The sequence below is a fragment of the Ciconia boyciana genome, chromosome 2 (genome assembly GCF_034638445.1).
Source record: "Ciconia boyciana chromosome 2, ASM3463844v1, whole genome shotgun sequence".
Classification (NCBI taxonomy): Eukaryota; Metazoa; Chordata; class Aves; order Ciconiiformes; family Ciconiidae; genus Ciconia; species Ciconia boyciana.
The window spans coordinates 33,188,464-33,260,552 of NC_132935.1; the positions used below are offsets into that span (position 1 = coordinate 33,188,464).

Sequence of the window (72,089 nt, forward strand, 5' to 3'; positions counted from 1 at the left end):
AACAGATGCAGAACAGATCAACTCACCTGCTAACAAATGCATTATTTGGGCCACACTAGTACCGATTGAATGACAGGTAGCTTTAATCCCCTGATAATGGTTTGCAGAGCTGCTCAAGATTTGATCTCCCTACAAATATCTCCCCATCCAGCTCTCAGATGACATGTCACTATTTCCTATAAGTTACTGCTGAGTTACTTTTTTAAATTTCATCTCTCATCCTTTTGTATGTTAATAACTGATTAATTTTTCAGGATCAAAAGGTGTTTTTTCATGGAAGTAGATTTAAGCATTAACTGATTAACCATTGATACAATAGGTTTATTATTTAACAAATACAAAACACTGTTATCATCTATCTTTGCTAGTGCAAGAACATAGTGTGGATTTTTTGCAAACATTTTTGTCTCGAGGCATTTTGGGAGCACCCAAGAGAATCTGCCTTGGTCAAGTCTGTATCAGGCTATCACCTGTTATGCTACACTCATGGATCAGCACCAGAGAATTTCTTAATAGCAAATGGGATTGAAAATGTATACTGATGGCTAATTTGCCAAAAGTTTACTGAAGGACTCATAAGGAAGTCATCCTTAGCATTGGTCTTTTTATAAACACTTGGTTTCAGGGTACTGAAGCATAATGTGTTGCCTGAAAATAGTGAGAGATCATTTGTACACACACATGGCATCAGTTGACAAGTCTGTCCTGCCCTCCGTCCTAAAACATCAGAAGCTCCAAGCCTTAGTGTAAGAATCAATGTAAAAGAGTGTGAAGTCCTGCTGCTTTCAGAAGACTTGTATTTCTTGTCAGCACGAGTGCACTATATTTGTGTTTAGCTTTACTCTCTGCTTTTAAGACGTGTTCATATTTTGTTAACTTACAATTAGATTTATTAGTCACACACAACAATAGGAACTGTACCCTGTTATCTGATTTGTCCAGACCATTGTTTGACCATTATTTTCTCTCAGACAGATATTGGCAGTACTTTACATAAATAAAATAATAGTGGAAATGTACCAAACATCCATATTGACCATCTCTGTCCTTATTCTCTTGCATTCAGTATAGTATCCCTGATCATGACAAAAAAAGCAGGAAAGAATAGAGTTCAGCCTGAGCCTGCAGAGAACAGTGAGAACGTTCCTGCTACTGCCTTGATTTCTATAGTTTTCCTAGCTGTTAAAAGTTCCTGCTTTTCAGAGAGTATCCTGTATTCTAAGTTATCTAAGAAAACCCTCATTCTCTTTCGTTAGAACCTGGTGATTCTCATTTGTCTCAAGGGTAAAGGCCACAGATTTATGCATGCTTCTGTTCTAGAGCACTGTTGAAAACATGAAGTTGGTTCTGAAGTCAAAATATCACCTAAGTTGAACTATTTATCTTCTTTTTAGCTAAGACCAATGCATTCGGACTGTCCATCATACGATGGAGGAAGCTATTTTCTGCATTGGGCTCCACCTGCCTTAATATGAAGAAAAGATATCCTCCTTATAGTGCTGGTCTATCTTCTTGAATTCACACTTCCTTTCTGGCTCTATTGCTTCTCTCATGCTATGAATGTTGAAGCAGATCCCCCTTTGTGCATTGATCAAAAAGATGAGGAGAAACAACATTTCCACTACAAGACTTTAGTCAGTTAAATATACAGAAAATCCAATACAGCACTCCATAACCATATATTTCTAGGGTATTATTTTACATGAGGGAAGCACAGGACAGAAAACAAACCAGCCAGGAAGAGAGGCAGAGCAAAACAAAGAAACAAGTCAGGGCAAAAATACAGCAGTTTAACATACTGCTGAGGTAAGGCAAACTTTGTCAAAGTTGAGGTTACATTACTGTGCTCAGTCTCAACAGCAGCTCTCAGTCTTTCCTTTGTAAAAAATTCATTGATATTTCTGAAACATAAAATACAAACATTAAGCACACCTGGAATTCTTCACTGTTTAGCTGAGGAAGGTATTCATACTGTAGAAGTTCCAGCTTAACCACTTCGGTAGTTGCGCCCTTCTGGACACCAGTTAATTTCATTATCCATTTCAATGAAATCTAACTCCTCAGGACCTGTTACTCATACCAGGATACACTTTTCCCCACGTTAAAACTGTGGAAAAAACATGGCAAGGGAAATAGCGGGGATGATTAGCAGGTATACTGATTTTTTTTCATATTTATTTAATAATTATTGTATGGGAGGTCATAGTGAACTTTTGGCTTAAAATGACGGTTTGATGAAACAATGGTATGTACCTGCTTGTGCTGTCTTTTAATAGAAGCTTTTTGAATGGACAACATTAATGGAAATAAGCAGAAGAAAGAAATGCCAGTATCTCTGTCTAATTCTAGTTCTATATTCTTTGTGTTTCAAGTGGATGGAGAATCTAAACCCTACAAATGCAATGCTTGTGAACACAGTCAGAGACTTTATTATGGGCAACAAGAACGTGAGTACAGAGACTATTTTTGTTTAAGTGATGGAGCTGGCAGGGTGAAGGAAGCACTGAAAAACATACAACTAAAGAGACAGTAAAACAAACAAAACCCCACCACGACCAAATAACCCCACCAAACCCAAATCTTTAAGGAGTATTTTATTAAGCTGATAGTCCAGACCTAACTTTGTTGAGTTTATATAGCTTTTGGAGAGATTTTTCTAAGATAATCCTGATTAAACAAACAAACATTTTGCCTATCATGAGAACAATAAAATATAAAGATGATACTGGAACAGAAGCCAGAGTGGCAGGCTTACTGAAAAAGATAACTAGCAAAGGGAAAAATAACCCAGTCAAAGTCCAATTCTGCCATCAGTGTCCCTGTTATATATGATGCAATTACACAGAAATAAAGGTGTGACTATACTTGAATTAGCTCTTTTGTAATTGCTTGGGTAATAGTAGTACTCAAGATACAGTCCTGTGATTTGGCACAGACTAACCAAGCGTTTACATAATGTGAGGCCTGCTTATAGACGGTACAGAAACACCCCAAATAAAGAGAGCAAGCAGAGTTCAAGTGATAAAGCAAGGACTCATACACTTTTAGGGAATGAGGAACATAAACAGCCTTCTGCTCTACTAAAATTAACAGTGCTATTTTCCATCACAAAGAGATGTGTTTCAAAAACCAGCAGATGCCTCCATAATTGTTTTAAAAACAAAAGAAAACAAGAAGAGAAACAGAAGAAACAGGTACAAAATAGAGAGGAAAGGCTGAAATGAATTTTATTTCACAACACAGAAGAATTAAGAAGGAAAGGGTACTCAAATAAAGAAAAGCACTGAAGGAAAATAAGGAAAACCAACACTTTAATGTACTGTAATTACCTGTTCCACTATTACCTTTTCCCATGACATTTTATTGATGGTGTTTCATGGATCATCAATAAAGTAACACTGTAAAAAGCCCTAGAATCTTACTTCCTTCTGATGTTTGTGCTAGATTGACAGTAACTAGTCCATGACAAAGGGGCAACCAGTTGAGCTTGAAGACCTGATGCAAGAGCAAGGGGGGGAAAGAATTAAAAAAAATAATCAGTAATAATATGTTAACTTTGAAAGGAACACTGAGTGAAACAAATGAATAAATAATTAGTTTATGGGTAACAGTATTTTCAAAGCAAATGGACTACTTCTGTTACCAAGAAGATAGGGCATTTGACAGCTAATAAGATAGCGAGGCATTCAGCTTCCAAACCATAAGAGGTGAGAGTTAATATTACACTAATGAGCCACAAGCATACTGCTGGCTTGTTTTTTATTAACACTAATAAATGAGCTCATAATACTGATCAGAAGTGTTTTTTTTTCTCCACACATCTCACAAAAGAATTTCAGGTGATAAGTACTGTGATACATATGGTAGAAACAAACAGCTGTGGCCACAAAGATGTTTTGTTAACTGATGATTAATATATTCAGGAAGCAATCACACTATTCATTAGTAAAAGTTTACAAACATTAAAAAGTGCATAACATTTGAAACCAACAACAACACAAAAATATATATAATATATATATATACTATATATAAAGAAAGTGACATCACCTCCTGTTAATAAAGGAAAACAAATCTTCTGACTTTGTGATTGGTGCTTATGTGATTGCCATGGTTTACTAGTCAGTCACTCTCTTTACTCACCTTAGTCACACAGAGGTGTGGCTGCCCCATTTTGCAGTATTCAGCCTCATGTATGGCCTTGTCTATTGGGGTGGGATGGGGGGAAGGAAATCAATCAGCATAGATACTGCAGAACAGGTTATTAATTTGTAGATATTTTAAGTAATCCTCTGGATGGACAAGCTAGCCTGGTATTTCAATGAAGGTCCAGTTTGGACTGTCATTTTGGAATAGCTGAAATGGGAAAAATACAGGTCTTTTGGGTGCTAGATGCCAAGTCTCTCACTTTTGTCTCCACATTCTAGCCAAAAGGCTGCTGTAGCAGCTTCTAGCACTTGGCTGTACCTGGTGCATCAGTAACAGGCTACTGGCTATGCAAACTCAACAGCCTGATCAACTGAGGCAAAGGCAAGGAATAGAAAAAATAGTCCCCCTGGCTGGATCCAGCCCATGGTCTACTAGTTGGACTATCCTGCAATCTAAAACTCATTCCAGAATACATAATTGGCAATAACCTATGCCAGTTATTCTCCCGTGTGTAAACAAAGGCCCATCTTTAACAATGTGAACCAGGAAAATCTCTAGCACCACAGAATTTGTTTGAATTTTAACCCATATAAGGTTATAAATGTATTCTTAAAACTACCATAACAATAAAATACTTGGACTAACATTTTAAAAAAATATCTCAGAGAAAGATTAAGAAATTGGGAGTAAGATTAGAAAAATGGGGAAGAATAACATAACAGATTCAATTTGAGTCTCTGATATGCAACTAACTACAGGCAAGTGGCAAAACTATACCAAGGACACAAAACACGCTGAAGTATTCACATTAACAAATCGTTTTGAAGGCTCATCTAGTAACAGATTAGAGTGTTGCTGAGTCATTTAGGTTTAGGCATAATCAATTTAGCAGTTGACGTTTTAAAATCTATCATGTGCACATCACCACATTATGCAAAAAACCAGCCCTTTCAAAACGCGTGGTGGAAAAATTCACAGTAACAGAAATATTCTTCATAAGCAGTTGAGAAGGGGCAGTGTGGAGCATCTAAGTTGTACAATACAAAAACCATTGTAAATAACAGAGCTGTAAAACAGATGCAAAGTTCTAAAAACAGTGCTTTCTTTACAGTTCTTTTAATGGGTGAACACTTTGGCCAGAGAATTTTAAACTCTGAGGATCACACAAGCCTTTTCTTAAGATACACAATTGGATCCTCTGACGTTTCAAAGGCCATTTGCTACAAGATTTACCTGTTTTACTTTCTAAAAGTGTTCTCATCAAGTAGTCATTATGAAGGGATCCATCTGATGACACTATCCCAAAAAATCAATACATGTTCAACCATTGCTAATGACAGAGGTAGAGAAAATTCTGTCTTCTGCCACAGCTTGTACCCCCATTTTTAGCATTGTGTTGAGTGGGTTCCAGCAGTGAAGACACATGCACTTTCTTTTCCACCAGCTTGCTCATGGAAACAAATTTGTTCCAGCATGCTCTTGTAGTCTGAAAACATCCAGCAGCTGCTCCAGTCGGTCAAAGTCGGATGTCAGCTTTCTTGCTTTGCTGCCTCCCCTTGGGCCTCCCCGGTTTGCTCACTTGGATTTCGTTGTGCATCTCCTTCTCCTTCTAGAACATACAAGAAAAGGACGAATGATCCACCCTAAAACAAAGAGTTATTGCTCCCAGAGCCCCAACTGTTCATCCACTAGTCTCAAAAACAAAGTAAAAAGAAATTGAAATGGAAATCTTGCATTAAATATGAAACCTTTTACTACTAAGATAGCCATAGTTTGCATCTCAAGAGACACCTTCAAAAACCAAATTCCTAGCTGCAATCACCACTATCATTTTAAGTACAGACCTAAAGTACTAGAAATGAAAGAGTTTAACAAAAATAGTAGGGTATTTTTGACAATTTAGTCACTATGGTGACTTATACTATGACAATATAAGATAAAAAACCTCATTACACCAAGTCTGAACAGAATTTACTATAAAGAGATGTAACTTCAATAAAAGCAATTATTTGTTAAAGCTGTGTTTGTTCTGTGCATCCATTTTCAGTACCACGCCCCACGGCGCTCAGTCTAGCTGTCTCACTGCAAAACACAGAATGATCTGAGGAACAGAAAACATCTTACAGTGGCACAGTGAACAGACAACTCGTAAAGCCCGTCTAAAGGAGGCTAAGTAGTACATTGACAATGGTCTATTAGTACCTATATGCAAAGTATTGTATTTTACCTGACGATTAAAGACATAACAGGTTCAGACAGCTGGAAGCTAATTGCAAGTCAGACAGAAGTCCCTGAACACTGGACTAATTAGCTTTAGGTACATAATAAGAAATGTTAGGTAAGGAATAATGTAAAGACATAAGTTGACTCTTGTATCTTGCAAGGATTCTGTGTAATTTGTATTGAACTGGTGTGATACAGTAGTTAAGAGAAGAAAATTCCACGGACTGAGTTATAAAGAGGTCTAAGTAGAGGCACTACTACCTCTACTTAACTTTAACCTAGAGATCTTTAGAATAAAGGCAGGGTTCTCAGTACAGATATTTATTGTTTCCCCATTTCAAATCACACTGTACATCTGCAGTGTTATTTCTGTTTATAGAAATAAGCACCACAAACACCTTCTCTTTTCTATATAGAAGAAATGGCACCTTGCTAATGGAAAAAAAAGTTCTTCGCATTGCAAAGAACATTGCAAAAAGCTCAGATGTGATAGCTGTGTTTTATGCATGCACTGAATATTTAGGTGGCAAAATGCCTCAGAGGGTATTGGTAATTATAAATTCAACCTGATGAAAAGTTGCACGGAAGGTTGATTAGCCTATTAAACAGTGAGGTTTGTTCGGTTCATTATGGGTTGAGTAATAAATAAAAATTTGTTTTGCAAGGCACTTTCTCAGAAAACTCTTTATTTCTCAGTTTTATCTCCTACATTACAAAGGATTCCATCAGGATGGATCTACATGCAATTATTTCCTATTGGACATTTCCTATTCCCTTTTGCCTAAGTTGTCCAAACACTTTCTACAAAGCCTCCTACATTTGTTCTGATACTGCAAAAGGCCAGATGAGTGGAATCTGGGTTTTTTTATTCCTTTTTTGCCTGCTCTTTACTCCATTTATTCTGAGTACTAGGAAGTCTTTAATATCCCTCATACTATCTGGGCAAGTCAAGCTTTCCTGAAAGAATTCTTATTAAAGAAAAGAAAAAAAAAAAAGCCCCTCCCCCAAAAAAGGCCGCCCCCCCCCTCCAACCACTCCCCTCCCCCCCCCCCAAAAAAAGACCAAAAAACAGAGAAAAAACATTGCAAGGTATTTGTGTTTAAAAGAAAAATCATCCTGGACATGAAGCCCAAACATTTCACTACCCAAATGTTAAATAGTGCACAAAGATTCAGAGAAAGAGCACTAAGGTTCTAATATACCACTTCTTAAAAGATTTTCTTAACTCACTGAAAAAACTCACTAGTCTAAATCCATTTAATCTATAATACACTGTCTTGGTACTACAGACTTTGTCTTTCTGCTGGCAGACCTCTCCTACCAAAGGCCTTAAAATAGCATTATGGAAATAATTTTGCTTCTAGGTTCTGAGAATCCCAAAATTGCCTAAGCACACTCTTGAACTATTCTTCCTTAAAAACATAATGGCTATAAGCTCTTAAGAGTAAGAGTTGCAATCCTTACACAGCATTTTGAAACCAACAGGCAATATTAAAAAACCCTAAATCAAATAATATGATACTGTAAGCCATAATACAGTTGTGCGAGTTGGTAAGCTAGCAACAGTTACTAGTTCTGCTAATGTGCAGCTTTTAATGCATTTTTCTTCCTGTAACATTACTGACTTTTCAGTCTCTATCAGTGTTCCCAACGCTCACACCTAAAACATTTCTACCATGAACTAAAATCACTTTTAATCAAATTTCTACAATCAGTCCTTCACTCCAGTTCTGTATGACTTTAATGCCTCTACTATCCCCAGTTTTTTGTAGATGGTTGGACCATTACAACTTTTACAAGGAAGTCTCCTTTCTACTTCTGCACTGAATCTGTGTTCTGTGGCATGTCTACAGACACCTAGAAAACCAGCAGTTTGTTTTAGAGATTAAACTTGCAGAGACTGGTCCTCATTCTTCATTGTACTTTTTCCTTACTACTACATTTAGCTACGATTACCTGTAAGATGAACTGAATATAAAGTTTCTTGGAATTGCATTGGTTACCTTGAGAGAGAGTTGAGCAGATGAGCTACCTGCTGATTTCCCTACTAAAATCTTTCTTTTGCCTTCTGTCTTATGATCCTGTTGCAGTTTTCCACTTATCAGATGTACACAGCATTGCTTTTACTAAATTTAGATAAAATGCGTTGCCACAGAGTACTTGGAACCTATATTTTGAAGTTTGGTAAATATGTCCATTCCATAGATATTAGCAGGTTGTTAGCTTATTACGGACAAAGAACACTGGAACAGTTATTTTGAAAGGAGAGTATTATACAGTAATTATATGTATTAGACATAATTATGCAGTAAACTCTTGATTATCTGTCCTTGGCTCATCAATGAGGGGATTAACCAGCACTCACTTCAGGTATCAAATAGTGCATGACAGAAAATATGTGGTCTTTGAACAAGGCCTCACTACCTAGTCCTGTTCAAAGATGTTCCTGTTCATCACAGGAAATGTATCTGCAGGCTTTTCAAAGTGAGTGTACTAAATATGCTTGGGTAGCTTAATTTACATATGTTTTATAATAACCTTTTTTTTATCTGCATTATCCTACTCTGCCATTACTCCATGCAGCTGAAAGCAAATGTACTTACACTTTTGCAAGAAAATGCATATAGCTCTAATAAGAATAAAAGAAAAAAGAAGAATCGAAACTTGATGTCTATATTTGTATAATTACGTAGTACTTAGCATAAATTGTTTGACATGCACCTTGAAAGAAATAAGATATAACCCCCAAATGTGTTTTCCTCTTAATCCTGTCAGGTGTGATGCGTATATGCATCCCACAAGCACCAATATATTCTGAAGTGGAATCTGGGATGCAAAATATTTTTTAGCCTCTCTTTGGTTTGGAAAGACATGACAGGATAATACTAATACTCGTATGAATGATAATACAATACATTTTCCAGTATTTGTGGTTTGGAGGCTTTTATCCAGCACCTAGGTGTACGAATAATACAAAATTTCAATATATTTTCATTGTATCTAATTCAAACTGCATAACCTCCTGAAGAAGTATGCAAGCATTTTTGTATATCTACTACCTAAGGTAATTTTATGAGCCACTCGGTACACTTTTTTGGAATTAAGTTACCCAAGCTGCAAAAGAGGTCTCCAAGAAAAACTAAACAGACTCCTGAATTATGTATTAAAAATTAGGCTAACAGTTATTTAAACCATTCTCATCACTACAGAGCTAACTGCATGTACAAAATGCATACCAACATACATTACAGGCACAAAGTCACATTCTTTTTATAGCCCACAAAAGAACACAGTTCTGGCTTACAACCACTCCAACAGCTTAACTTAAAAATAGGGATTGTTTATATATTCTAAATGGACAAGATCAAAGACAATTTTGATAAGTGTAAATTTGAGACCAGAGAAAATTAAAGCAAGAAGGAAGGTTGGCATTATGCATTTCAAATGCCACCTACTTTATATTTTTCCAACATTTTACACATACCCCCACATTAAAATAAATAGATACACCTACACACATACTGATAAAGCTTTTTTTTTTCCTAAATAGAGAAAAAAAATTAAAGGCCCTGCCCAGCTAGAATTGCATGCATCTAGAAGCTATAGGCCCCAAACTGGCAACTGCAGAAGGAATGACTTAGGATAAGTCTGAAAGCCAAAAAAAGAATCCCCCCCTCCAAACAGCACTACAACCACCCAAACGTCACGCTGCCCACATCTGACTGTCCAGCAATGAGATTGCCTCTCAGAACTCTTGCCATTGTCTCAGAGAAAAATACGTGCACAAAGAGGGCTGCTACTTATCAACAGTTTGTTCTTTGCTGCATTTGTTTTCTTCTGCTGGTATTAAAATAAGCCTAAGACCTCTTTCCTAAGATCTGAAAAGGGCTTTCAAATATCTGTAAGATCCATTCATTAAAATGGGTCATGAAATACATTACATGTAACATGAAAATAATTACACAGCCATATTACTATTTTTATTTAATGTAAGGCCCTTCACTATACACTGTCCCTCCTTCCTCTCAACTGAAGGTGCACAACCAGCTAAAAATTTTGGTAATGTTAGAGGTGAAGTAAGATTTAGGATTGCATTAGTGCTAATCACCTTAAAAGAAGGACAAAGTATCAGCAGAAAGGGGAAAGAGACAATTTACCCAGAAACAAAGATCCAAGTAAAACAAACAACAATGCATTGCTATTGCTCTATCCTCTGGCAGCTGAAAACAAAATTAATCTCCACAATAACCTTTCAAGCAGACACATGGCTTCTCCTACAGACTTCAAACCAAAGAGCTTCTGTTAAAGGATATTATGAAGAGCTGGGTTTTAATAAAGACTTCCTTATTTTCTTCCTTATACTCGATTTTCCATAAAATTTATCCTGACATGGACTCTGCCACTAGCAGAATGACTGCTCACTGCACAATGACTTTTCTTTTTTTCAGTAATATGTTGTACTCACAAATAACCACCCTTCCCATTTATGAAATCTGGGCTTCCTATTGCAGGCAACCCGCGCTGATCTTCCATTATCAGAAAAAAATATTTTTGTTGCTGAGGGGCAAGGGAATAATGCGTGCACATAAACCATGTTTTGTGTACTACTCTTTTCATTTTAGTTTTAAATAAGTATACTAAAAGGCCAAAATGTACTCACCTGTTTTGTTTATATCAAGCTCTGATAACTTTAAGGCTAGTTCACTAGAGTTCCCACCTGGAGAGGACACAAGTATGTCATGTAACGCATTTCTTCTACCTGTTCTTCCTGAAGCAATAAAGTCTGCATATGTAGATTCCACATCAGTCATTGCTAACAAATATCCACATAGCAGTACCTGGATGGGAGAAAAAAAGAACAACACTTAGAACACCAGAAAAACAAATGATGTTATGGCATGGGAATAGAAGACTAGAGGGTTCTCACTGTGGAGTAGATTGGCTATGCAGTAAGCAGCAAAATAAGATGCCTCAATCTCAAAATTTGGAGAAATTAGAGAAGAAACAGAGTAGAAAGCAGAAAAGGTGTGTGGATTTTATGCAATCTCTATTCAACAGTATTTTAAACAACTTCATTTTTCATACTTCATAAAGTGCTAGTGAGTACTTTATAAAAGCAATGACCTCAGCAACATAATTTCTTTATAGAGCTGTCTCTGCTTTTAATATTAGCTGGGAAGTAGGAGGTAGATAGGGGGTGGAAGAAAGTTCTTTTCTGCACAAAATGCAGAGCGTAAGGAGTAAGAAAGTACAAATCGATAATGCTTTTGCATGCAGAACACTGTGCTCATGCACAGGCACAGCTATGTTTTGTGTATTTTCCTTTCTGTTAGTACGATTAGTTTTGGCATTGTATATAGACCTCTTCAGACTCAACTAAATTTATTTTGGTGTGGTAGTTGCACCAAAGTGGTACATTACCATAAAGTCACTGAAACGAGGGGAGACATGCTAACAGAGCAAGCAGAATAGCTGAACTATAATACAGAGGTTAGAAAGCAATGCTCTGTAAGCTAGATATAAAATCAGAACTTCTTTTCATTAGAAAATAATTATTTCTCATGTTCTTATGGAATAATGTGATGATATGCGTTAATGTAACATCTGCTAAAGATACAACGAAACTCCTATTTAAACCTCAGTAACAGAAAGATTTTCATCCCTGCTGGAGTATCTGCTATACATATAACCTGTTAGGATTTTTTCTTAATTTATAGAATTGTAACTAGAGACCGGGGGTGGGGGCATAAGGACAACATTGTACAGTTGCATACAGTGAGAAACTTTAGCTATTATTACTAAAGTAGCTGAAATGTCACATTTGCATAGTGTACAAATCTTTTTAATCAGTTCCTACTGCAGTTGCTGGACACTGAAGAAGCCTCTGAAGTCATCACAAACACTAACAGCAGCAAAAGATTCAGCTTTCTCTCTTTCCTCATTTTTATAAACACTTTTTATTTTAAAAATAGATACATAAAAGACAACAGCCAACCCTTCCCCACCCTCAACTCTGAATAACTTCACAAATCCTGTCCATTCTTCAACTTCGTTTGTCCTTACCTCCCCAACTTCAGTCAGCTGTATAAGGGTGTCCTGGTTTCGGCTGGGATAGAGTTAGTTTTCTTTCTAGTAGCTGGTATAGTGCTGTGCTTTGGATTTTAGTATGAGAATAATATTGATAACACGCTGATGTTTTGGCTGTTGCTAAGCAGTGTTTCCACTAGTCAAAGACTTTTTCAGCTTCCCATGCTCTGCCAGGTGCCCAAGAAATGGGAGGGGGCACAGCCAGGATAGTTGATCCAAACTGACCAAAGGGCTATTCCATACCATATGATGTCATGCCCAGTATATAAACTGGGGGAGCTGGCCGGGGGGTAGCGATCGCTGCTCGGGGACTGGCTGGGCGTCGGTCGGCGGGTGGTGAGCGGTTGTATAATTTTTTAATTTTTTTTTTCCCTTTTTTCCCTCCCTTGGGTTTTGTTCTTCTCTCTCTCTCTCTCTCTCGTTGTTTTCCTTCTCATTATAATTCATTATTATTATTATTATTTTGTTCCAATTATTAAACTGTTCTTATCTCAACCCACGAGTTTTCTTACTTTTGCTCTTCCGATTCTCTCCCCCATCCCACTGGGGGGAAGTGAGCGAGCGGCTGTGTGGTGCTTAGCTGCCGGCTGGGGCTAAACCACGACAAAGGGTGTACATACGATGTGCCTCAGAAGCCAAGAAAAGGGTTCTACACCATATTTTATTTAGTCTAAATATAACTATATCAAGTATCATTGCAAGTCTGACTGACTTAAAATGAAGTTCATTGCTATCAAGCTTTGGTGTCCCATGCCAAATGCTGAATGGCTGACAGGATAATTTCACTCCTATGAACAACCACTGTGAAACAGGAAACTGCTTTTTTTTAAAAAAAAAAAAACAACAACTGGAAAAAAAAAACCCAAACCACAAAACCTAACAACAAATACTTAGGGCATGGAAAGAGGTCAGCATAGACTGAAAACGTGCCCTGACACACATAAAATAGTGTAATACCTCTCAATTAACAAATGCTTTCATGAGCATGAGAGCATTTGCATTTCTTTCCATGAAGTGCCCTCTTCTTGAAACACTGCAAGAATACTGAAGCAAATGAGAAGTTTACCATTTGTTCTTTGCCCAGGTGCCGACATCTCAATGCCAAATATATCAACCGTGTGATAATGAAGCATATAACTTGCAAAGGTGAAGGGAAACAGTGAGGACAGTTGTGATAAGGTAAGAAAACAGCACAAGTTTTCAGACTTATCTGACCTGTTGTCATGGTTTAACCCCAGCCAGCAACTAAGCACCACACAGCCGCTCACTCACTCCCCCCGCAGTGGGATGAGGGAGAGAATCGGAAGGGTAAAAGTGAGAAAACTCATGGGCTGAGACAAAGACAGTTTAATAGGTAAAGCAAAAGCTGGGCACGCAAGCAAAGCAAAACAAGGAATTCATTCACTCCTTCCCACGGGCAGGCAGGTGTTCAGCCATCTCCAGGAAAGCAGGGCTCCATCACGCGTAATGGTTACTTGGGAAGACAAACGCCATCACTCTGAACGTCCCCCCTTCCTCCTTCTTCCCCCAGCTTTGCATGCTAAGCATGATGGCATATGGTATGGAATAGCCCTTTGGTCAGTAGGGGTCAGCTGTCCCAGCTGTGTCCTCTCCCAACTTCTTGTGCTTCTCCAGCCTTCTCAGTCAGTAGAGCATGAGAAGCTGAAAAGTCCTTGACTTAGTGTAAGCGCTACTTAGCAACTATTAAAACATCAGTGTGTTACCAACATTATTCTCATACTAAAGCCAAAGCATAGCCTCATACTAGCTTCTATGAAGAAAATTAACTCTATCCCAGTGAAAATCAGCACACCTGTTCACTGAAGAATATCATCCAGCAAGATCAGAAGATAAAAGATTTTAAGTGAAACTTAAATGAGTTATATTTGTTTATGCCTGTTATTGTAACTGGCCTGTAGAAAATGAAGTGCAAAACCTGAAAGTAATAAATGTACAGGCTTGGATTTTGTCATTAGTGTAGCACTAGTCCAAAGTCATCATAGCTATCACTCCTGCCAGGATATTAATTTATTTTAGCGTAGAAAAAACACCACAAAGAAGAATATTCTTTTGCTACTTTGCAAGCTGCATATCAGTGCATCAGGAACAGAATAAGCAGAGAAGACTATGACTGAGGTGGAACAAGCTATAGGGCTGTAAGGCTGGCAAAATGAGCAGTGTTGTACTCCATAAGCAATTCCCTGGACTGTACAAACCGCACTCCACAGAATACTCTTCTGTAAGATTATATTCTCCTTGAAACATTCCATAAAATCATGGAGACCACTGGGGGAAATCTCAAGCTTCTTTAATTTTAGCTACGAAACAAGCTATAAAGCCATATGAACATGTGCTTGTGGAGAACTTTATTTTAAAAGTTCATTTTCTATAGGCTCAATATGGCATTACTAACAACATTCTGATCAAAAAAGAATGTTACCAAACATACATTTATTAACACTTCCAAGTTTTCCTGTCTGCGTCTTCTCCTAAATGTCAAACACCATTCTGTTTTGTATTGGCATTATCTTGAGACATTACTGCATAAATATGGAACTCCACTGACATCACCCGAGAGCTCCCCTTCCAATGAATGGCTCAATGCCCAGCAGTCTGTAATTATTCACTGAACCAGTCATTAAGGAATTACCATTCACTCCAAAAAACCTTTTTTTCCTTCAGTCTCTGTGGAAGGAGTAGAATTTGCTAATAATTCTGTGAAACATAATTTAAATTTCCTAACTAATTGCATTAACAGATATTCCTGTATTAAAGATTGTGGTCACAGTCCCGCTAGTTCTACTAATGTAATTTTTTTTTTTTTAAGTTGCAAAAACAATACTGTGCTACATGGTATTGAACTGAAACAAGAAGGCTGCAAACCTTACTGCTTCTGCCAACTGAACCAGCAAACTAAAGAAAGCAGTTCTGTGAGCGTAAAGACTAATGAAACCTGCTGTTGCAGGCTGGATTCCTTGGTAACTGATGAGATACTATCCCATCTGAAGTCTCCCCCAGCTGTGCTTTGTCTTTCCCCCCCATGTAGAGTCACTTTGCCTGATAATGGGTTAGTTTGCAGTACAGTCCTGGGGATTTTCATATGGCATCTTTCCTTTCCTCAGCTTCTTAGTTTCATCAAACTTCTAGAAATGTGGGTATCTTAGACTTCTGTCTCTTTCCCCTCCCAACTCCTTCCTCCCAAAGAAAGCTGTATTGAAAATTAGTTGAAAGCACCTAAAGAATTATGGAGGATGAGGAAGGTAGATAGGCATAGTTGCTATCTTGGATTTTAGCCAGTGTAACAAGACATCTCTGTATTATTAATGAATATTCTGGATAACATATACTGCTACACCTGCAAAAGGCCTACTTCTACATCCTATGCAAATTAAGAAGTTTTACAGGTAAGCATCATGAGGAGTAGAATTAGTATCCAGAGAATGCAGGAGGAGGAAAAAAAGCATAAGAACAGCATGATTTAATAGGTACAGAGAGAATCAGTATTTGTGTTTTCAGAAAGTTCCCTGAATACTCCTCCATCTCCACAATCCAATTTCTGTGTTAAATTTTCAGTTTCCAAGCTAGATATAACAAATCTTGTCCCCCAAATTTCTGAAGCTGTCAAATTTCTACAACTGTTTTCCTCCTTCTATGTACTTTGGTTTTATTGAAAGAACTCTTAAAAAACCCTAAAAAGTTAGTGATGGCTTCACAAATAAAATCCCAATTTGACTGCATTCCATAACCATTCAGTGAAACAAGGTGCTACACAGTGCCATTGTTATCAAGAGTTTAGAAGTACAGACATTATGTGGCATACCAGCATGAATTAAAAATCAGTGTCTACACAGTTTATGGGCTAGAAGTACCTAGGGCTGTTGAATTTAGCCTGTCTAAGGGACTAGCTACCTAAAAGAAGCCAGGCACATTTAAAGTACCTTCACTATTTATTATTATTTTAAAAGGAAGACAGAATAAGAACGGGCACTTGACACATGGCTTGTCTATGGGATTTGGCATATGTTGCTAGCTAGCACAGGAGAGCTGCCATTTTCTTGGCAAACCTGCAGTGTAAGGCTAAGAGGTACGATCCTTCAACATTTACTCCCCCTCTTTCTCCATATATGCTTAATGATGGCATTGAATAAGGGATTTTCAAATAAAACTCTCCCAGGCTTTGGCTGCTAAATGTTGTATCACGATCAGCACATTATTTAAATATAATTATCTATATTCAGCTGTCATAAGGGAACAAAAAAAAAAAAGAAAAGAGAACTTGTCATTTAATAGCATGTCTGCTTTAGAGAAGGTGTATAATTATGCTTTTAAAATAAATTTTAGTTCCAAATCTAGCCTTAGCTTAGAGACAGGACTCTTTCCAGTGAGGAGATAGTTCTGTTCCAGAGCAACCTGTACCTAGATCCCCATCTCATGAATGGTCTGCTACATTGAAAGCAGAAACAGAGAAACAATTTAACAAGACTGTACTTCTTCCACAAGAGATTACATTTGTTGTGCTATACAATAGTATTGCTTTTGCACACCAATTAGCAAGAAATTAGCATTAACTCTCAAAAGCCATTAAAGGAAATATAAATGTCCATGCGAGCTGGACAGTATTTTAATCTGCACTTTGAAAATCCCTCATGTAGTTTTGTCTGTATAATGTTTCTGAAGTGACCACCTTTTTAAAATAGTAATGTAGAACAGGTCACTTACCTTTTTGATAGTTAACATATTTTTACTGTGAACATAGTATATGTAATACTCCTAAGACTATTAAGATCTTAATGGAAATTAGTGGGCAATTCAACTGGTTAAACAATGAAACAGAACAAAGAAAATAACCACCCGAGATTTTTTTTTTAACCAGAAAAAAATTAAGAAGCTGTTTTATATCTGCATTAAAAAAAGCACTATGAAGTTGGATATCCTTCAGCTCATAACCTATACAAAGAGATGATTCATTAAGACAGTTAATAGGTTTTCCTTCTGTGTTATGTAAGTTATGTTTTACCTAAAGAGATCTACAAAACTAAAAGCCAAATAGTTAAATTCTTACTATGTCCTTGCTCAGGGAAATTTCATTATGCCTATGACCATATAGATTTGGTCTCTCATCTACCACTTAATTTCAGTTCACAAATTAGGTTTTATCTTCCACTATTCCATAAAAGTGGGCAGTGAAATAACAGCAGCAAATACAAAAAAGCAAACATAATCAATGAAGCAAGTCTACAGAGGCCTTGGTTCTTTGGAAAGCTACAGTACAGGAGTTGTCATCTACCATCTACCATCACTAGTCACTGCTCAACCTAGAGAGTACTGACTGGCAAACAAAACGTGTTTGAGAAGAGAGGCATCTATTGCTGTGTGACTTTTTTACTTGCGGTTGGTGAATGGACCTCTTGGCTTCTGAAGGGAATGAGGGAGTTAAAGCATCACTTTTCAGGATGCTCTGATACTCTCTATGAACAACTTTGCTATAGCACCTCATAACCATGAAGATGGATAAGGGCCTCAAGCAAGACAGGAGCTGTCAAGCTCTTCATGTGACACACATCTGGCAGCCCTGCTGAGCTTCCCACATCCATCTGAGCTGTGGGAAGGCTGATGTTATAGGGTTCTGGGAGGATGAGGCCTGTTATGCAGCCCTGCAGTTTATTTGTTTAGAATGGTATGGTGCTGCAAACCAAGGAGCAGGGTTAACACAATACTGAACAAATACAATGTTTTATTCAAAAGGAATCGTTTCAGCCTTTGGGGAAAGCCTGTCCACTGGGGCTTCTATATGGCAATCCAGCAGCACTCCTTTCAGAACAGAGAGATGACATGAGAGGCAAGCCTATGGAAGAGTATGGAGACACAAAATACACCCCTCAACAGGAAAGAGGAGCTCTTCCTCAGCTGCTGGTTTACTGGAAAAACCCAGTCTATTGAGGATTCAGAACAGGCTGGCAGCCTGGAAATGCTTTCCGCAAAAAAGACAAGACTTTCTGCAGAAACGTAGAGTAGATGTCTGCTTAGCATCAGGGCGTTTAGTGGAGGGGAGGGGGGAAGTTGTGTGGGCTTTGCTCATGAAGCATCTCTGTATCTTCCTAACCTTGTCTCTAATTCACGATTCATGCTATAAGCAAGTTTGTTCTCTCAGACACTTCCGTCAACAAGTGCCAGCCTGCACAGCCCGTGCTTTAAAGGTATTGATCAACACACTTCTCATTAGAAAACACAGCTGAGTGTCTGATGTCTGTTCTTTAGAGAACTTGTTATAAGCACTGTAGTGACTATTTTTGTAACAGCCACGTCTCCTCTATTCACTGCTACATACAACAGCATGTATATAGCTTTATGGGGAAAAAAAGAACACAACACTGAACAGTCATGATCAGTAGCCTGCAAACGTTTTGGGCCAAACTGCTGTGAGCCACTGTAATCCTTATAGACGACAACTTTCAACTGAAAAAATTATAGGTTTAGCCAACTTTTAACTGAAGGTCTGTGTGCTGGTTTTGGCTGGGATAGAGTTAATTTTCTTCATAGTAGCTAGCATGGGGCTACGTTTTGGATTTGTGCTGAAAACAGTGTTGATAATACAGGGATGTTTTAGTTGTTGCTAAGTAGTGATTATACTAAATCAAGGACTTTTCAGCTTCCCATGCTCTGCCAGGTGCACAAGAAGTTGGGAGGGGACACACCTGGGACAGCTGACCCCAACTGACCAAAGGGATATTCCATACCGTATGGCATCATGCTCAGCATATAAAGCTGGGGAAGAAGAAGGAAGGGGAGGACGTTCAGAGTGATGGCGTTTGTCTTCCCAAGGAACCATTACACGTGATGGAGCCCTGCTTTCCTGGAGATGGCTGAACACCTGCCTGCCCATGGGAAGGAGTGAATGAATTCCTTGCTTTGCTTGTGTGTGTGGCTTTTGCTTTCCCTATTAAACTGTCTTTATCTCAACCCATGAGTTTTCTCTCTTTTACTCTTCTGATTCTCTCCTCTGTCCCACCTGGGGGGGGTGAGCAAGCGGCTGTGTGGGGCTTAGTTTCCAGCTGGGGTTAAACCACAACAGTCTGATAGCAAAATAGTTTTGTGAATTACTGGCAGACCAGTATGAGCCTTATAAGCAATCAGTGGTACAAAGGCGATAATGTGGAAGCCACTCAGATAAAGGGTTTCCTATCACACAGACTTCCAATTTTTGGCAGAAGCTTAATGCTATGGAAGGGGCTAAGAATGAGATTCACTGAACTAATTTTAAATGCACATATGTAGGTAGGTACCTGTATGAGGCAATTCATCTGATCCATATTAAACATTTGTTTTAGCATCAATGCAACTAGCACCTTCAATCTGCTTATCTCTTCCTACTGAATAGAAAAAAAAGTCTGAGAGGTGAGCAGAGGTCTTTATTACACATGCATTACGTTACATTGATCCTACTCTTGATGACCTAAAAGGAGTCTGGTCCATTGAATTTTTTAAACTCAGAATATATAAAATGCTTATCCACATAAGACCTATTCCCCTCCATATCTTTTTTTTTTCCCCTGCAGATATACATTTTGCTAGGTATTACTTTACTAGTACTAATGCTTTCAAGGTCAAAGTAAAAAAAGACTTCATTCTCATAGGAAAAAAAAAAAATCAAACAAGAAATGGCACACAGACAGTATGCAGTACATTGTTGTTTTCCAGTTAAATGGAAACCAGCTGTGTTTTTTAAGAAATAGCTCCATGGTGCAAGACAACCTCCATTCATTTATAAGGGCTGAAATACTCAGCTGAACTATAGATTTGAATGGCTAAACATCCCTAAGTAATTTATTATAGTTGCTGCAATTCCTAACAGCAAACCATAAAACTAACATGAAAATTCATTATCTTTAGCTAGTTACCAGCCAAGAAACATAGACCATCTCTTCCATATTAATATATGCCAAATCTGATAAAATACATAGCTTGTTATGCTAGGGTAAGAACTAATGTAAGCCTTGCTCTTAATTGTTTTAAAATATCAGCAAAGGTAATGGTTAGCAAGAAGGTATTAGCTAGCATTGCCAGGACCAGCCTGTGCTGGGTTGGGGGAATATGATGGAATCACAAAACCACAATATGGGCATGAAGAATCAGATTTCAGGTGGGGAGATACCATCCAAAAGGGTACTCTGTCTGGAGGACAAGAGCAGGAAGAAAAGAAGCAGATGGAGATGGGGAGGAAGTAGCAATTGCCTTAGAGAACTCAGAGTTCAGTTAGAGAAACCAGTTAAGCCTGTACAACCAGAAAGATAGCTTCGACTGTGGTGGACCCCTCCAGCTGCTCTACCAAGAGGTACCCAGTGGGCTAACTTGAGTCAAGGACTTCACACAGGACCATTGATTTGAATGAGGGGTTTGGCTCACTGAAAAGATGTTTTATGGGAGGGGGAGAAAGCCTCAGACATCTTACAATGGGAAGATAACCTGGTCAGGTGCTTAACAATATTTTATACTAATTCTTTGTACAGCATCTTTGTATTTACTAGTCACTAAAAAGACTGCTTTTAACATTGTGGAACCTATTTACTAAGAAAATAGATATCACTTTCCTCCTCCTGGAGGACTCCATCTTAAATATTTTAATTTTCCATCCTTGGAACACAGAGTATTTCCACTGCTTACTCTTGAACCAAGATCTAACACAATTATGGTGCATACTTTGTTTCCAGGCAATACTCATATCATTGCAATACCCATTTTCCTCTGAAATTGCAATGCATGAGGTTGTCTTAGAAGACCTTCTTTCTTCTTATCTCACTGCAAGAGATTTGGCTTAATAGTTACCCTTCCTATTACACTACTCCCATTCCCAAGTTAACTAAAGTTTGCATTTTGTGATGTTCTGCATTCTGACAATTTGATTGATATGTTTACAGCATCTACAACAGCAGTTTGTAGGTAACAAAAGCATTTCAAAGGGAAAGCATGCAGTTAGAACAGCAAAAAGAAAATGTCTAGATAACAGTATCATGACAGCATTTAAAACTTAGGCTATACATTATCCCGTGTGGACAGGAGGATGCACCAGCATTTTCATGAGGTTTCTTCCAGACCTATTTGCTAGGATTCTTCAATGTTTCAGTACAACATGTAGTCTAGCTATCAAGTATTCAAGATATCTAAATGCTGCACAGTTTAGCTATTCTTAAACTCTTCCTTAGTATTTAAAGAACAATTGCCCCCCTCCAAGACACTTTCCTCAAATCTTTAAGACATTGTAAGCTACTAGACAGATGCAAAATTTGTTGTATCACATATTTTTTCAGCAGGTTCTGGTGGAATAGCTCAACTGTCTGCATGTGACTACCTTTTAAAATCATGCAGTCATGACTCATCATGAAAGTATGTGTTGCAGCATCCAGAACAGAAAAGCTTGAGCTTATTACTCTTTCTCCTTGGGCAGTGGCAAAAACAGTACTGGAAGAAAAGGATTTGCCTTTTTTGATATCAAGATCATCCACAACTGTGTCTTAGCGAGTATTAAATATTGGTTCCTACCTTTGCTTTTAATAAAATCAGATTACTTCTTGCAAAAACAAAGCTGCTATAGTATAATATGCTCCTGCTAAGATGTCACATTTCACGTGCAAGCTTGGAGTTTGCCAAGAATACCCCCAATGACACTATACTTTTCAGTATTTGCAAAGATAAATACCACTGGGCCAGCCTGGAGACCCGTGAACATGAGACAAGCAGCTTTTTAATAACATAAGTATTTGAACCTCACATTAATCAGTATTTCGTTCATGTTATATTTGGTCAACTTTTTGATTTGTCAATAATAAATTAACTTTTCCATGCAAATTTTTTCCTGTGGCAGGCATTTAACATCTACTTTACATTTGAATTAGTTTTCCCAGCCACCAGACATTCTGCCTTTCTTTTAATTATTATCTAAGAGCTACAAAAAAAAAAAAGCACAATTTGGCTGACAGCATTTCAGTTTTTGTACCTTAAAAGCAGTTCAATTTATTATATCTCACACGATAAATTCACATTTTATATTGCATATCATTTCATTTCAGTTTCCTCTTAGTCTCAGCCTTACGTTTTTCAAGGTTTCCATCATTTTTGCATTCTGTTCCCATGTGTACACTCACTACTTTAGAGTCTAAGGACTGCCTGGCTCTGTTGCTATGCAACAGCATAGCCTACTTAGGGCTTCCTGAAATAATCGTCTCTAATGTGCTTTTTTTAGAGTTGTTTCAGCAGGAATATTTTACTGTTTCTTTATAATGGACCACTGATATTATCACCACAATATTAGACCGTGGTCACCTGGGAGGTTTTGGTAGCTACTCAAGATGACAAAAAAACAATGTTATTGCTTGCAAAATTTGGGACATACCTCCTGCATTAACGCAGGGAGGTAAATATCTCAAATATTGCTATATGTTTGCCACATGTTCTCTAGGTATATGAGAGCCATATATTTATAAGGAAAAAAAAAATCTTAATTGTTTTTTGTCTTACTCTATTTCATTCAAGGGGAAAAAAAATTCTCTATTAATGTAGAATGAGCCACCGGTCAGAAAAAAATAAACCCTCTTTATATGAAGTCTATTATAAATTTAATCAGCTCAACAGAAGGAACATATATGCAAATATTCCATGCTGCAATTCATTATAAAATAAGTTTATTTCAGAACTCTTTAGGACAAGGTTCCACATTTTAAAAATGACATTACAGATACCGTGAACTGGGGCTGCATTTACTTTTTGAGGTACCTTTGAGCAGCCTGGAGAAACTGTCCTGTGAAATATTCAATCTTTCCAGCCTCAAACATAATTTTTCTTGTTACAGCCTTCTACTGCTGCTGCTGCAAGGGTGGACCAGTGTGTTTGGTTTTCTTATTACTGGCTTATTTGCAAATCTTAAGTTAATTAATTTCTGTAACAATATGTAGGGCAATATAAACACAGGGCTCCTGTTAAAGCATCAATCGACCCTAGAGGGCCAAATGCCTTACTATGCACCAGGCTGAGGGATCAAAGGAAGGAGGTCTAATAGCACAAAAGAGACGTTAATGAAAGGAAATATTTTACCTCATATTCTCTTCTTTTCCTTGTCCACCTTAGCATGCTCAGCAGCAATTATGTCTATGGATAGCTGTGTGTCACTCCAGAACTGAGGTACAGAGAGGAAAGATGTTTCCCAGACCCAGAGAAAATAGGAACAAGGTTTAAATTAATGTCCTTGCAGAGGCAAGTCCACCTGCAGTCTTTTAAAGGAAGAGGAGGAAGAGAGCAGCAATTTCATATTGTTTGCAAGATCCTAAGTCAAAGATTACTTTTTCTGAAAAAGAGTAGGGTGTGGTAGGTACAGGATGGGCTTCTCAAAAACAAACACATGAGGTGGTATAAAGAGGTAATTTTTCCATATCCATATGAGTACCCACATACACACATAGTAGCCAAGCTATTCAAGAACATGATTCAGCAAGGTTTAGCGAGTGTGACTCTCCCAGAGTGATGCATTTTAAGTCTCTGTTCTTTAAAACCACATAAAAAGTACAGCTCAGACTCAAATTGGTATCAATACTGTTTTGAAAGCAAAGAGGTGAAGACCTGAAGAGCAGCAACATTTGGAAGTATCTCCTTTATGGTAAGCAAACAGTCTAAAACCTGGAAGTGATGCATGATCAGCTGGAGGAGAGAAAAGCATTAATAAGGAAATCTTTTATAATGGGGAAATCCTGTAGTATGTTCAGTTTGCATTTTACACTTTGCAGTATTTATGGGCATTTAAAAGACAGGTCAAATAATTTCTAACATAAAAAGACAAAAAGAAAGCCCTCACATTTGCCATGGTAAGTCTGAAGATGGGAACCTTACCAACCTCTTTTGAATGTCCGCGTTTAAAAAAGAATCTAATTAAGCAAAGAGGAAAAAAGCAAAACAACCAACCACCCTTCTTCCTGAATAATCCTTTGTGACCTAGGATCATTTTGAACACTTGAGATTGAAAAATCTGACAAAGCTGACAAGTTTCCATGTGCTGGTACCAGATGGAAACTAAAAAATGGCTTGCATATACTAATATTTAATTAGCAATTGCGCTGCATTACACAATCTGTCCATGACACTCAGATTTAAGATGTATTTCTAGATGCAAGCCCAGGTACCCTGACGAATATGATACCCAACAGCAATTGAGGAAGATACAGGCTCTGCAAACCACAGCTACATAAAATCAGCGCTAGTTAAAGCTCTGAATCTGAGGGTCAAATATTGCTTTTGTCCCCAATTTCAAGCCAAACTAAAGCTCAAATACTTAATTCTTATCCCTCTAATGTCCCAATTCTTCATCTAAAAGAAGAAAGGGCCAAATGGAGGCAGATAACAGGGTGGGCAACTTACAAGAGGGGGTGGCGGAAGCATATAAACAAAGTAGAATTTCCTTGGCGCTCTCAAAGCTCATTGATTTCAGCCAACCATAACAAATTGCTCCATCACTTTAAGAGATGGCTTATTAAAAAAAGCATACAGTAGACATTTTATACTCATGCCAAGAAAAGTTATCCAACCAAACTAACACATATTTTCTGCAGCTCAAGCTCTTAATTCTAGCTTGCAATTCTCCCTTTCACAGCAGTTGCTGAGTACTAAGAAATGTTAAAAGAACCTAAGAAGAATCTGAACATACAGTTCTTTCTACATGCATAAAAACAACAAAATGCAATAAAGTGCAAGCCATGGTTTCTGGATATGAGCCTTAACACACAGGTATGAGCAGAAAGAGAAGAACTTACAGAAACCCTTACTACTGTACAAAGTTTCTGAGGGGAATTCATGTTGTCAGACCACGAGTACTTCCATACTTGACCTTAATAGCTTACCTGACCCTTCAGAGGCCATGCAAAGCACATAATCCCTCCTTTTATCTACCTGCTGGTGTATTATGGATAATGAAAGGAAGTCCCAGCTGTCTGCTTACAGTAAGAATGCATATGTGGGTAGAATATTTCCTAAGGCTTCAAATTCTGAGACCCTGGCAAAGGGAAAAAACCCTCTCAAGAATAAGAATCACCCACAGATCTGAGTTTCTGGATACCATTTTTTCCATAAAAGGCAAGCTGCAGGTATAACCTCAAAGAGGAAGAAGATAATTATATAAAAGACATTGCTCCAAGTCTAAAGCAACAGAAAAACACACACACATCTCTTACAGTCACTACAGAAGCACCTTGTTCAAATAAAAACTAAACTTCAGAAATAAGGAGAAAAAAAGAATTAAGTAATTGAGAACCAATGAAGAGAAAAGACATATAGGCAGACCATGGTAAGAAAGTGCATAAAAATAAACCCAAGTGGACTCTAAGACTGAGCAGGAAGAAACAATCAATACCAAGTGCCTCCTGGCAAAGAAGAGCAAGAAACCTCCTTTATAACCATTATTCATCCTGGCAAAGATCTTGGCATGCTGACAGCTAGCTGTAAGCCTCTACCCCATCCCAACTAAAACTGTCCACCTTTGGACCTAGATAACATGGGAAGGACCGTAATACCAGGGAAAATTAGTAGATACCAGGAAGGTTTCGTATACAGCAGTTTGAGTGTTCAGGGTCAGGGCACTTTGAAAATGACCTCATCTATCCAGGTAAATATACATGGATATACCTGCTGAGATGGGTACCGTTAAATATTCTCTCCATCTGCATAACTACTTGTGTCTGGACATACTTACCAGTAGGGTCTGTGAGCTTAGTAGATTTTCTATAAGCTGTACAAGAACTGCCTCATATTCCAAATGTTTGTCTATTTTAAAAAATTATCTTTCGGTACGTAAAATAATTAGCTTTAAAGAACCACCTGTGGTGGGTTGACCTTGGCTAGCTGCCAGATGCCCACCCAGCTGCTCTCTCACTCCCCCTCCTCAACAGGAAGGGGTGAGAAAATAAGATGAAAGAGCCAGGGGGTTGAAATAAAGACAGGGAGATCTGGTACCAATTACCAGCATTGGCAGACCAGACTTGACTTGGGGAAAATCAATTTACTGCCAATTGAATTAGGTTTGGATAGTGAGAAGCAAAGACAAGTTAAAACACCACCTTCCCTCCACCCCCCTCCTTTTTCCCAGGCTCAGCTTCATTCCTTCAGTTCCTGGCTGCTCTACCTCCTCCCCACCACCCAGCAGCCCAGGGGGATGCGGAATGGGAGGGTGCACTCAGATCAGTTCATATCAGTTCCTCTCTGCTGCTTCTTCCTCCTCACGCTTTTCCCCTGCTCCAGCATGGGTCCTTCCCACTGGCTCTTCCCAGGGGCTCCGGCATGGGCTCTCCCCAGGTTGCAGTTCTTTCAGGAGATATTAGGCAGCTCCGGTGTGGCACATACTGGCAGGCAAATACCTGCTCTACTATGGTCTCCTCCACAAGCTGCAGGGGAATCTCTGCTCCAGTGCCTGAAGCACCACCTCCTCTTCCTCCTCCTCCTCCTTCTTCAACCTTTGTGTTCCCTCTGCTGTTTCTCACTCTTTGTTTCCTCCTCCTCTACCTGTGTGGCATTTTTTTTTTCCCTTTCTTAAATATGTTTTCCCAGAGGCGCCACCATCTTGGCTGCTGGGCTCAGCTGTGCCCTGCAGTGGGTCCATGGAGCCAACTAGAACCAGCTGTGTCTGTCATGGGGCAGTCCTGGCCCTCTCCTCACAAAGGCCACCCCTGCAGCCACCTCACTGCCAACACCTGGACACCAACACCCAGTATACCCACCAACACAATTCATATTCATCACAATTATACTAAATGGATATAAATGGCCATGCACTTAATATGCTTTCCAGTGTCTTAAAATTCACTAATTGCCGACACTGCCCTTCTGTCACTTTCTTTCACTTCAGACTGGGAAATCACAGGCACACGATGATCTCATCTGTTACACGTCCCTGATATCTCACAGCTGATATGAGGCAGTCTCTTTCCAAGCAAAGGCTATGTGGCAAGTATGTTAATACCATGAGAGATAGATAATAAGGCACTATTCTCTACTCACCAGGCTTTACCATCACAGACCAAGAAAATCTCAGTGCTCTCAAAGATCATGATCATTGTAGCCATGACTTTTATAGACACCAGAAGAAATGTGTTTTTCCCCAAGACTGAAGCCCTTGTTTTACATAAGGGAGGATGAGGAATCTTTTCTGTTATTTTAAATAACTTAAACATGAGATTAGCTTTGACATTTTTAGGTTTCTGTACCAGGAAAGGTAGAGGAGGAGTATATACACCGGCTTTTCAAGCCTATAGGCTACTTCCAAGAAAGCATTCTCTATAGAAACAAAATTATGACTTTTTTTTCAAGATCATACCACATTATTCAGTTGAATTAATGCCTCTCAGAAAAGCAAGAAGTGCCAAGGATGCAAGCATGTTGTAAGAGGTGACATGTTTGCTTGTGGGTTAACTCTAAGCATTGATTAGCTTGTTTAAAAATTAAATACTCCACAAGAACAATAGTAAAAAGACGACACTTGCCCATATGCAAGTAACATGACAAGTTTGGGAGAATGAACACAGTATTTGCAGTTTCAGGTGACCAATATGAGATACTACAAAGGACCTCATGCTTCAGAAATTAGTAAGAACCAATGTTTTTAAAAAGTATCTTGGGATAAGTAGTGAAATAAACTAGCAAGCTCAAGCCTCTTATCACTTCTGAAAATTTGACTTAATGTAATGTTGAAACGTAGGACACCACCCATGAAATTTGAAGACATAGTGCAAACTTCAAGACCTGAAGTTGATGAAAAAACCCACTGATTTCAGCCAAGTCAGAAATTCACCCATACTGTAAAAAACATTAAGGGAAGAAAGGAGTGTGGGGGAGAAGACAGACATTTTTCTTTCTACTACTAGGCAATTAATGCCCACATCTTCTAACATGCCAATTTACACTGGATTAAAAGCTTCATTGAACGTGTGCTTCACAGGCAACCTTTCGGTAAGTAAATTTTAACTTTTAGTGCAATGTCTTTGAAATTTGCCATCCCGACCACCAAAAATGACCTTTTCTACCCTTTCCTTGAGCAAAACTTTCCATTGGTACTACATAACTTATACCTACAGCCTTCTCACGATCCATAGAAACAGCACCATTATTTTCAAATAGTGCTGATGTTTGCCTAACAGATAATCTTTCATATTTGTTTTCATCATAGACTCCAATGAAATCAGAGCTGAACTAAAAATGGAAAGACAATATGTATCTTCATTTCAGAAACGCTTTTCAGCACAGTCTGAGTGAAATAACATTCAGATGAGAGAGATCTTAACTATACCCGGCTCAGCCTCAGCGTCTTTCTATTTTAAATCTTTCTTTCCAAAATGCTCCTCCTCCTCCTAAGCAATTTACTTGTTAACCGTTTGTCAGAAATGTCTTTAAGTATGACTTTCAGAATCAAGCAAGATTTTTTCCCCCTTCTGTATTTTGCCGCTCTTCTTGCTCAACCCCCCTACAGGGATTATTCAAATACTAATACTCAAATATTAAAATCAATGAAATTTTTAAATATTTAATTCTATTATTAATTACTGAATATAAACTTTTTAAAAAGTTTAAACATGCAAAACACTGAAAGGAAAAAAAAAAAACAATCTGGAAGGCTAATTAAAATAGAAAACTGTTTCCCCAGAGCTGACCTTTGAATGAAGACTCACACACTCTGGGCACTTCACTTCTGTGTGAAGCACCACTGAATCCACATGTCTTGACATGTGTCCCCTCCTTTCCACAGAGCTATTTTGCATGATGTCATTACTGGAATAACACATCTGTATCCAGACAGCAGTGATCTACATGTGCCAAGGTGTTTTTTGGGAATAACTACAAATCCTTTAGCCATTTGACTTGTATGCCAAATGAGGCAAACTTATTGTAAAGTCAAAGGGAATTTTATTTTTCCTGAAACTCTGCATTACATAACATGATGATTCTTAGGTCCATTAAAGCTATTTTTAAGTAAATTATTCTCATGTTTGGCATACCTCTGTATACCATTAAGGGACTACCAAAGCTAATGGGTTCAACAGAAAGTAAATCCAAACTTAATCAAATTTTCCCCACAAAAAATAAATACAGAAGGAGGTTTTTCTTTTCTTAAAAAAAAAAGATACAACAGGACTGCAGAGCGTGTGTAAAGGTGTGCAGACTCTCAGAGTCTGACAACTGAAAGAGGATATTATTTGAAGACATAAGGATATTAAAATTAAGAGCTATGCCATCCTCATGACAAAAACAGTAGCACAGAAAAAGGCAGACACTGTATTCACCTTAGGAATATAAGCAGAAAGAAGGGGGTTTGTTTATTTTTAAAACAAACAAACAAACCCCCCACACTCCCAGGAAAAACACAACCACACCTCTCCCACTCATCACATGCAACACCAAACAAATGCTTCTTACCCAATGAGGCTGATTTGAAACACTTTCAAACAAATTTCCAGTTAAATAACTTGAAGAAAAAAGAAACAAAACCAAAAAGACCACCACACAAAACCTCCCGCCAGATAAGCTAAACAAAACAAACCACCACCTCTAATTTGATTAAATACAGATGGTGATTACATCGCCAACAAAGGCAAACTGTTTTAGTCTGATTATTAAGCATGTAATCAAATACTTCAGTGAGCTCTAATGTTACTGCGTAAAGTTTTTATGAAGCTGCATAGCGTTAAGTCTTTCAGATGCTACAACAGTAGTAATCAAGTATTTCAGAGCTAAATCTTACAACTCAGACAATTTTTGCTCTGTTCAGCTTCATATTAGGTTCTTTCTTCTGCATTCTTCCTATTAATCTTGGGCACTCTAAAACAACAATAGGGCAGAGGAGCTCCAGAGACAGAACCATGCCTGATACTAGATAAAGAGAAGGTTCTTTCTTCGAAACAAAGGGCTGATTAGGTATTTCTAGAAGAATAAGTAGCTTTAAGTCAGCTCACATGCTTAAGAAAATTACTCTCAGTATACTGTTATAAGGCTGAATATCTTTTTCCTTAAAACACAGAGACAAAAACATGCTATGTTGCAAGGCTATTTCTATTTGCTGTGAAGAAGTCTTGAAAATCGTCTTGATCTTGGTTAACACCAAATAGATCAGCATAGAATTTAGTAGCTATAATCCTATGCTGGTTTTGTTGTAAGAAAGCAAGAATTATAAATAGGTAAAAGCAAAGTATAAACTCTAATAGTGCAGGATGATTAGACAAAAAACCTGTGCTCTATATAGTGATTACTTCATGTTATGATACTAGGAACAATGCTGGCAAATATACCATCTTTCCTGATTCTCAGAAAAAAAAGGTGTTTTCTCTATCCAGAACAGAAGTATTTTCCACTAGCTTTCCTTAACAAGCCTGTGCAGAAAGACTTCGGCAGTTGCTAAAAGTGAATGCACTTCAGGAGAGGAAGCTACAAGGTCTCCTAGAACAGTGTTGGCAACATTCACAATAAAAAAAAAAAACACCACAAAAAAACCAAGAGTCATGAAGTTCTACACTCCTTGCTTGATTTCTGTTGTTTCTTGTCCCACACCAGTACAGTTGGAATGATATACAGTTATTAATTTAAATTAATTTACTTCCCAGGGTTCCTTTAGATTTCACAGATTTCAGCATGTGATGGAGCTTTTCTTGAATATCTTCTACGTGGGTGGATTTGATAGAAGGATAAGTTTAGTTTGCAATGCCTGTTGTCACATATATGTGTTTTTCTGCACCAGAGTAAGGTACACTAAACAATTACAAACACATTAATGCCTAAATATGGAATTGCTTATTTGGTTTGCATCTCATTGTCTTAGTGAGAATTTCACTTTGCATGGCAGCATAATGAAAACAAAAGCAATCTCTTCACAAAGAACACTGTGGTCATGTCTTACAGGTTCAGGAGAATACCAGCTTGCCATAGCTCTGTTCCTCATGTAGAAATTTGAGAACCATATCATCTTGGCACTTGAGTATTGTTCTGCTGCATTTGGACACTTTATGTGGGGCAGGTCTAACTGAAGCTCTGTCTCTTGCATGATCTTACATCAGCTTATTCCTGTGAAATAAGCATTGAGCAACAGAAAAGCTTGTCTTGTGCATAACACCTAGAGCTAGAAGGACTTCAAGAACTGCTCATATATTTTACTTGAGTCAATTAAAAACAACAAAAATAATCTAAGGAGCATGATCCAGAAGTGGAGGATTTCTGGTTTTCAGCATACAAATCATAAGACTACAGAGTCAGACATCCTCTTGTCTGCAAAAAGGCACAGGACCAGAAGGAAAGCAATTGTGTTTGTACACAATAAACCAGTTTCAACATATCTTTTATTATACTGGTGGTTCTGTCCTCTTCTTGGACATGGGTTCAGGTTCCTTGAGGTTGAGGACAGTCTGGAGCCCAGGTCTCCTCCTTCCTTGACATGAGGATATTCTATGGAAGATGAGCAATGAGATTCTCTTCTTTCCTGTCTCCACACAGAAGGTATTAAACTCAGACCCTGAGTCAGGACTGCTAGGTCTGTATAGGCATACCTAATAAATCAACAGATCTCTTTGTATCATTGAAAACTTTGGCTGGAAGAGGCATCAAGGAGGCCATCAAGTCCAACAACTGCTTGCTCAAAGCTAGGCTAACTTCAAACTTCAGTCTGGTTGCTCAGGGACTCCAGCTGAATTTTTAGTATCTCGAAGGATGGAGGTTCCCCAGGCACTCTGGACAACTTGTAGCAGTGCTAAACCATTCTTGCAGTAAAAGATTTCTCTTTCATGTAGTTGGAATTTCTCGTGTTGCAACTTGGGACCATTGCCACCTACCCTTTTGTTGTACACCTCCCACAAAAGTATGTCATCTCCATAACCCTTCCTTGGGTAGTGCAGTTAAGTCTCCTTGTAGTGACTTCTCCATACAGAACAAACCCAGTTCCCTCAGCCCCTGCTTGTACATCATGTGCTCCATCCTCATAATGGTTTTGGTAGTGTCTGCTAAACTTCAGTTGGTATGTCAGTATCCCTTTTGTACACAGGGGTCCCAATGACTGCAATAGCACACTGCTGCCTCATTCATAGTGAGTTTAGGATCAGAGAGTCCCAGTCACCAGATCATAAACAGTCTTAGGTGAGAGACAGATGGTATGCACATAGAAAGAGTCTGGCCAGCAGTTCTAGATGCTTATAGTTTTTAAGTAAAATTAGAAAAGATTACAGTCTTGAATTCAGTCTCCTAAAAGGTACATGTAGTTCCCAGATATTTTCTTGGCTCAAGAGCCCATTAAAAGCACTGTAGAAGCAAAGGGTACTGGTTGACAGAAACATTGCTTAATCCATGATTAGTGAGTTTAAAAAGTTGTCACTGTCACCATGTCATAGGTGAAATACAGCCCTCAACTTATACACACAACCGAGTTTTGGCAAGACAATTCCCTGACATCAGTTTGGCCTACACTAGACTTGCTTGTTCCTGATATACAATACAAGTAACTAGATACTTTCCTTTTAATCACACATCTGCACAGAGTTTATAAAATCAGATTTTAGCTCTCTACTTGCTGGAGGATAACAGCCCAGGTTTAGACTAAAGTTGCTACTCCCTTGTATCCTGGTACAATTCAAAACATTAACATTACAGGCCAAAGTCATTAATCTACAAAGGATTAATCTACAACACTAATCCACAAAGGATGAGAGTTCTAACTCTTCACAAGGCAATCTGTCCTCTCAGCTTGTGGTCTCAGGCAAAGACTACCTAGATATCTGCTCACAGGCCTAAAACTTAAGCAGACTGCCTGCATGAACCAGGCACTGAAAGATCCAACTGTGAGATCAAGACAGCGTGTTTTAAATTACAGTCTGTGTAATTAGGCACAGTAAAGGCCACCTTCTCTTCTGGAGAAAGACCTGTTAATTACTTTGCTGTCTGCCTTCTGCTGCCATTTCTTGTCCTGAAGAACAAGCTGCCCTTTACCTCTTTCCCTTCTCCCTGCTCAGATTTCAGAGTCTATTTCCCCTTTGGAAAAAGGGACCAATATCTACTCCTCCCCTCCCCAGATCCCAATATTCAATTAGGAACATGCCCCTTGATATCTTTTAAGCCCAAAACAGTGCTACAGATTGAGTAACCATTAAGATTTGATTAATTAAGGTTGCAGAAAGTAGAAGCATAATCTGATACAAAATTAATGCAAAGCGTTCTCAGGATACCAGCTTTAATTAACTTTACTGGAGAATTTTCACTGGTTGAATTCTCATCAGATTTTACCCATACAGTCAAAAAATATTTAATTTCTCAAGAGAAGATTTGCATATTTAACTCCTCAATTTGCAAGAACACACATTCTTTGGCCTTGAGCTTGGTGATAGCTGAAAGAGAAACACTGCTATGTATTTTGCTACTAACAGATATACATATTATATCTAATAAAGTCTTACATGTATATCTTATCTACAAGCTGGGTAGCATACTACATAAGGCAGAACGATGATCGCCATTATAAACTGGCATACAAGAGAAAGCCCTAGGAATACACAGGGCAAACAGGCATTGAAATAAGATCTTATTTTAAAATCAATTTCTGAAGCAGTAAAATAAAAAAGTAAGAAATTCCATCTGTTAGCAGCATCTGCAAAAACCAACATGATAATGCCTTTTTGCAGTGAGGTTTCCTCATTTGTATATTGCAATTACAAACTTTCAAAGCCTTTGAGTGAGTTTGTTTTTGAACTATGAATTTGTAAAAGAAGCTAGGGGAAAAAGGCAATAGATGTAGAGTATGAAGCAATCACTCAGACATATGGTCCAGAGCACAGAACTGACCTTCATCTCTGTACTTTGAGGGAAAACAAAAAGAAAGCGGAGGGGTGCAAGAACAAAGTGAGCTGGAACTCCTAGAGGCTGAAGACAAAGGGTTCTACAAAGGCAACTCTCATACGGAGTTCTGGCCACAGCACTGACAAACAAGTAGTTTATAAATTAGGGGGGGGGTTTGTTGTTTTGTTGTTGTTTTATATTTTTAAAAGCTGCTTCTCAGAGACTCCTCAAAAGATCTTATTATAATTGGTGACTTTTTTGCATTTCTTCATCTTGTGTTTTTCATGCCATTTTCAATAATTAATTTGAAAGATCCAGTCCGCATCCTCTGACTGCAACTTATACAAGAGATTCTCTTCACACTACTAGATAACATGCATATGGCACAGCTGGCAGTCTTCTGTTTTCACAGCAGTCAATTCTTCATTACATCTACTACAAGAGAAGTAGGGAAGATAATGTGACATTAAGCCCCCCTCTTGATTTTTAGGCAACATGCTGATGTCTGGAAGAATCTTACCCTGTTGTAGATGGAACAAGGAGCTGTAACAGAGAACAGTCTGTACCAAAGTTCAAAATGCAAAAAGACAAATAAAACAAAGTTCATATTGTCCAGTACAAACAAAGTAGAAAGAATCAAGACACACAATGTAATCACAAGCAATTAATGAGGTGTAAAACATTTAAATTAGGCAAACAAAGTGATGAGTCATATGGAAAGAAACAGAAATGCCCAGTTTCAGTGTTTCAGCAGTTTCATAGTTTTCCAGCAGGAGTGATCGTTTTGGTGAGTTTAATACATAAATTTGCAATGAACATGAAGACAGATGCATTACATATAAACACCCAAAAAAGCACTAGTCATATAGCTCTTTAAGATGGCCTGGGAGAACTCTTAATCCTCTTTGTGCTGTCTCTGAATTCATCTAACAAACATGCTTAGTGAGCCTTTTTAGGTATTTTAGGGTACTGTTGACAAGTTTGCTATATTTAAACAACATTCTGACTACCAACACTTTTGAACAAGGAAACTTAATTTGCATTTCTTTGGTTTCAAAGTTTTATTTTAACAGAAGGATTGAATGTTTGTGTGTCAAGGTAAGTTATTGATAGGAAAACAGATTTTTCCATTGGTAAAAATATGGAAGCTGTACGAAATCATGTAGTTCTCCAGATATTCACAGTTCTTTAGACCACTTCTGAATTCTGTTTCTACTTTCTACTGTAGGAAAAAGTTCCCCCTTGTTTTTCTTTCTTGGTGTGGGGGGAGGTCAGGGAGGAGAGAGAAAGGTAAGGGAACACCCACACATATTGCAGACCATTGGAGCGACTGAGCAAGAAAGAGAAAATCAGATACTCATCGTCAGATAGATACTCATTGGTATTTTCTGAGCAGATAAGACTCTTCTAAGTACTCCATCTTTTAGAAATCTTTTCACAGTGAACCCAGAAGCAGCTGCTTACAGTCTGGGCCAGTACTGATCTAAACACCACCACAAATTTGTTGGGAAGACATTCATCACACCTATATGACAGGTACAAAAAAGTTTCAGTGGGTAAGACATAGGTATGAACTTATAGCAGACCATATGATGCGGTATGTTCTGCTCTAACTATCTACCACCATGTTGCCTGGCATCTGGAGCTAACTAGCAAACCTGGCAGGTAACATAAAAGAGGTGTTTGAGTTGGCAGACATGAAATAGCTTCAGTTTTCACTCAGTAGAATACACTATTAAGCCTATTTCCTTTAGCCAAACTTGTAACCTCCAAAATATATAAAGCCAGCATGTCAAGGTCTCTTTGACAGGATCTTTTTTCCATTAACCATCAGTGATTTCCATTACTTATAATCCTGTCCTTCAAAGCTATAAGTGAAAAGAATATCACTTTTTCTACTCTTTTGCCTGGGATTCTTATCAGATCAATACACCTTGGTAACTAAGTGATTATATTTATCCTTTTTCATAAAATATGTTATATTAGCTTTCTTTTGACTCCCGCAATTTCCTTGCTATTCCAAAATATTCGAGTGAAGAGTACAGGAGCATGGACGAAGGAATGGCGGACAGTTTAATTTAAATACGGGTGGCACTATTGGGTTTTTTTGAGCAAGTGGTACCCAACAATGCGAGACAAACAAATTCCACTCTTTTTGGTAGCTTATGTAAGCATAGTTACAGTAACAGACTAGCAAACTGGTCACAGATGTCATTACAAGATGAGATGGACTTCACCAAAGGCTTGTAGAGAAGTCTCCCTTGGGGATAAAAATTCTTTCTTGCCTATGTCTTCTCCTAAGAAGCTTGAGGAAGGAGTCAAAATTATTTCAGTTATTATATGAAGTTTCTTGTCAGAAAGGCACTTCAAATAGTGAAGACTACAAATGACAAGTTGGTAAACTACTTTCTTTCTGAAATGGAGCGTCTCTTTGAATAAAGCCATTTTATCTCCCTCAAAGTACCTAGCAGAATATTTGCACGTTGAGACAAGCCTCACATGTAAGTATGTACTTTTCCTTCTGCTTCAAACAGATGAGAAAGCACCAAACACTTCCTCTCCCAAGCAACTGTGGAAATAGAAATTACTTGCTAAAACAGGTATTTTCAGAAGACTAGGGCTAAGCCATACTGTCTGATAGATCCTGCTGGAGCTGCTCCAGCAAATAAAAGGGCTGGAGTATTGCTCAGTGCAGGTAGTAGAGTAACTTCTGTCATTTTGAGATAAGAAACTCCAAAAAAAGCTTGCCTGTAGAAAAAGCAGCAAAACATGCCAGTCAGTGAGACCAAAAAAGAGATCCCGGTTACGTTAAAGTCGCATGTTTCACGAGTACTTTGCAGACTTGTCATGATTAAATGTCAGGATGAGACCTAGGCATTCCCATTCTCTGCATCACCATTCCAGTTTCCATGGAAAGGACATGTACTTGTTCACAGTCCAAGTAGGTGTGCTGTGGATGATCCAAGTGCAGATGGTGAGGCACTCAGCTTGGCAGTTTAGAGCTTATTCCAGTCTTGGTTAATTCCTCTTGTGTTCAGAGACAAAAGGATTTTCAAAGGATGACAAAGGATCCTTCAGGAGTAACTGATCATTGTCAGGTATAGTTGTGTGCAGATTTCCCAGGTGAAACCAAGCAAGTGACAATGAAAACACATTCTGGCTTTTGTAAAGTTCTATGTGAAGCTCTTGAAGCAGTCAGTAAATAGAGAGAGAGAAAGAGAAACAAAGAGAAAGTGACCTCTGTTCTGCTTTCGTTAGGTTTTGAACAAAGTGCTTGAAGGAAGAAGACTTGAATTAAACTTGTGAATAGTTAGTCCTTTCCGTTAACAGACAAGCCAGCATTCCTCAAGGCCTTGCATGCAACCTTCTTTATTTATGGAAGCACTTGGATACTGACTTCATCTATGTCTCACTCTCAGATGTCATCCATGCCACCTTAAATAACCAACAATTCTAATCAAATATGTCTAAAACCACACTCAAGGGTAGGAGAAAAGAGACAGTTTTCACAGACAGCTGATTATGGAGAGGTGCATAACACCGACTTCAACAATTTTTCTTTATCCTTAATAGGCTTCTTTTCTATCTCTCTTTGTACTTGATCACTTGTAAACTGAAGACCTCCGATTCAATGCTTTCAGTAGCTGAAAGGATTTGAAGAATATTCTCTTCTGATTCCCATTTTACATGTTAACTTCCCACAATTAATGCCTCTTTCTTTAGCTTGCTTTTAACTTTCAAAGGCTGCTCCTGCATGGAATAAACCCTTATGCTTTGCTATCTAATCCTACTGAATCTTTTCATGCTTCCCTGAATACTTTTTCATTTAGTGATACATCAGCTGGGTTGAATATAAACAGCCTCCATGCCAAGTGTAAGATTTTAAGCTTTAAATGAGCTGGTTAGTTGGAGAGAAAAGTAGGAACCTAAAAGAAAAGCAAAACAAAACAAAACACCCAACACAGATGCCTTTGTTCCTTAGTTTGTAAGAAGTCTTTATGCTCAAACTATAAGATAGAAGCACCTGACTACCACCCAAATACATACACATGCAGAAAAGAAAAAGGAGAGGAAAAGTTCAGAGTAGAGGTCACAGCTACCTTTACTTTTGGTTACTCAAATTTTGCTATTACTAATCTTTATAAGAGGAACCACTTCTTCCCTCGTATTGGTCTCACACTCATTAGTTCCACCGAGAAGGCACTTTGTGTGGAGGAGGAGGGAAAAACTCACCCACTGGACAAACAACTGACATATCAATATTAGTATGCATATACAAATAAGAAGTTTAAGTCCTATATTTGACTTATCCAGAAAGACCCTCACTACATCCAGTCTCCCATTCTTCTGGTGACAGTTAACTCCTATTTATTTTATCCTTTCCAACCTGTCCACATCTATGTCCTTAACTTACATAACAATCTGTTAAGAGAGACAACCCTTGGTGAAAATAAAAGCCTAGTATTTTAGACACTGTTATCAGAATGTTAATTACTTTTATGAATTACCACTATATAGTGAGAATCAACAAAACTGAGGTGCTAAACTGACTTCTCTTGGATTTCCCCATCACACTTTAACACAAAATAAACCCATGTAGAGAGTAAAACTATTGAAAGCCTCTACAACTGTTTCTATGAAAGCCATGACACTCCAAATTATTTCGTATATCTGCCTTTCTTGACAAGGCCTTCAAATGTGCTCAGAGAACAGAGATGAATTAGAACACTTCACTGGAATTACTGCTCTCTTGAGCAGAACAGAAATACTTCAGAAAGGGGGGTGGAAAGTTGAAATTTCTTCAGCAGGACAAACAGCAGATATGATTAAGTAAGTGTTCAAGAAGAGTGTCACAGAAGGAACATCAGCTGAAAGACAGATCTCACAGGATGCACAGAAAGCTTCCACTGTTTTCATCAGTTTGAACAGAGAAAAGCCAGACAAATCAGCTGAAAATCTGGCCTACCTCAGCAGCAACCACAAAAAGGGAAAGTCAGTTAAACTAAAAGGCTTCTAATAGGAGAATTTATTTTCTAAACAACATTCAAATTGCCTACTGGGAAATGGCAACTAACCCCCACCAATTCCCAGACCACGTTTTGGACTTGTTTGGGAGAACAAGTTGACACAAGCCAAAAATGTACCAAAATCCTTAGCAACAGTTTAATAGTCATGTACGAAACTGTTCTAGTGCTCAGCAGCATTCACGGACACTGTTTAACTTAAAGCAAAGATTGCAACTCTGATCCTTCTTATACACGTTCCATACAAACAAAAAACCCTCAAAAACCCCATACATGTCACCAAAATTCATACAAGAATAGAATTATGAAAGAAGATGCTGAAGAGCAGCCCTGAGAGGAGACTGTAATGAATCACTACTAAGTGCAGAGACACAGGCAACTGCTCCTCTCAGGAGGAGCTGGACAGAAGAGCTTACTTGCTAAAAGCATGCCTAGACGCCAAAACAAGATGCTCAGGTGCTGCCTAAGGCTCAAAGAACACATGACATTCAGTAATTGGCTCAGATCACACAGCCTGGAAAACAGGGGAAGCTTGTGGTGGTTTTGGCACCTTTTCCTCCCACTGCAATAGGAAATTAATGCAACATACCACCACAAGAAGATAGGCAGTCATTTGGATGCTGACCCCAGAACAGTGATAGAATTTTTTTCTTTCTGGAATTCTGCCTTGTAGTTTGCTTAAGAAATCATATGCATTTGTTTAAGCTATGCAATCTGTCAGTCTCCAAATAAATGTACGAGAGAGCAGTTAAGAACACATATTCATAAAATACTGTGCTACCAAGAGAGACCCAAATATAAGCTCAAAAATTTTAATTACTGACAAAATTCAGTAAAAAAAAAATATATACTTGCAAAACCTGCAAAAGGAGTACCAGTGCCTGGCTTAGCCAGACCAAGAAGGCTAGAGGAGGATGGAAGAACAGAAATGCTAATGAAGAGTGGACTTGGAGAATCTAGTAGACTTACACAAAATACATTTGCATAGTGTGTTGTCCCACTAGAAACACTGCTTAAGCAGCAGAGCTGCAGTCTGTAACGGATGAATGGCCTTCAAAAATTGCTTCTATGAGGCACAAAAGTGATAGGAAAGAATTTTCTGCTTGGAAGGAAATAGCATGGTTCAGTGTGCTGCAGCAGTCATGAGAAATCAGTACCTTTTTCTGGAGATTAGCATAAATAACTCCCTGATCTGCAGTCTTATCAGCTCTACAACTGTGGGAAAACAATGTTTAAATAACAGCTTTCATCCCTTACTTGCAAATGTTGTCAATGAAAATGGAAGTGCTTTAAAGTGTTTGAGGTCTTCCATGATAAAAGGTGCTACATAAATAATACATTTCCCCAGTATCTGAGAAAAAGAGGATAACAGAAATGCTTCTTCTTGCTCTTTGGTCTGTACAGCAATTGTGTAAATGTGCAGAGTGTACAATTGAAAAGTATCTTCTTCTAGAGCGACAATTAGCTAATGCATTATACCATGAAAAATATCTTCATGCAATTCCTTATGTGCTGATGAAATCATTCCCCATTATTAGCTTTCTATATATTAAAAGCCTATTGTTACATGAACATATAATGAATACTAAAGTATCAGTGAGGAAGTGATGTTTCTTATACAGTATCTTATACACATTTCTTATACAGTATCTGTGTGCCTCTGGGTGCATGGCTATCATGTTCATCTTCTATAAATACCCATTCAAACATTATTTGTTCTGGAGATGCTCTGTGCATGTGTTGGGGATGGGTGAAGGCTGTGCACCTGTTTTTCACCATTTATCAGTGTTTTTGCTTTTGTAAAATTCAAGAGAATATTACCATTGCCCCAGTCAGGTCCTAGTAGTACCTCATTAGGTATAGATACAAAAATTACACTCTAAAAGGACACGTAGTGGTGGTGGCATTATTTTTGCACATTGTCACTCAGAGTGAATGACACTGGTATTATACAATTCTTTACTACCTTATAATATTATAGCTGCCATTCAGTAGATCAACACCTGAACTCCCTGCAGGCAAATAAACACATCAAAGTAGTATTCAACAAGGCCTCTAGCTATCCAGGATAATTCAGAGCACTCCCTATTCAGGATAAATATTCTGCTTGGAAAAGGTTTTGGTGTTTGTCTAAGAACTGAATGTAAACATTGGTAGCCTGTATGTAAACAAATATATGATAAAATTGGCTTACTTCATTGACAAAAAGCTGTGGTGTCCTTAGGCTTTTCAGGCATGCTGTAATCAATTTTGATAAACTATGTCTCTTTCTCGAGTCATACAGCTTTTATATTCATGCATACTCCATTCAAATCTCTTATCATGCTTTGACTCCATGAGACCTTACAAATAACAGTTACTTAAAATGCAGCAGTCTATTTTTAGGCTTTTTTTTTTTTTTAAAGAAAGTGTTTCATGTTATGCCTGCCTTTAAGTTTGAAATTTTTTTCACATGCTCCAATTCTTATATGCATTAGCAAATCCTCTTCTCTTATTTTCTGCTTGCCGTGTCTGAGCTCACAAACATTAGCCCAAATCAGTATAGCTGCCATCATCCTACTATTTTAAAACAAGAGTAACACAAAACAATGGAGGAGTTTATGACTGAATCTCTTAAGGCTAGACACTACAGTTTGTTCTTTCGTACATTTAAAATGCACATTTTTGATATCCAGCTATCAACTTTTATGTCTCCTGCTAATGGCACCAGTTCCTTCCAGTCTCACTGCAAACATATTATTGTACTGATCCTACAATGAAAATTAACCTAACAGGGACAAAAGACATCAGCCCAAAGGAAACATGTAATTAATAACTGGAAAAAATATGCATAGTAAAAAAAGCTAGGAAAGGAATGGAACAGAAACAGGAATTATCATGCTACTAAGCAGAGTTCCCAAGTTCTGACCATTGCACATCAGAAATAAATTTGTGGGAAGTATATTAAAAAAAGTGACAAAGAATCAATCAGATATGGAACAGAGTCTACATATGCAGAAAGAGTAAAGAGACCACAACGACTCTGTTCTTGAGGAAAAAGAGAATGTGATAGATATGTGAAATCATGACTAGTGAGAAACTGAAAAGGAAACAATTGTTTGCCATTTCTCACATCATGACAATTAAAAGGGCCCCCAATTAAATCATTAGGCAACAAATTTTAAGGCAAACCAAAGAGACTTCCTTACACTCCACATGCACTGAATCGTTTAAGTGCCAAAGGATACTGTGGAGGCTGGGAATTATAAATCAGATCAACTGAATACACTCAGTAAGGACACGATGCCCTCTGTGATTAAACGTAAAAGTGCAAACATTACTTTGAGCTCATGAAACTCCTAATCAATGCTGAGCACTAAACACTGGGAGACTGTATCAAAAGATGATTACTCCCTTTAATTTATGCATTACTTCTCTAAGCACCCTTTACTGGAATTTTGCCAGTGGTCTTATTTCAATAGCAGATTTATATTCTTACAGGCTAGGTCTATAATGATATGCTTCACAGCTTTTCTGAGTAAGAAGAGGTTTTTGTTCATCCTATACAGTTTGAACAGGCACCTGACAGTCATCATTATAGCGTGAACAACTATTTTTTAATTTACTAGCTACACAAAACCCAACCAATGCCAAATGTCATGCACAACAGAAAAAAAGTCTCCACATGTATTTTAAAAGTCACTTAAAAAAACCCAAAAACAAAACAAAAAACAAAAGAGACTCTCACCCTAGTAGTTCCTAAGACCTTTTGCTAAACTTAAATAAGACACATCTTTCATTCCTTCTTTTGTTATATATTCTTTGCAGCGTATAATAGTGTTTTCTTGTAATTCACTAGCAACATGCAGATATCAGAACTTTCTGTGCCTCAAAGCAAGCACCTTGGGAATTTTGAAAGTAGCAGAGTCTGTTTATTCTGAATGCCCTTTTAAATTTACATCTCAGTGAAGTGAGAATGATAGCGAATGCTACTTAACAAAAAGAATTTTTCTTGGTCCACTTGTGGACAGATCATTTCAAAGTAGAATTAGATTTTTCATTTCTACTTTGACCAGGTTAGGAAAAAAAAATTCAAAGACAAATCTAGAGAGTTACAAACCAGAAATATTAGGCAGAACTTCAGAAATTCTTTGAAAGTAAAGTTGAGGATCCAAATCACTCATTAGATTGGACAAAGGAAACAGGGAATTGATGAAATATTTGTTTACATAAATTCAGTTTAGTCAGTTTAGAACAGACTTTTCCATGGAAAAAAAAATATATATTAGGAGACACTCTTGATCAAGGCACAAGTTCTGCTATTATTTATTTTCCCTTGCTTTGAAGTGTGAAAACTCTGCTTTTGAGCCTTGGCCTGAAGGAGTTCACATCAACTGAGCTCAAGACTGAGTATAGAGAATCAGTGCACTCATACTTTTTGCAGTTCTTTGGGTTAATCGGATATCCAAATAGTGGTCATCTTCACAGAACACCTTGTACAGGACTCACTGACAGGTTTCTCATTAAGCATCATATCTTGGACTCTTCTGTGAAGTTTGCCTCTCTCCTACCTACAAACAATCAACAAGTAGAGATGCTGAACAGGAACCAATTTAAGACTGCTGCTGAAGTAATAATATCCTTTACCAATATGATCCACAGTATTTTAAGTGAGGTTTAACATGTACTATAAATAGTATCATGGAAGGACCATTAATAGGCATCTGTGCTATTTTAAAACAACAGGTGGTGAGATCGTTTCACCACAGTTATGTGCTCACCATATGTGTAAGTGGAAATTCTGTAGGAGGTAGAAGGCAAATGAGTGAATAGTTAGCAAATATATATATATTATATAATATACATAATTATATAGATATATTAAGATGTATATGATCTCATTAAAGCTGCGGCACATTTTACAGGCTAGCTAACAGCTGCCAAGATAACTTTGATATACTTTTGGGTCTTTTGGAAAAGTTGCTAGAACAAAGATGTGACAAAAAAGCAGTCAGAGAAACTAAAATTGTATGTTGGAGTTAGACCTATTTACTTATCACATCTGATGAATCACTGGGACATTGTGCAGAAAGGGATGCATAACTGTGCAAAGACCAGCCAGTTGCTTTAAAGTACTTCTGAACACAGGGCAGGTTAAATTGCCCATAAACCCTGTAAAGCCAAAGAACAGTAATGTAGGCAATTTAAAAATTCATTTTAATAAAGGTTAGAAAACAAAACAAATTCTGCTAGAGAGAACTACACCCTGGCTGACATGGAAATTCTCCCACTGCAGCTCTTCTGAAGAGTTCATGTTTTATACTTGGTTCACCCCAGGGAAGAAGGGCAGAGATACCCTGGAATCATTTTACCACCACAGAAATGCAGCCAGCTCAGAAATGCAGCTTATCTTCAGTATGTTAGGGAGGACAAAGAACACTGTCATATCTTATTGGTTCTACCGTATGAATTAAAGAAAGAAAAATGAAATTATTTGATCTGGCATTTGGCTGGGACATTTGCACCAACTCTCCTATGAGAGAGTCCATTTTGTGTTACTTTCTCCTCTGATATGTTTACATTTATGGACAGGGATATATACTGGAAACATACAGTTCTTGTACAATCAGATGCTTTCTTTCATAATGTTGTTTTAATAGAGTCATTTTGTAAGAGTATATACAACATGAAGACCTTCTTGAAACTAGTGTCTCAATGCATCACGAAGTTAATACATATAAATGGATTCATGCTTATGTTGCTGTCACATGCAGTCCTCTTCAAGAGGAAGGCTTAGATCACCTTGCTTTTGCAAGAAGCATACATCAACTCTGCACTTCTATTTCCTTATTTCAGATGTTAAACTCAGGGGCTCATTACCTGGGTTGTTAAGTGCTGACTTACTCGATTAGTAAGTCTTGATTACAAGATAAAAAGATGTCTGCCTTGTTCCCACCACTATTATAAATGGATAACACTCTTAGTTCTCCTTAAAAATTGCTACCTTTGCAGTTGACTGACCACTCACATAAAGATCTTCTATTGACAATAATTAAAGAGTCCAACACGAAATTCATCTGCATAGTAGGAGACAAAGTTTAAGTTTATGCCTGGCATTTATTTCTCAGATGGATATTTTCTCTCACCTAGAAATGTTAGCTGCTACACATAAAGGGCATGCATTTAGAAAGTGTCAATGCATTTGTTCTTCAGAAGAAAAAATGGTATCATTACTGTTAAAATACTCTTGACTGTTTGCACATGCTAAAGTACATAGTCTTAAGTTCACTGGATAATATCTGTCCACTCACATTCTGCTCAAGACTTCCTTTAAGGAATTCTTAATTTGGGGAAAATAAACCAACTCAAAGCCTAGTAACAACATAACTGAAAAATTACATGCTTGCTCTGGAATGTGGTTATTTCAGTTAGTTCAAACAGCACTTAGAAACATCAGCTTTAAACATTCTCATAATAAGATAAAATATATCAACTGAACTGTCATTTCAGCCCTTGGAAAGGACCACAAGTGAAATCAAACCTCTGCAACTTCAAGTACATTCAAGGATACTGGGTTTTCCAGTTTGTTCTCCTAAGGAAACAAGCCTTATGCAAACATACCCATCTGGCCCCCACTCATAAATTTGGTCAAATGAACCTGCTGGTTCAAAGGCTGACTGTGGCCTAGAAATCTCAAAGATAATTAAGCTCTTACAAATTTGAAGAACTAACCCAGATGAAGAGTTACAAAATAGCAGACCCTCTGAGGAAAAGGCAGCTAAATCTCAGCTGCTACCCAGTCTGTCTGGCATCAACCAGCTGGCCAACTAGGCTGTTCTTCCAGTCAGCAGGGTTGTTGCCCCAGATTAACCACAATAAAGATACTTTTCTTTGCTTGGCAGAGGTATGGAAGTTACTGTAAGAGAAGGAGGAAGAGGAGTTCTGGAAGCAAGGTCTGTAGGAAGTGGATTTACATCAATTACACCATTGAACTAAATTCACACTGATAATTATATATACATGTTTTTTCTATGGACACAAGCACTCACGCATTTTCCGTGATTACACCTCCTGCCTTGGGAGTACACATAAGATAAAAACAAAAGCAATTCCAGTTTTCAGTATCAAACCAATCAGATGTACATTCACATCTATGATAATGTATGGCTCTTGGTCAACTACTCCTTCATCCCTGCCACCACATTGTTTTAAAAAATGTTAACTAACAGTCTTTTGAAACATTATTTAGGTTTGCCAGGAAGGACAAACAGCTAAATTTACTGCGCTAATGTGTCAACATTAGCAAGTACTCATACTACCCTGTATTTACAACAACAGAACGGGAGACCATTACTTGATGCTCTTTTCAGTAAAGAGATTGACTTTATATAGAATGGGTGGACTAATATGAGAAGTATCTGAACTCAGCTACATAGTTTCATTTTCCAGCCAATGGTAATTACAGGAGACATCAGCAAATGACTACAACATTGCAACCTCTGAGACAGCCAGCCCTGCTCTTTTCTAGAAAGGAAAAAACAGTAGAGATGTCATAACTCAGACTCCCAAGTGTTTTACAGGAACAAAGTAAATGTTTGGTAGATGAAAGATACAGGTTTGATGGAATGAGAATTTTTTTCTAGAATACATTGGATGTGCCATGGAGTGCTTAAAAGGAACAAGCTTATATGGGGTCACTGTTCTTCAGAGCAAAGATTTGTCTGTTGAACTGATTTCTGACACTGCAATTCACCAGTCACTCTTTGTTTCAGCCTTATGAAGCCTCAATTGTCTTTTATACACATTTCCTATCTCTGCAGCCATCATTCACCTTCTGCGTACCCAGCAACAGTACTGAGGCAAATACATGTATTTAAACATCTTCCCAGAAATAATGACAACAGACCAAGCAACTGCCTGTTACCTCCCTAAGTATTACTTTTATCACTCTAGTGCCACAACCAGAGGCTTCAACCACAACTGGGGATCCCACAACTGCATGAACTGCTCTGTGAACACATAGGATAACAGGATCCTTTAAGATGAACATACAAGTGAATAGACATTGAATAAAATAACCTTCAGCTTCCAATATCCTGCTTCCTTTTTTCATTAAGAACAGATGAATACCCTATCCTTTTCTTCCTAGAGGCACAATCATTGTTTTCGCTTCCAAACCAAACCACACAGAGCCATTAACCATTACTACATGCAGATAGTGCTCATTCTAATGATCTGCCTCTGCACGCCAACCCTAGCCTCCTGTATTGACATGCCTGCTTTAGAGCAACCTTTTTTAGAGCAGAACAAAGAAAAAACAAAACCAAAAATCACCAACATATCAGACAGAGACACAGGCCAGGCAGATTTTCCTATTCTACTCAACTCCAAAAGACCATTCATCTAATGTTAAGACCTGTGTACATACCACAAACCATGTGCAATGTCAATGGCCAAGCTACAGTGCTGCATATACTCTTGTTTTTCCACTTCTGAAGGTGATGTGATGGAAGAGCAACTCACTAATTCTTCCATTTAGCAAACAAAGGCATTTGAATTTTGCTGCTATTTTGTTTGTCCCAAACCTTGTGCTAGATGATAAAAATGGAAAAAGGGAAAAACCACAAACAGAAGTCCCCGAAAAAGTCAACAGAATCCATTTTGGTATACGGGCTGGTTCTCCAACTTCTTCTACACTCCCTTTAGTTTCCTGTGAAGCGACTTCCAAATCCAGGAATGTAAGTGAGAAAACATCCTTTTTTTCTTCTGTTCCCCTGAAACCCTTCTGCCCTAAGATGTCTTCCCCGCCACTTGCGGAACGCACATCGGACCGGAGAGAGCAAGAGGAAAGCCGGAGCGCAGCCCTGCACCTGTCGCAGTGCTCCACAGTCCTTCCCGCCTTCGCGCCCCTCCTGTGCTACGCCACAACAAAATGCCCCCTCCACGCGAGTGAATCCCTCCTGACAAGGGTAAAGGAAGCAGCCCGGGCTGCTGAGCAGAGAGCTGGCACGGAGCCACCGCACATCCTGGCAATAAAAGATAAAATGCAACACTGTGGCGCTTCTGAGCGGGCAGCCTTTCTGCTTTTGGAGGGAACCACAGGAGAAGGAAGGAGAAGGAAGCTACGTGCCTCAGCACAGCGCCAGACCCTGCCTGCGCGCACGCAGCACGGCGGCTGGTTCCCGGGCCGCCAGCCCGGCCTTCCCCGCGCTCGCAGCGGGCAGGCAGCGGCCCCGGCAGCTGGGCGAGCCGAAGCGGGCGGCTCGCAGCGGCAACGTCGCGGCTCCCCAGCCGGGCAGCGCCGCAGCTCTCACCGCCCGCCCCCGCACACGCCCCCGGCAGCTCCCGCTCACCTTTCCAGCGACCGGCTCAGCGCATCTTCCTCCCTCCCTCCCTCCCGCAGCGGCTGCTCGTGGCGGCCCGGAGCCCCTGGGCTCGGCGGAGCGGGGTGCCCGGCGCGGCCTCTCCCTCAGCCGGCGGCAGGTCCCGCTGTCACTTCACCCCCACATCCCGCCGCCGGCGGCGGCGGCAGCTGCTGCTCCTAAATTCAGGGCGCTCCGGCGGCATGAAGTCATCCTCCCCGCCCCCTCCCCGGGCCGCCGCACTCCGCTCCCGCCGCGGAGGGGGAGACGGCCCCTCCGCCCGGCCGCCTGAGCCCCGCGGGGCCCTGGCGCTCCACCGCCACCCATGGGACCAGCACTCCCGGCGTACCACACGCACCCTGCTGCCCGGGAGGCTGCGAGGGGCAGCAGGGTCCCCCGGCGGCGCGGCTGCGGGCCGGGGGTCCCTCCCCGGGCACGGCGGCAGGATGGGCCGCTCCGGCCCGCGCCAGCCTTCCCCTCTCGGGAGTCCCCGCAGCGGGCTGTGGGCAGCGCGGCGCTCCCGCCTGAGGGCCTGTGGTGCGCGGCCCGCTCCGACCGCCGCCCCCGTGCCTGGTGCTGAGGCCTCGCTGCCGTGACCCACCTGGTCGTGGCGAGGAACGGGGGAGGGCAGGCTCCCGCAGCGCCAAGGCCGGAGCCAGGGGAGAGCCTCCCCCCGGGAGAGCTTTGTGTGTGTGTCTCTGTTTTGAAGGAAAATCCGCTATAATCCCTCATGCCTGTGTGTGGGCGCCCAGCTCTCTCCCTCCCCTCCCGGCCTCAGGGCGCGCAAGCGCTCCGCAGGCTGTGCCCCTAAAAAATGCAGCTGTTTCTGGGGTGGAGGGGAGTTTCTTTGCTAGTGGCTCTTGCTCTGTGCGTGGGAGGGGAGAGCAGTAAAGGCACTGTGTTCAAGGTCACCGGGACACACTTCTTCCTCACCAAGGGCATCCTGATATTTTTAAGATCCACCAGTAGGCAGCATGTCTATTTTTGTTACTTACAGAGTGCAGTGCACGTACTGGGTAACTCACAGGCTCATAAAAGAAGGCTGGATTCCTGTCACAGTTTACAATCCCAGAAACCCGTCCCGTGTGCAGGACAAGCACAGCTATGTTGCTGCATAAATAACACCAGGCAGCCCGGTTCAGATAGATACGCATGTCACCAAATCATTGTAGTCCGAGAGCTCTTTGTATTTCACGAGTAAGGCAAGGTTGTGCCTAGTCAAGAAAAGTCCTGCTGGATGAGGTGCCAGGAAAACACAAATGTGAGCACAGATGTTTGCAAGGCACGGCGCCTGCTCTGTTGACCGGGTAGCCAAGTGGTGCCTCAGCAAGGTTTTGGAGTACACCTGAGTTGGAAACGTTGATGTTTTCCATGGTGGTGAGATCTGAAACAGGAGAAGAGCTGCTTCAGCGGCCTGGGTATAGATAGGAAGGTTGTAGCAGTAGAGGAAAGCAGAAAAGGGGAGAGGAATCTCATTAAGGTAAGGATCTTAATCTCTGTCTCTCAGATGAAATATAAAAATGCTGAGCCTTAGTTTCCTTTTGGAAACTCATTGTGTTCGTTTTTATAGTGGTTATGGTAAGGCTTTTAACTGTGCCAGTGTCTTTGATTTGATTCCCTGTGCCTGTGCAGTCCCACAGTTGCACTAATTGGACTGCTTCTGTTTACACCTCTCCTATTGATTGGCATTGCAGACCTGAATGTGCAGCACTGGCAGCATTTCAACAGTGATACTTAATCTCTGTTTACAGTGTGTTAGCTTAGGTGATTAAAGGCTCATCTCCATGTACACAGAGGAGCTCAGGGGCATGTGGGCAGGTGGGGGAGCCCCAATAACCAGGTAAGAGAAAGGGAGCCCCTGCCCAGCCCCTCCCAGGGCTGTCCCACGGGAGCCTCAGCCTCATGGGGCTGGGGGGGACACCTGGCAGTCAACCAAAAAGCTCTATGTGTCACCTCACAGATTGAGGGGGTTACTGCCTAGGGGTACAGGACACATTATGGGATGCATAATAGGAAGAGCATTTTGGGATTGTACAAGGCTTATTATGGGATGTTTAGGGCAAGAACCAAAGGCAGGGAAAGGAAGGGATCAAGGGGATGTGGGAATAAGCAAGTGTGGGGAAAACAGTGGGATGAGGAGGTAAATAGGGCTAGTCCTGTGTAAACAGGCTGCTGGTCAGTACACTTGTCTGGCTATGCCCTGCGCCTGATCAGCGCAGTCTCTCCTGTCTTCTCACTAAGCTCTATTTCTAACTCTTTTACTGGGTGAGAGGACTCCCTGTTCTGTGTGCATGTGTGTGAGGGATGTAAGTGCCAGCAGCAAAAGTCACACTTCAGGTCATGGGGACCCATGCCAGAGAGGAGGACAGGATTACGCCGTTCATGCCATCGGTGTTTGCTTGAGCGTGTCTGTGTTGATCTGTGTGGTTGGCCATGTGCATATTTATACATATATTTGTGTATACATATATAGTGTGTGTGTGTGCCTATTAGGAATATGTGCTCAGACTTGCTACTGACTAGACCTAGGAAAATGGAGCCATGGCAGCCTCTCTTCTGCTGGGCTACATGGTTCAGCAACTCTTAACACAATCCACTAAATGATTAGTGTACTAGAAAATCCTTGATCTGTACAAAAGTAAGTATTATTATTATTATTATTATTATTATTATTATTATTATTATTTCTTTGGTAGCAGTAAATTTCAGAGCCAAGAGAAAGTAAATGCTTCTGGCCCAAGAGTATTAATTAGTACTATTCAATATACCTAATTACAAAAAAAAAAGGAAGGACACATGGGCGAGACACCTATAGAATTTGATTTTAGTAGAAAAACATACAGGTGTGCATCATTTAGCAACACTCAGAGAGCCTTTTCTACTCAGATAATATAATTTTTGATTTAGTAATCATGGATTCAATAAGTTTTAAAAAAATTGAAATATAAATGCAAATTGATTGAAATCTAAGCATTTCAGCTTTAAAAAGGTACGCTGTAGGGAAAATAGAAGGAATTAGTTAGGGCAATCAGTTGAACAGCTGAATATGGAGAAAGCTTGGAAATTTCTTTAATAAGTGAGCATAACAATGTATAGGGAGGAACTCCAGACAACTGCAAAGCGGGTGACTTCAAACAAGACATTAGAAGTAGGCTGTCAACTAACAAATGAAGACAAAGTTGTGGCTTAGAGGTTAGAAATAACAAGGGTGAGGTGAGATTTGCCAACATTCAAATGAAATTAGATTTTGAAAATAAACAATAAATAGTAAAAGGTGCATCACTTGTAAAAATATAAAGAAATCCTGGAATGAAGAAGTTGAGCTCTTTTTTAGTGAGGATGGGGTGAAAAATCTAGGCTCTCTCCCTCAGACTGAGTACTTTGTTTTCCTGATAATTGCTGGCTGGAATAAAGGGTGGAGCAAAGGAAAAACAGTGAAGGGGAATGAATGAATGTATACAAATGGATGTTACTGTTTTCAGAGTAAAATTAAAATCAAAAGAATGTGTTCAAGTCAAAGGAGTAAATCTCCATCTAAATGTAATGGAAAAGATATGGTATAAGATCTCAAATTTTTGTAAGTCAGAGGTGGTACCCTATTGCTGGAGATTGTCAGACAGTACCAGTATTTAAGAAATGAGCAGACACCTAGGAAATTTCAGTTACATGAGCTAGTTGGTGGTAGCATGCAACACTGAAATTCAGGGATGTTTTTACTATGGAACCCATTTGATAAACTGCAGAATATAGAGATAGGTGTAAGGTAGATATAGCGTACATGTAAGAGACTAGGACTAGGGGTAGCATTTCAAAAAGAGTAATCTTGGATTTGACCTTCTTTACCATTTTCAATAGTGGTCTTCAGAAGTATGTACAAATTAATTAAATTTGGACAAGAAACACTATCAATATACAGGATGTTTGGAATAACATGATAACCGGATGAGGAGTAAAATCACAGAACGGGGATGAAGTTTTAATGGAAGAAAAGCCACGAATTTTAACTATACACTAGAGACTCATCAGTGGGAAATAACAAAGGAAAAGAAAGAGAAATTCAGAACTATTAGATGATCATAGGATGACTCTGAGCTAGCAGTGTCGTAAGTTTTGAGAAAGGAAAATGTATTTTTATCACATATCAACTGAGGCTAGTATAGATACAGAATTTTGTTGACCTGGCTGTATCTCTGCTTACCTGTTTGAATTTGCTGTGGTGACTTCTCAGTAGAAAGTGTGTTACAATTAACAAATAGCTTTACAGAAAGCTATTTCTTCTTTGCAATTAACCAGTGACTTGCAAACACTTAGATCAAGTGGCCAGATAGTAAGTATGTGGCCAGCCATATGCTAATTTGAAAAATCAGAACAAATGGCAAGAATCAAGTCCATCCACAGAATAATTTGTAGCAAGTGTGTAAACAGAACAAATATGCATGTATACATGAGGTGTGAATTTTAACAGTAAAGTGGAGAAGAAGGTCACTTCATACATTGCCTCTGGGTTTAACTTCAGTTTCTCTGTAACTTGGGAATGTGTGTATATTTCCTGAGTTCTTGATTCTGCGTTCAGAGACAGAATAAGGTAAACTCCCATGGGCCTACTTTTCATTTCAATTTTACCTAGGCATTTAATGCATCAAAAATCTGCCATAGATTGTATAGCAGTATTTAATAGCTTATGGGAGCTTTCTGAAGCTCTCTCGTTAGGGAATACTTCATCACACTCTCGCTCACATATACATATGTAAGCATATACTTATGTATAAAGTATATAAAACTTTTCATGAGCATTAGGACCTTCAGGAAGTTCCTAGTAAAAATAAGTCTCCTGGAGCTGACTTAGCTTTTTTACCACTTTGCTTGGTACCAGTGGTAAAAACGGCATAGACCACGAGGGTTGGTAAAAGTGGATCTGATTTACATCTTACTAATGAAAGCATATATTATGTGGAGAACTTTTGTGGTTTAGCCCAGATAGGCAGCTCAGCCCCACCCAGCCACTCACTCGCGACCCCCACCATGGGATAGCAAGGAGAATTGAAACGGTAAAAGTGACGCAACTCGAGGGTTGAGATAAAGACAGTTTCATAGGTAAAGCAAAAGCTGCTCATGCAAGCAAAGCAAAATAAGGAATTCGTTCACCACTTCCCATGCGCAGGCAGGTGTTCAGCCATCTCCAGGAAAGCAGGGCTCCATCACGTGTAATGGTTCCTTGGGAAGACAAACGCCATCGCTCTGAACGTCCTCCCCTTCCTTCTTCTTCCCCCAGCTTTATATGCTAAGCATGATGTCATATGGTATGGAATAGCCCTTTGGCCAGTTGGGGTCAGCTGTCCCAGCTGTGTCCCCTCTCAATTCCTTGTGCACCCCCAGCCTCCTCGCTGGTGGGGTGGGGTGAGAAGCAGAAAAGGCCTTGACTCTGTGTAAGCACTGCTTAGCAATAGCTAAAGCATCTGTGTATTATCAACACTGTTTTCAGCACAAATCCAAACCATAGCACCATATAAGCTATTATGAAGAAAACTAACACTACTCCAGCCAGAAGTAGTACGAAAACATAAGAAGATAAGAGGACCACTACACATAGGCTTCTTTAAAGTTTATATTCCTGAAACTAGGAAAATTGGTTGTACTGAGTATAAAAAAGAACTCTGATCTCCCATCCACTTTTTTCTGCCTAAATAGCCTACCTCCTATGGACCCGCTTATGTGGCAGTTACCTAGGTTAGGCTCCTTTCGTGTGTTCCAAAATTCTACTGCTTTTGGAGTCTCTGCAGTGCAAGCCAATGTGCTATTTCATGGAGAACAAAAGATAATTCTGTTATAACCAGTTTATTTATCATAGTTTGCCATAAGCTTTTTTTGTTTTCTTTTAATATTAAACTAGTACTAATGTACACTTTAAATAACAGGGGTTTCCTGGATTTCTTCAGACTGCATTTAAATGAAAGCAAGACAATGAATAAACAGTTCTTATGAAATTTTACCAGTTTTTATAACAGATCTGGGCAAAAATTTTATGTAAGCATTCAAAAAATGACAGAAAAAACAACTGCCATGTGTAAACAGCAGTGCAATATAAGATATTGAACATTATTTTACAATTCCCATGGAGAATATAGTAGGTGCAGTCCCTACTGGATATCAGAACAGTCTTACTGATGTTGAAACACAATGTAGGAATGCATCGTAAGAACCCTTAGTTATCCCTCTTAATAAGTTAATATCCATCTGATCCCTCTGACACTGTTTAGATGAAATAATTTCAGGTCCCACAAATAAAATTATGCACAAAATAAAAATTACTATAGGCTTTCTACTAAGAAGAAGCAGCACTTAAAAATGTTGGTGTTGGAAGTATTGTTTCAGCAGATATTTTTTTAAAAGCAAATAGACTAAGGTGTCTCTCTGTGACCACTGTTTCAATTCCTTACTCTTTCTTTCTTTATTCTTTCATTGCCATTATAGCTTGTTATGTATAGATATGCCTTTAAATAAATTAAGTAAATGAACACATTTTGTTCAATTGGTTGTATTTATGAGATGTAATGTGTATGGCAGAAATAGTGACCCAAAAGTAGTATGGTGATGAAGAAGAACATTGCAAGAGGAACTGCAATGTCAGCAACACCCAAATAGATTTTCTTATAACTAAAACCATCATGAAGAAAATATATTTAAAGTAGTGATATATATCTGCAATCATTTCCAAACCATTTGGGAGGGAATAATTATTTAAGTAAATTCTGATTGATTACTTGGTAACTACCAAAATCATATGAATTAAAAAGCAAACAAGTCATGCTGCATTCAGTACATTAGTTTCTAATCTTCAGCAACAGGAATTTTCAAGTAATGTGATCTGGTTGTAAAAAATTTAGAATAACGAAACTCTGGATGCAGACAGCCTCTGCCAGTGTTTCTCAGTATCCTCTAATGCTGGTTGCATATTTTCTTAGACTAGGATACTCAAATTTTCAAGGCAGGGATTGTCAATGTTTCAGTTTGTACAACATTGTTAGGCACTTGCAAAATGCACTGATGATAATTTATGCCACTTGTGTCTCTACTGTGATATTTTGACTTCTATGCGCGAGACCAAGTTCTACCCTAAGTTACAAGTTGTTTCAACTGAAGGTAATGGAAGTTGTGCGTGTACAGGGGTAGAGCCTGGCCCTTAGCCTCCTGACGTCAATAGGAACAGATGTGTTCTCCTTTTTTTTCCCTTGGGGCTTCCAGCATTGTCTTAGTACAAAGGAGTCTGGTTTTCGTAACACTTTAATAGCAACCTGCTTGGGTTTTCTCATTTTCCACTGTCAGCTTCATTGCTTGCTTATATATTTTCTAAACTTTGTAGGAATAATAGTCCCATAGTAGCATTTTCTGTGCTTAAAAATACGTTACTAACAATGTAATATAAAGCATCCTTCCAAGTGGGAAAAATAGCTTGTAATAATATAATGCTGTTATAATGCATATGCCATAAGGGGAGAAATTAAGATTGTACTAGCATTCTCAATTCTGGCATTAACCATAATGTTTTCTGAGTGCTTGACTTGTCAACCTTAGGTTTTTCACATTTTTAGATATAGTATGTGGAATCTATTCTTTTTAAAGAAAAAAAATACTGTCATGTGACAATTCTGATACCTACATGGGTCTTCAGTGTGTCTACTTATGTGAATGGATATCCAGTGATCTACTGAAAGTTGTCCATGCCCATGACAGGGGGGTTGGACTAGACTATCTATAAAGGTCCATTCCAACCCAAACCATTCTATGATTCTACAATATTAAAGTGAGATGTAGTACTTTACCTCTTGATGCCACAGCTGTTTGTCAACAGTGGAAAAGCAAAAATTGGAGAATCTTGACATATGTTGTTCATGCCCTCTTCTAACTCTATCTTTTCATCCTCTTGGGTCTTCAACCTAATTCCCATCTTCAGGTTTCTCACACCAGTCCCCACAGTTGTTAGTTGTTCTTCATTCTTCCTGCTAGTATTCAACATAGCTCCTCTCCAGATTGTGGGACTTTCCACTTCCTAATAATATACGGTGGAACAAAGAAATTAGAGGCTCTGTAGTTCAGTCTCACTTCCTCTTCATCTCTTCACAACTGTCAAGTGTCTTTTTGGCTTGCCACCATATCCCTTAATCTCTTTCTGAAAAGCCTGAGCCGATGTACTCCTCTTAGCAGAACCCTTTCCTTGCTCATGTCTTCTTTGCATTTGAACTTTGCATCTTCATCTTCCATATAGTCTGGTGCCAGGTAGATAGAATTGGCTGTCAGAGAATAAAAGAGGTGAAAACTTCAGGTTTCCAGAGCTGGTACCAGGTAAGTAGTTAATGAAAAGTCCTACTGACTCTGCTGTGGCGTGTTCTTTGTGAGAGTGGGATCTTAAAAGTGGTTGTTGCTAAAACTCCCCAGTTCTCTCTGAGCATGTGTAGTTTTCAGACTTTTAAGGATTTGGATATGTTTGTTTGAATCTGAGTGGTTATTTCAGTTCCTCATCCAAAGCATGTGGACTAAAGAGAGCTCATGAGGATTATTTTTATTCTGGTTAGAGTTACCCTGACAATATTTGGAAAAAATAATTTTCTTATGACATTAAAGTGCATTTTGAAGCTCACACAATTCTGAAATTTGTAGGTCAAGTGGTTAAAATTGGTAAAGTTATAATCAAGAGTAAAAGAGTCCAGTCCAAAGTGGTGAATAACTTCTATAATAGATAGGCTATTCTCAGTATATATCTGTGTGCAGTGTCTACATTTCATTTTTAGTTTGATGCCTTTCTATCTTACTAATACTCCCAGGAGTTCAGCCTGCAGTCATATTTAGCATTTAATGTACAGCCTGTATTTCTTTGACTGTCATTGATACAGGTTTAACATTTTGTAAAGCTTTAATCCTTATTTTCTTTCAAATTTCTTCCCCTACATGTGTTTGTTTTAGTGGAGGAACCCATTTAAGATTGGAGTCAGTGAGTCCAGGTGCTTATTGTTATGTACAAGCCTTGAAAAAGAGATTTGTCCAAAAGGTTGTGCTTTCCACTCTTCATTTTGCAATGCAGCAGAGAGCATCTTGCAACAGATAAGATCTTTAATTTAAAAAAAAAAAAATTACTACCAAAAGTTGCAGTGCATAACAGGGTAGAGAGAAGCAAAGACTATGAGAGCTGCCAAAACCCGGTGCCTTTGCAGATGCAGAGAATTTGACAGCAAGAATGTGCCACAGTGATTCTGTATACTTTACGTTATCACTCACTGCCAAAACAGTTAAAACCAGCCAAGAAACATGAGAACCCTGCCTGTCTGACCAGAGAAAATACATCTTTTCCCAATCCCAAATCTAGCACAACCCATGAGTTGGGTTTTAGGCAGATTTCTCAGTAACATGCCAGCACCTCTAAAACTTCGTCTAAAGCAATATCTAAAACTGAAGAATGACTGTTTAGATTCTGTATATTAGCTTTGCTTCCTGTATCCCTTTCTGTATCCCTTTCTGTTCAGTATTCTTGGGCAAAAATTTTCAGTTCAGAATTAAAAAAAAATAGATTTGATTTTGGATGGTGGCTAATCTTAGTTTTCTAAATAACAGAAGCTTGTGGGTTGCTTGTAGTTTTTTAAATGTTGGTGAGTAGGTGGCAGTTAAACATATGCAGTTCTCCTGGTTTTCAAGGCACTTGCAGTTCTCAGTTGTTTCTTTGGGTACCATCTACTGAAACTTTCGTTTAGGTCCCTGCTCCTGCCTTTTCCTGTACAAGTGTAATTATTCCTGACTTTAGTGCAGTCAGGACAACATTGGACATTTGGAGTTTGAGTTGGTTGATAGTCATCCTTAGGAATATTTTTGCATTGGTTAAGACATCTGCCTGTTTCCTGAGAAATCTTTCTGTTGTTGTACAGGTGTGCATATTTCATGATTTTTTTTTCCCCCAACAGAATATAAGAAGCAAATTCATTACTGATAAGTGCTGTGCCCAAAGCTGGTCAGTAGTTTTGATTAATGCAATTGAGGTGATGGGGCTTTCTGCTTAAAAATAATTATTTCCCAAACCAAGTACTTTAGTGATTCTGTATCAATGCTAGTGAATCTTTTCCTCCAAAATATAGTTTTATAAAAAGTAATTGACTTGTATTTTCTTTGGTTTAATTTTGCTGTTTCTTTTCTGAGTGTATATTGGAAAATTCTGTAACTGCTCCTTGTGCCTGCCCACTCACAAGCTCAATGCCTCCATAGGAATCCCACTTTCAAGTCAATCTTCAGTTGTGACTGTGTATTTCTTTGAGTCTGTTTATGTTCCTAGAGCAAACTGTGTCAGTCATGAAACAGAAGAAACAATAATCTCTTGGAGATGACTTTCTCAACAATAGGTTAATAGGATATTGTTTTGTAGGATGGGAAGAAAAAGGAGACTGGAAAAATAGTATGAATTTCAGCAAGAGCTGAATGGAAGGTACAACTTTCACAAAATCCTTCTGCAAACATTTTTTCTCCAGTCAAAAAAGAAAGGACTACCAGGGAAGAACTTGTAAGAGATTTAGTTGCCTTTTGAATGAACTCAGATATTATTGTGATAAACAGGGGAATAAAATTGTACAATAGGTTGAACATTGACATTTCATTGTACTTGTAGAGATATGAACACTCAAGCAGATAAAATTATATAAAATAAGTCTTGAATATCCACACAGGCAGTATCTTCCAGAGGTAGTATCAAATTATGTGACAGTGGAGCAGCAGAGCATGCTCCATCTGAAAAGAGCCTTTGGACAGTGTATGCTAGCTATCTCAAAGCGATAAAAGATTAATTAAGTGGATAAGTGGCTCAACAGCACAGACTTGTAACTTGCAATTTGTAGGCCAAATGTATCTTACTGCTAGTTTTGCTAAATCAGACCTCTGAAGCTGATGCCCAAAGTTACAATTTTATTCACTTCAGTTTCATAAGCAACTACAGTTTTCATCATTCTTTGAACAGAATATAATCAGTACACATAACCCAAACTACCTCCTTTCTGAAACTGGAATTTTGCTAGAAATGTAAATAAAACATGTGATTTGTATTATCATAGGACAAAAAAACTTTGATCCTAGATCAGGATCTCATTAGGCTAGGCACAATACAAAAACAGCCACAAAACAACATGTGTAGCTTACATTCAAAGGATCAAGACACTGGATAGTAGGATACAGTTGGGTAATTCAGTCCTGGTCTTCCCCAGTATGCAAGAATCATAACACAGGAGCAGCTTAACTACTCATTTTTTAAAGGCATCTGTTGTGGTTTAACCCGGCAGACTGCTAAACACCACACAGCCGTTCACTCACACCCCCACAGTGGGATGGGGAAGAGAATCGGAGGAAAGGTAAAACTCGTGGGATGAGATAAAGACAGTTTCATAGGACAGAAACGGAAGAGAAAATAATAATAGTAATGATAAAAGAATACACAAAACAAGTGATGCACAATGCAGTTGTTCACCCCCCGGTGACCGATGCCCAGCCAGTTCCTGAGCAGCAGTCGTGCTCCCCCCCAACCCCCCCCGCGGCCAATTCCCCACAGGTTTGTTTGTTCAGCATGACATCATATGGTATGGAGCATTCCTTTGACCAGTTTGGGTCAGCTGTCCCGGCTGTGTCCCCTCCCAGCTTCTTGTGCACCTCCAGCCTCCTTGCTGGCAGGGCAGTATGAGAAGCTGCGAAGTCCTTGACTTAATGTAAGCACTGCTCAGCAACAACGAAAACATCAGGGTGTTATCAACTTTATTCTCATCCTAAATCCGAAATGCAACTACACAATACCAGCTACTAGGAAGAAAATTATCTCTATACCAGCCAAAACCAGAACAACATCATAAAAAGAAAGGGAATAGGGATGGTAATGAGGTGACTTGTGAAGATGTCCCATCTCGGGTCTAGAAGCTTTGCATGTGAAACCACAAGTGTAGGAATGCACAGAAACGAATACTGCAATCAAGGTGACGGGATACAAGGTTCATTGTTGTAACAATGCTCTGACTTTGTACAAGCAGGGCATGTGCCAAAGCCAAAAAGGGCATTGTGGTAATTCGTAAGAACATAAATGAGATTTTCGATTGCATGGCTAAATAGGAAAAAAAAACCCCAATCATATTTTAGAAATGTTTTGAAGAGAGACCATGGAGCCATGGTTGAAATAAGATAGAGAAGGACAACAGAAGGAGAGTAAGGACAGAACTCTAGGAAGGTAAAGACAGGAGTTAAGAAAGCTGCTTTAAAGTCCACCCTAAAAGAAGTGGGAAGAGACCAAGAACACTGCTTCACAAAAATGAAGAAAGGACAAGATTGTGCAATCAGCAGGTTAAAAGTCAGTGGGGAATAGGAAGTACTCCTGGTTCTGAGATTTTGGTAGAGTGGTGGGAGGACAGAGCAGAAGCTTGGTCTTTCCTAGGGTATTTTTCCCCTAAAAATTCCCTTCCTTTGGCTTTTTAAAACAGCTACTGCATCCGTCAATAATACCATTCATTTTTTAGCTTGCTCTAGAATCTGAGTTTTCAGGGATTTAGCAGATACATTGCCACTATGTTGCAGGGCTTTTCAGCTGAAAGTTGTCCTTAGATGGGGAATAAACTCTCAATTTTTACACTTATTTTATTTCACATGTCTCTAAGAGACTTTGGGTTACGATCTTCCATTGAATTATTGTAGAAAACATTTTCTAAATTAAAACTACATCCAAAATGGAACATATCTTTGTAGTATGGGCTTTGCCATACTTAATTATGAAATGTTAAAGAAATTTGTCAGAAAATGAGACATTAAAGAAAATCCTTTTATAAACAGCAACAGCAACATTTCTACATCTTAAGTGTTTAATGCTGGTTACCTGTGAATGTTTTGCACAGATAATGTCCTTTTGTTAATTTTGCAGCTACAACAATCTTAATTAAGCTATATGGCTAGTTGTACTTTTAATCTTAAAAGAGATGATATTGATAGACCAAGAGATTTGTCATTATTTCTGCAATCTTCATTGAGAGAGAACTCTGTTGGGCAGACTTTGAGATATTGTCTAAAACTCAGAGTAGGCAATGTCTCTATTGAGTCTGTAGAACCAAAGCTATAAATTTCATTCCCTGGTGTGCAATAAAAAATGCCTACATATTCATGATGTGAGGTAAAATATGCAACAGAAAGTAAAGGTACATTGATAATATTTGGTAGCAAGAATTATTAACTTCTTGCAGCGTGAGGAGTTTTCAAAAGAAGTCTGGACCCCCCACAATGTCTTGGATGTGGTACGTACACATAATAATAAAGCCGAGATCCATGTCACCTAGATTCTGCCTTACCTTGACCCTCAGTATCTAAATTTTGCTCAAGTCCGAGCTGGAGTGTCTCTCCAGAGACTACTTATCCTCCTTGAGTGTCCTTAGAATTCCTTGTACACCTAAAATTAGGGCCTGGGAATACTCTGGAAAAACTGATTGAGCATAGAGATCCTTGGCTTTTGCCTAAGCGCTACTCAGTCTACAGTTTGTGTCTGCTTCCTTAAGCCCTAAAGTAATTCTGTCTTACAGCCTGTAGAACAGCTAACCGGTGCTGACAGCACTGGCATCACTAGAAAGCATATCATGGTATTTACCTCATGCAGCTATACATGATTAGTGTATATATGTTGTATCTATAGGTGTATATGTATATCTTGGAGGTCTTATAGTCTGAATCATTAAAGCACAGAGGGATAGAAGAAAGGAAAAAGGAATCTTTCTTTTGTGCTTTACAAATGGAGAACTAGAGCACATTGAAACTCGAGCAAGGTCAAATAAGAAGCGTGTGACAAAGCTGGAAATTGAACTGAGAATTTCGAGTGCCTTAACCACTCTATTTTCTGTTAAGTGTGTAGTGTCTTTCCCCACTCTAATGCTTATCAGATGACTGTTTTTTCTTTTCTTCACCCTAAATTCTATTTGCATTACTGTTTAAATTCGAGTTTTTCAACAGCTGCTATTTTTTCAGCAATGAAACACAATATTGTGGAGCTGGTCTTCATTTCCAGATGGAGAGCAGTTATCAAAAGGTTGTTGAATGTTTGTTCCTTATGACATACAAAGCTGTTCAAACAGCATTCTGAGAGAGAGGTGATAGCTTTGGGAGGTGGTTTTTATAGAGGAAATTTATAATGTATTGAGCCAACCTCATCTCAAATTTCTAACAGTTCACAAAAAGAAGGAAGAATTATGAACTGTATTATCTTCTACTAAAAACCTAAATTTTGTGGCTCCTGTAATCAGTTTTGTCAACACACATCAAATTTCTCTATTGGTGAGACTTTTGCTATGAACAAGATTCCCTTTTGTAGTATATGATTACATAGCAAAATAGGATTATATCAACTTTATTTTAAGGAAAAAGCAACCAAACCTGAATATGTGGCAAGTTCTTCTATTTTACTTAGCTTATGTCATCCAATAATATATGAAGAGTTTTAATTTTAGTTAGTAAATCTTAAGAATTAGATAATTGTCTCATTTTATTCAAAGTAATGAAATTCCAATAACACATGATATGACAGTGTTATTTCAAGGGACAGCAAATCAGAAGGAATGTCCTTACTTTACCCCTCTAAATGGTTGCTTTTGCTAAAGTGTCTTCCATAATTCAAAGATTTTTTGCAACAAATGCATCACTTCAGCATTAGCATATATATTTAGGCTGTCCCCAGAAGCAGAGACAAGCCTGAATCAGTCTTTATTTTTGTAAAAAGTAACTGGCATTCACATTGCTTCTGTGTTTTTGACAGGGGTTCAGCCACTAAAGGTTTGGAATCTGCTGAAAAAGTCTGCTTTAGCTTGCCATTCTAGGTAGATATGATGGCTGGGTGTGAATTTAAAACTTTTCCCAAAGTTTTCTCAAAGCTTCACCAAAAATAAAATAATGACAGGGCAAAAATTCATCCGTGTGTGCCTGTCCCTGTCAGGCCTCTATTGACTCTTCATTATTCCAGTTCTAAATTGAATACAGCCTCAGGGAAGGAAACATTTATATAAGAGGCTTACAGTGGAAGGATCTGTATCCTAATCCTGCATATGAAAAACAGGCCTTGGAACCAGCATGTCTTCAGCTAGTTAAATGTAGCCAGCCGTTCTTCCCCTTGAAGAAAAAATGTTTCTCCCTGCAAGTTACTGGGGAGCTTTACGGTGTTCTCTCTTTCCTTTGTCAGAGAATACCTTCAACTGAGGAAACTAAAACTGAGCAGTAAAAAAATAGTCTTGGTAGAATTAGTATTATGCAATATTTGTGTGCATATAAATGTGAATAATTTGTAAACCCCATCTGTGTAGGGAACATTCCCTGACAATGTTATTTGTCCTGTGTAGCCAGGTTTGTTTTCTTCCATTTCTCTGTTATTTACTGTTCAGAGAAATAGTCCTTTGGGAAGGGCTGTTTCTCCTGATTTTATGGGAAAGTCCTAGCTTATTTTGATAATGTAAGTAACATGTAATAAAGAGACTCATAACACTGGTATTTTTTAGACTGTTTTGCATTAACTTATGAGGTGTCATATTCCATAAGCATAATTTCAGTGACGCCTGATATCTCAAATGATGCTGATTTGAAGCAGCACGACATTAAAAACCTCTCACTAGTTCTAGAATAGGTAGCTGCTCTATGCGGCTATTCAAATCTACATTATGTGAAAGATATCATGGAAGAATTAAGGCAAACATTTAATTACAAAGGTTACTGAAAATCATCCAGTTGACTGTTAAAATTCGGAAATACAGCTGGTGCACTTAATCACACAAAAGCTAAGTTCATCACTTATTCAGCATTCTTTGTCTCTAACAATGCCATGAGAAAACAATACCATGTTTTTTCTCTTAGAATGGACTGGGCAGCTCTATTTCTTTCCTCCCTTGTTTGATTTACAATATATGTATTGTCTGAACACTTTGCATGAATATTTTTACAGTGGATGCCTTGTTTGTCTTGAACTCTGTAGATCCAGTGCTTTATTATTCTGAAGGTTTTACGTACATCAGAATCTATATTTTATTGCTAACCTTTGTGTGTAAGCCTCAGGAAAAGGAGCAAAATAATCATGAAAACCAGACCTTGCTGTCCGGTAGCAACATGCACTATAAATTCATATTTTGGCTAAAGATTATTTTTTTCCTGGGACATCTAGTAAAGTAAGAAAAGCTGAATTATCAGTCTGTTCCAAAAAAATTTCTAACTGTCACAGGTGAATTATTAAGAGAATTCATCGTTATGTGGTTAACTAAAAGGATTTTATTGATAATTGAATGATGATAAAATGGTAATTAATTGATGATTGAAAGAAAATCAAATGACAATCAAATGGTGATTAAGCAATAATTTAATGTTAATTAAACTGTGATTTAACAATAATTTGAGAATGATTTGACAATGATTTAAATGATAATTTAGACGGTGATTAGACGATGATTTAGACAATGATTTAGACAGCAGTCAAACACTGCTACTTACTACACTTCTAATAATTAAGCGATAGCTGGATATACATAAATGTCACTAGCATACAATATACTTTTAGGCCTACTGTAAAATGTCGCTTACCTTGTTAGAGATATCAGATGCCGAGTAAGGGGTCTCTCAACCTCAAGTAGTAACCTTGAGAGGCAGCCCTGCTCAAGGAGGAGATGATCGCTGTGCAGCCTGCCATACGGGAGTGCTGCCATACGGGAGAGCTCAGCGGGCTTGGAGGGGTTACAGATTTTTATGGCGTAAAGTGATTGACTCGTAGTCAAACCTGCCTTTGGTGTATGTGCAGGTGTGCAGCTGTAGCAGTTTTAGTCCTGTCTAGTCCCAGCTCAGGCTGGTACTGTTAACTCCTGATATGACATGGCCTAGACTCCATAGCTCCAGAGAAGATGCAGCCCAGCACAGTTCTCAGGGTTTGCACAGCAGGGCTGAAATGAGTTGATAAACTCATTTCAGTCAGGTCCACTTGTCGGTGATGCCTGAAGCACAGTGCTGTTCACTCAGAGTGGGTGCAGCCGTCACACCAACTTACAGTGTAAAAGAGCACAATCAGCAGGCAGCAGCAAAGAAATGTCAGGAGGTATAGAGTGATATTTGTGACATGTTTCTACTTCAAAGCTGTTTTATTTTGAGTTGTTGACTGCTCTAGGAATGCCATATAGCAACATGGCAAAACAGTTTATATGCACTTGGGTTTTGTTTTTTTTTTCTTTTTTTTTTTTCAGTAAATTGAAAAACTAGAGTGGTATACATAAAAATGAACGTTTTAAAAGTCTATATAAAAGCAAGATAGAAAAAGAGGATACAGCTGACCTAATGATGCAAGAATGCTGGGGGTTTTATAAAAGATCAGGTTGCGGCTTGTCCCAGATCTCAAACACAAAGAACTAATTTTTGTTGAAGTAATTAAAATTTGCCAAGCAAAGGAAATTTGTCAACCCACATGAAAACTTACTGAAGAAAGTCAAGTTCTTGGATGGCATCTGTTGCGGCCCAGGGGGTGAACGGAGAAGAAACAGCACACCAATATGATGTGGAATCAAGCTCCTTTATTATCAACCTTTCCTTTGCTTGTATCTGTTTTCTAAACTGTCCACGCGACACATTGAGTACGTGCACATTATGATTGGTTATAAGCTTCTAGTATGCAGGTGCCATGCATATTGCGATTGGTTAAAAGCAACTTTCACGCTCCTAGCACGCGAATGCCATGCACATTGTGATTGGTTAAAAGTAGGCCTCATAGGCCGATAAAACAAAATTGCAACAAGCAAACTGCAACATTTTGCTTACAGCCGCAGACTTCCCTAAACTAAGGTGTCTTTGTTCTTCTTCAAGGCGTCTTTGTTCTTTGTTCTTCTTCTTTTCCCTTTTCCCTATCTAAATCCTCTGATATATGCTCCACACATTCAAAGCCCCAACAGGCATCAGTATGAGAGTATACAAAACAGAAAAAGTAAAAAAAAATCCAATCCCAAACCAGAAAAGAGAGTCTGAAACAAAAAGGGGAAGCAAAGCTCAAATTTGGAGTCCATGAAAGTCTTGTTGCCAAAATCACACCAATCAGCATAAGACCAGCCAACGCTGATGTCTGTAAAATGGTAGCATAACTACAAAGGATTGCACCAACAGCAAGAGTCAGCAGAATGTGTATACCATAGACGAAAGAGAATCTTCCAGCTCAGAAGAGACATGGGAGGAATAGCACCAGTGCAGTAAAAGACAATTAGAAAATTAGCTTTAAAAAACCCTGTTTTTAATTAATGGACCCATGTTGCTAGAAAAATCCCATTTGCCTCAGAAAGATATAATGTGTGCAGTAAAAGAAAAAAAAACACACCACATACATACATTTTTAGTTTACTGTCGTGAAGTTATGCCTGTTATTGTGGTAGAGTTACACCTATTACTGGAGCATTTAAATGAAATATATGGATAAATATAATATCCAAAATATAAGGAAAAATAATGATGAAGAAGTTCTGTGGTGGGGAGAAGTAGAGAAACCCAACTTTTAGAATTAAAATATGGCAACCTCTTTTTGGTCTCATTAACAGGAGACACTTTAGAAGGCTAAATAAAGATAGCATAGAGATAGGCTAGCTGCTTCTTAATAACACTTGCCGCTTTAGAAAATTTGCTAAGTTATTCTAGGAAGTAATATTTGCTTGCACAATAAAACAAAAAGATGTAAAATACTACATATTTTACTATTGTACTAAAATTAACTTTCTAACAAAGCAAAGGCTTAGCAGTTCTTCTATCACAAGATTTCTCTCTGGTGGGTTAGGCGTATCCTGAAATGCCTCTTTTTAAATTACCTTCTTCTCTGACTAAGCCCTTAAAATATTGATTTATTCCCAGGCAATTCACTGATGTATATACTTGTAAACTAAAGTCAGTGGTTAAGTATCTTGCACCATGTTGAATAATCCTTAATCTGTTGATAAACTTCAGTTTTATCACTCCTTTGCCAATATGCATGTGGTATTTTCAAACATATACCTTGTGAAAATAATAGAAAATACAGCCAAACTTCATTAATATGGAAAATTGATGCTAAAACATTCTTAGTGGTTAGCTTATAAATGTGCTTATAAATATAAACATTTATAAGCATTATAAACCTAGTACACTATAGTACTAATTGTTTTTATTTGTTCATTAACAAGAAAAATATTAATACTTTTATGGTGAAATATATCCTCATATACTAACTTTACTATTATGTTCATAGTCCATATGCTTGTATGTCTGTAACAGGAAGTAACAAACATTTAGCTGGAATATCAAAACCTTAGGTACTATTTGATTATAATTTTTGCAGAAGGACTTAGCAAGAGCAGTGCAATTGACTCATTGTGAAAATGCTGTTTGTACAGAGTGTAGCTGATGCAATCCACCCATTCCCCAGTTCATGCTCTCAGGAGGGTTTCCCTTTTTGTAATGCAGAAACTAATGGATAGATGTGATAGTCTGCCTTCCTTGGTATTCAAAGAAAGAGTAAAAAAATGAAAGAATTAGTACACTCCCTAGGTAATGTCAGAAACAAGGCAAAGCTGTCTGTTTAGGTATAAACCCAAAAGCACTCAGCATGGTCTTGGCCCATATTCACATTTTAAGCTCTTTATATTATCAGCAACTTTGTTGAAAAGTGCAAGCCTGGAGATCCCTACACCGTTATAGGAAAGTATATGAGATTATATTCCTGTAATTTTCTTGAAGATTGAAAAGTATAATATTCATAGTATTTCTGTTGTGACGTCAAATGAAGAGTGGTACTAAAGAAGCTATTAAAGGCCTATGCGTATGCCAAAAACTGAGGCAAAGTCAGGAGCTGATACTGATGGCACCTTGGGAAAAATTGGACTCGAATTGGTTGGTTTGCATAGGCTGAAAGGAGCAATGAACTTGTCCGTTGTGGTAAAATCCTCATCCCTATTACCTATAATCTAGTGAGCTGGTGGACACTGGTATTGAAGAAGAAAAAAAGGTGTAAAATCAGATTCCTGACCTGTAATTAACTTTGCTAAGTTACAATGTAGCAGTAACGAATTGCCATGGACTGATTCTTAGTTCACAGAACACTGAAAATCGGTGTCTGCATGGTTAGGAACTGCTGTCAGAGCTACTGGGATCTTGCAGAGGTCTCAGGGAGACTTCCAGGGAGATGGGAAAAAAGCAAAGAGATACAAGGAAAATTGAAGAATAGGTTATATTTAAAAGGTCATTATGGAACAAACACCATTTCCTCCAGTATATTAAGATTTTTTCTCTCATATCTATTTTTTCTTGCTCCTATATATACAAGTCAACATGTCTCAAATTGCTATTTAAAATGGTTACCAGTTTTAAACCCCCAAAATATTTTCTAACTTATATATGTAGTTGAAATTATTTTGATGTTCAGCCTTAACAGAATTAATATTTAGCAAGTTTCTGCAATTTTTCCAAGACTGTTTGCTAGGAAAATAATTATTTTGAGCACTGCATGTAAGGTAGGAATAAACACAGTACATTTTAAACTTTTTAAGAACTTGAGAAAAGCTGATTTAAAGATAGAAAAATTATTAATTTCCTAATTTGCATACTATACTAAATCTCAGTTAAAATATTGCTTATGCAAACAATCCATAGTAAGTCTTTTGTCAGGCTCCAGCCCTATAATAATTCTAACAGTTTATTGAAAAGTAAAATAAATACCAAATACTTTTTAGCTAAAATGGTTACATTATATTAGAGTTTATTTATGGGGTTTTGTTGCTGACACCTGAATGTTAAGTTTGAGAGCTACTGTATATTGCTAAAATAAATTTCTTTACTTTTTGTTTTTTGTTGTGGTTTAGCTATATATTTTTTAAGGTGTATTAAATTGGTGAAAAAATAATTTGTCATCAACTTTCCTTTGGTACTTAACCATCAATTAATGCATTATGTCATTAAAGAAATAGGAATAGTTCTCAATCACGGGAAGTTTCTTCCAATCCATCTTCTTAATATTTGGAGAGACTAAAAATTGCATTTTCTTCTTATGGTACAAATGCGATATTGGAAAGTAACAAAACATTTTAAGCTGCTTTCAGCTGTAGAGATAAAAGGGACATGCACAACATTTCTAAGTACCTAAACCTAACAAAATTACATAGCTCCCATTATCTTGAAATTTTGGAAGATGAGAAAGGAAGATGAAATGCAATATTACATCATTGTCAGGATCATTTTATGACTTATAATGTATTTTTCTCTGTAGGACATGGACAATTAGCTGGAAGTGAATATTCTTTTTTATTCTCCATTAATTTTCAGACAGAATAATACCTCGCAGAGCTGATGTTAACACTATCAGCTGGAGATGTAATTCTCTGTCAAAGTGCAGACCAGTTGAGTGTAGTATGCTTGTTATTTTTTCAAAATTCAAGATGTAGTTTCATTGGGTTTTTTTGGAAGTAATCCATCAAATAGTGGATTTGCTTATTTTCTTTAAGTATTAATAAGAGGACTATCAGAAATTATTTTGATATATTTAGTTTGAAGTACCAATAGCCACAAAGGAAAATATTTTTTTTCAACTATTCTTAATGAGTTTCTTAGTTAAAAGAAAACTGGCAATAAACAAATCTCTGCCATATGAAGAGTTAACAATTTAGACATGTATTTTAACACGTATTTTTAAAAGAATCTTTCTTAATGATGGCTTTGATAATTTATGTAAAAAATGGGTGCTCTTAGAAAGCCATGCTACTTTATTTTTACAATCAAATCATTCATGAGAATGACTCCAAATGATATGGTGGTATACTTAGTTGCTTTTGCAGCAGCCACCTTGTGAGCTTCTGCATTTTCTCGTTTGTTAGTAATAACCAACAAAACCACAAAAGCAAGAGCTTTGTTCCTAGATGCCATGTTAGAATTATTTGGAGGATTTGCATTGCCTGCATGCTCTCCTACTCCAAACAGTCCCTGTGAGCAATAGAGAAACTGCTGTATGAAGTATACTGAAAAGTATAGCCATACATATCACACAAAATGTTTGTCATTACTGAAAGAGCAAAGCATATTCTCCTGCAAGTACGCTTAGTGCATGACTTCATAACGTTTTACCAACATCATATTCATGATCCATGGGAGGATGTAACTTAACCAGATAAAAATAAATAATACCTGGCTCTACCTTAAATTATTATTTCCATACCAATCTCTATAACTGATTGGTATTAGAAAGACAGTCTCCAGATAGTGTAGTCTATAATAGATAGCATTTACCCTATGATAAATATAAAAAACGAAATCTTTACTCGCTACCTGGCTGAATGTATTGGGTTATCCCAGCTAGAGCTTTGTAGGCAGTCCAGAGCTATTCTGGAAATGTATTTTTAAAAGAGTATTTCTTAATGATGGCTTTAATCATTTCGGTAAAAAAAAAAATTCTGAAAAAATTTAAGGTTCCTTTAAGGTCTTTTAGAGATGTGTGTGCATGGAATATTATTCAATAAAAATCAAGCATCTAGCACTTGATATCAACCACCGTATTTGTCTGGGTAATGAAGTAGTCACTGGCTAAGACAGCCTAGATGCAGTCTGTCAGAGGGACCTCTGCCTCCCTGAGGATGCACAGCATCAGTCATCCCCAGTTCTTTGCTTCGCTAACCAGGTTATCAGTTCTTGACCAGCTGCAACAGTGGAGAGCGGGAGGGAAATAGTCTTCCCCACAAACTGTCTTCTAAAAATACCTCAGAACACACACCTACTCTTAGTCATGAGCCCAAAAGGAGCTCATCTCTTATCCGGTTCCAGTGCCTGGTTTTGAAGTCCTTTGATTCTTCAGTAGTTTAGTACAAGACAGTGGAGGCTGTTCCAGGAGGCTGGAGTCCTCTTTTAATTGGGGGCTCTTCCAAGCTTTACCCTATATGTGATACTAAACATTTGTAGTAAAATGTACAATTGCTCTTATTAGCTGTTTACACAACGATTAATTAACCTTTCTAGATTTTTCTTTTTATATGCCAGTTTCCTTACTTTAGTTGCAAACATAAAAAAACCCAGAACCTTGGGGCAAAATCAAGTTTTAACATGCAGTCTCAAACCAGGGAACCACATGAATGATTTTTATTTTAGGTACAGATTTAAGACAACATAAAAGGAGGATATTTTTTAGAGCGTTGTGGTTAATTTTTATTAAGGGACTAGGTTTCCTTAGGCTGATTTCCTCTAACAATTATAGTGTGTAGTGCTACCCTGCAAAACTGTAATTTTTTTCAGTCTTCCTTTCCTCATACTACCAGCAAAGGAAAGACAGATAATCTCTTGAAATGAGGATGAGTCCTTTAGATAAACGACAGAAGGTTATGGCACTTTCCAGGCCATGCTGTATCACACAGCATTTCAGTTCAGCTAACAGTATAGTCATAAACATTTTTTATTT

General features: G+C 38.4%; 1 protein-coding gene across 4 annotated transcripts; it reads right to left on the reverse strand.

The window, feature by feature from the left end:
- Positions 1-1,642: 1,642 nt before the first annotated feature.
- Positions 1,643-49,394, reverse strand: PKIA (cAMP-dependent protein kinase inhibitor alpha). Of its 4 annotated transcripts, none has more exons than XR_012040842.1 (4): positions 48,641-48,852; positions 11,033-11,210; positions 4,144-5,758; positions 1,643-3,495 (listed from the first exon to the last, which is right to left on the reverse strand). XR_012040842.1 is itself a non-coding variant. In XM_072852308.1 (4 exons), the coding sequence occupies exons 3-4, from the start codon at positions 11,181-11,183 to the stop codon at positions 5,679-5,681; spliced, it is 231 nt and encodes a 76-aa protein (XP_072708409.1). In that variant the 5' UTR covers positions 11,184-11,210; positions 43,723-43,858; positions 48,641-48,852; the 3' UTR covers positions 3,502-5,678. The 4 variants fall into 4 exon arrangements, 3 of the variants coding, with proteins under 3 accessions (XP_072708409.1, XP_072708410.1, XP_072708408.1); XM_072852308.1 differs by lacking the exon at positions 1,643-3,495 and adding an exon at positions 43,723-43,858 and having other exon boundaries at positions 3,502-5,758; XM_072852309.1 differs by lacking the exons at positions 1,643-3,495; positions 48,641-48,852 and adding an exon at positions 49,251-49,394 and having other exon boundaries at positions 3,502-5,758.
- Between the last annotated feature and the right edge of the window lie 22,695 nt (positions 49,395-72,089).

Bases quoted from the DNA above. Each gene is read 5' to 3' on its own strand.
- PKIA (XM_072852309.1), bottom strand. From the start codon at position 11,183: ATGACTGATGTGGAATCTACATATGCAGACTTTATTGCTTCAGGAAGA. The intron at 5,759-11,032 runs GTGAGTACATTT...TGTATGTTCTAG, and splicing joins GCTTGATATAAACAAAACAG to AAGGAGAAGGAGATGCACAA.